This window comes from Adiantum capillus-veneris, chromosome 9, assembly GCF_014529385.1.
Source record: "Adiantum capillus-veneris isolate H3 chromosome 9, ASM1452938v2, whole genome shotgun sequence".
NCBI lineage: Eukaryota > Viridiplantae > Streptophyta > Polypodiopsida > Polypodiales > Pteridaceae > Adiantum > Adiantum capillus-veneris.
In genome coordinates, this window is record NC_140939.1 from 85,350,826 (window position 1) to 85,422,914 (window position 72,089).

At 42.0% G+C, this 72,089-nt stretch overlaps 1 long non-coding RNA gene across 1 annotated transcript; it reads left to right on the forward strand.

Annotated features, from left to right (window-relative positions):
* Positions 1–12,538: 12,538 nt before the first annotated feature.
* LOC147450754 (uncharacterized) lies at positions 12,539–55,766 on the forward strand. The gene is made up of 3 exons (XR_015189302.1): positions 12,539–12,596; positions 12,738–12,893; positions 55,541–55,766. It is a non-coding gene; the product is annotated as an uncharacterized LOC147450754 (long non-coding RNA).
* Positions 55,767–72,089: the final 16,323 nt, after the last annotated feature.

The following is a 72,089-nucleotide window of genomic DNA, read 5'->3' on the forward strand; positions in this document are numbered from 1 at the left end:
TCTTCTTGGTGGAATCTCTACCTTTGCTATCCCTTCAAACTTGCCTTTTCCTTTGTCCTTTTGTGAGATCATGCATTTGCCTTCGACTTTGTAATCTCAAGCCAAATCAATTTCTGACTCCATTGAGAACTTCGTGTGTGTGGGATGCCAATTGAGTACTGAAGCAATCACTTTTCATAGCCAGAGTTTGATCCTGGTTTATCCTCGGTGCTTGAAATCGCTCAGGAAAAACCTCATGCAACTACCCTTGGGACGCTCATAGCCATGCTTTTCAAGACGCTATAGAAGAGGCCGTCACTGCAGACTCACTTCGTGTTTTAAAACTTTGTTCAAAAGAAAGATTTGGCCATTGCAAGCCCTCTGCACCAGGCGTCTTGAAATGCACCCGCAAAATCTAATGTAAATGTGGCACCATGAGGCATCTCAAAACGTCAATGTAGATGCCTCCTCTTGCTAAAGTGTTTCAAAACACTGGTGCTTGAGGGCAATGCACTTGACCATGTCAAAGTCGATGATGCAAAAGCGTAGAGCATAGGAAAAATATGAGAGAGAGAGAGAGAGAGAGAGAGAGAGAGAGAGTTACACCTACCAATTGGGCAATGAAATAGAGTATTCATATAATGGGGGACTAGGTGTGCTTATATACTCCCTTCAACAAATTTCCCTACCCAAGACCTTGAAAAATAAGTAAAATAAATACCTAAAGCCAAAGTGAATATTGGGATCACATTGGGCTATTCAAATGAGATGCTACAACTATAACATAATTATGGTTTGTAAATATAATTTTAGACCTGATTAGAATTAGGTGATGTGTTAGGAATTAAAGAGTAGCTAAATAGAGATTAGAGGGGTTTACTCAATGGAGAGAGTGAATTTTCTCACACGAGAGAGAGAGAGAGAGAGAGAGAGAGAGCACGATATACGTAGTTCACCCAAGTATGGGCTACATCCATGGGAAAGCAGCCACTCAATGGCTTTGCACTTTAAATTAAAAGTAGGCTACAAAGGGATTATCAATCCCTAATGGACCTCCCACCTTGCTTCACTCTCTTGTACCACCTTCATGATGTGTTTCGTGTGTAGAAGAGGCCTCCTTTTATAGGCCAAAAGGGATGCCGTCTCTCATGAGAGACGACCGTGTGTAGCCACCCTTGTATAGACAAATTCAAATAGAACTCCCCCATGCGCGCATGTGTGGTTTCCCTTAGGCAGAAAAGTCCGCCTAAAACTTGGCCACTGGTCATGGACTTCTGATCGCTGGCCATCCGGCCATTGACTTCCGGCCACCGGCCAATTGGCCATTGACTATCGATCACCGAGCGACCGCTTTTCAATCACTTTTGATCGCCGTTTGGCCACAGTATTCCAATGAAAAGGAGTATTATTGTGAATCATTGCTCCGTACCATCTATGATCACAAATAAAGACCTCATTAGCGTGCAAGCTGGACTCCTACAAATATATGTGCACTATTGGATTCTCCTCATATGGGGGCCTTACAAATGTGCATTTTTAAAAATAAAAATTACAAGGGGTGAATCAAGCTCCATACTTAACATGATGTTGGAAGATGAAAAATCATTAGTAGAAATGTTTTTCTTTTCTTTTTACAAATCTTGAATTTGATATAGGAGAGTGTTGCTCATTGCATTATGTATATATCCAGTCCTATGTGTGTGTGTATTGTGTTGTGCATGTTGTATGGGCAGATGACATCATGGTTTCAGCCACATGGTTTCAACATGGATAGATTGCCTCCATTCTAGTACTCCTGGGATGCACCCTCCTTATCTCTTACACGGATCGAGATCAATAGACTCATATGTAAGGATTTGATTCAGCTTGATACCAAGACCACATGGATGCAGTCGACATAGGAGTCGGGCACAAAGATGGCTTTCTATAGAGAACATCTTCTCCAACTAATAGAGGATGGATATGTGATCAGACCGACCTATATGGACACTCATTTATCCTATGAGATATGATGTGCTATTAGTTAGGATCGCACATCATTGCATCAACTAGAGATTGGGAGTGGCAGATTTAGGAGAGTATCGACAGAGGCTAGGATATGCCAGTTGTATCATATGGAGCCAGAGACAGAATTACATCACGTCTGTCATTGTTCGGTATACTATGAGATACGAGGCCACTTCCATTGTCTATTTAGAGAGAGTGTTGGACTGTTGGCTAGAGCCATGAGATATTAGGATCAAAGATGCCTCGAGTTGTTTTTGCTAGAGCTATGCAGACACAGGGAGAGTGTCTTGAGGAGATCAAAAAGTGGGAGACATTCACAGAGGGAGATCATTGACTTCTTTATAGCAGAGACTGGCACAACATACCTCAAAGCCCACCCATACTAGATGTATATTAGTTGTAAGACCTAGGGTAACTGAACCTGGGATCCTCCTCCCCACCGCCCCTTATATAGGCTAGCTCCTAGCACTTTCCTTAAGCGGATCCCCAGTCCGCACTGGTCCAGTCGGCCCTTGGCCTAGGTCCCTGACCCCTTAGGTTGGGCCTTGCCCCGTAGGACCCTTGTCCTGACATTACTCCCCCCTTAAGGAAGAGTTTTCGTCCTCGAAAACACGAGTAGTAATATCTTCTTAAGAATGCTGATGTTTTCTTTACTGACGTCCCATAAGTGAGCAAGTTGTCTGTATGACCGATAATTGGTGCAGTGAGGAGGTTCAATGAAACCAAGAGCAACATCAACATTGTTGTCCGTTTGCAACCACTTGGGTCTAAATGGTAACTCCATTTATGACTCACTTGAGTGCTATAAAGGAGTAACCACCACTAAGAGTTGTCCAAAGGCATAACCAGTTTCCAGATCTTCTGAAGGTACTAGAATAATGCAATGAAACCTTGGAGTAACTTTCCATGCAATTGTGAGCCTGCTCATCCCTAATGAAGGTTACTTGCCAACATACTTTGTCAGCATACCTGGTAAGTCCTTGACGTATGAAAGTATTGACACAATCTCCAACCCCACCACAAGAGGTGTTCAAAAGTTGAAAATCGTACTTAAGCAAATTCTAGAATAGGGAGAAAGGCATCTATTCATAAATGCGTTGTGCTAACGTATGCTCTTAGGAGATCCTTTAGCACAAGATTACTCTTTGTAATCTGCCTATCCCCTTGGATAACTGACAGTACTGAGGTGTGTTTTCTTCACGGTCTACAGACAGTCGTCCCAGATGACTGGTAAACGGGGAATCACGATAGTGTTTAACATTGGTGAAGAATCAACAATGTCTGAAATAACCATCGTGGTTAACTTGAAAAAATCCACAAACGCCCAAACCGAGCCATGACCTCTATTGGTGATTAGTAGACCCAAACGTAATCTCATAGAGATAGTGCACATAGAGTGCAAATCGCATCATAAGCAACAACCTGAGGAATATGCATGCCGTTCCAAAGCAGCCTTTGCTAAACACTAGGGCCCATAACACCTAGTGTGAATGCATTTAGCAAAAACTAACCCGAACCTGTATATCCATAATGAGCCTTGCCAATACTTATGGCAAAATGTGATGCGCCTAGCACACATTAAAGAAAGAATGTAAATAGTTCTGAAAAGAAACTAAATACTTCCAGTCACAATCTTTTGCAAACCTTGCTGAAACGTCTGAATGGCAATAGAAGGTAAAACATTGATCACTTCTAAGTACAAACAATGAAACTTTTTCATTAACAACTTATAGCCTTGTTATATGTATAAACAACCATCTGTAATGTTGTTTAGCAGACTGCAGTACTTGTACCGTAACAAGTCTTTCTAAGTATCCGACAATTTCTGGCCACGAAATTGCTCCTGATACGTCGTGCTAAAAATGGTCGAGAAAACAGATGTGACCAGCACCTAGGGACTTTGTCGTGACACATAATTGAAATAATGGCGCCAATGTCAGTCTAGAGACTCATATTCTCCACATGTGGAATATGTCTCATGTGAGGATGTGTAAAAAAGAACATCCTTCAAGTACAAGATGTACTTGTGTGTGGAGGTAACTGCAAACACTCTACGATGGGAGTGAGAGGGACCCTCATTAGCCTTGCTCCACACTGGCCAAACCGAACTCCTTGAGTTCCGAGACCATGTTGTATCCCATGTGACAACATGTGCCAAATTGAACCCTACAGGTAGATTCGTAACAGCATAAGGTAGATTGGACACTTGGCCCAAAGTACTTTGTGCCGACATGCCCTTGGCATGGCTCTGTATCATTCAAGCGTACTGTAGACGTCTTGAAAAACCAAGCAAAACATAATGAAAATGGAATAACACCAAATCAAGAAATGCGTACCTGGAGATTTGAACGTAATGTTCACTTACCCGTATGCAAATGGAGAGGAGCACGTCCCCTACCTGAAAAGGAAAAACAAACAGCATTGCACAAGGAACACGGGATGTTGCCCTTGCAAACCAAGCCCTTGGATTAGAATCTACGTAGTCAAACCCCTTGATAAGACTATTTGTAGCAATTGCTCAACTAGCAGATAACACTAACCAACCTAGTTAACCGTGTACAGATTGAGTGGAATCAACTTGAAAAGTGTGTTCGTCTGTTACCGCGTAATAGATTGCAGAATTCTTTCCTTGAAAGTATAACTAAGAGAGATCAACTGTGATCCTCAATGCAGATGAAACTGTGATCATTACTGCCTATGGGGTAATGTAGCAATCACCCGCCGGGTCTTACCCCAAAACAGTATGTCCATAGACACTCCGTAGTTTTATAGAGAGAGTAGGATACCCACACAAGTACAACCATGTTGTCATAACTGATTGCTGCATCTATACTCCGTGGTAGAGATCAGCCGGTGTGAGTTTAAGATTATCAAAAACTCACTTGAGCATTGCACTTAAAACATGTAGTGCAAAAATGACACCCTAAACATCCGTAATGACATCCGTAATGACAAGATGCTTGCTTGTCAATTAATGTCGATGTGTACTTCCTTGGGTATATCTTGAAAACAATCACCCAAAGAATGCCAATAGTTGGGTCTTACTCTTGTCCTCAAACATGCTTATAGCCCTTATGCAAAATAGTGTTCAATCGATGAACTGATGAAGACTAATTTGAGTAGCATCTTAGCCACGTGCTAGCTGTAAGTTAGAGCACCTTGGCTCAAGCTGACTCGCGAGCAGAATGTGTATCAAAAGCTTCTTAGAAGAGTTTCGTTATTCTTGAAAGAAATAAGAAAAAGAGAGAAAAGAAGAGCATGCTGGGCTGAGGAACTTTCCTTAAATTTGTAGAGTGTGTGCCCAAAATGTGTGCTCGTAGACATCTTATGCCTGAATTGCGGCTTATCCTATTAGCATTCCACAATTTGTCTGTATGACGTTGTCATCAAGAGAGGCAACAGAAAACACAAGTTAAATCTTGACCATCTACCGTGTAGGGTCGTGACTGCATGAGGATGACTTGAAAGGGGCACCTTGCCGGTGAATCTAGACGAAACTTTAGGTTCTTTTTAGTAGTGTTGAGTGTTAATAGCAACCAACAATCCATCCGTACTTTGTCCTTGATAGAGTTGCGAGTGTGTTAGCGGAAGCGTAATGCACGAAGCGGCAGAATTGAATTCACGTCACTAGCATGCCTTGCATAAAGAATGGTAAGCCGTTGCGCAGAGTGCTGGCCTCAACCGTGAGAATCAAAACTGTAAGTATCTTGCACAATTTAAACTGGTAGGGATTCAGTGAGCTGATATCCCCTATTGTGCCAGCTCCCGGAAGCCGTGCTTCCTATTAAAGTGCCAAAGCACTTTGCTTTGCACAATGACAATAATTGCCAAGTAAAGTGTAAACAGGAAGAAACAGGAAAAACTTAAACTTGGCTAACCTGGTCGTTGTTGCTGCAACCAGTTGTCATGAAAGTTGGAAGAAAAACTCAATCCAAAACGGCCCATAGCCATATTTGCACAGACGCCCTCGTATGTCCTATACACTCGTCTGGTACATAAGGCCATAACCGGCAAAATTGAATCCACCTGTAAACACCTTGCCTATTCCTTCCCCATTGTGTATGCTCATAGCATATGCCAAACGTGGCCAGCTTCAATGAAAGATGTAGAAATTGAAGCCTTGCTTCACATAAGTACTGATGGAGTTTCTATGCTCATAGCTAACGGAGACTCCTTGTCAAGTATGGTAGCCAATGTGTCTTGCAGTGTGCCTTGCCCCCAAAACAATCGAAGTTTGAATGGAGCCTTGCTTTTGTTGTCCCAATGATGAACAATTATCAACCATTTCGACCATTGGTCGAGGTGTGCAAGTTGCTTTGAGCTTGTTGATCGATGTGGTCGAGTTGCCTTGATCTTGAAACCGGTCATCAAGATCGTCTTTGCCTAAGAGCCTTGCCCCATCCAAAGTTCAAATTCCAAAGGTAAGCGTCCATGCCGAGTAGCTCTATACTCGTACTCAGGCCTTACCTTGCCAACAATTTGAAGTATTCATAATCATCGTGAAGGCAGATCTATTGCCGAACACTAATATGATGGTAATGTCGATCTTCTGCAAATAGCAATTGAAGCCTTGAAAAATTCTCCTGTAGAGGACCATGTCCTCGTCAAGACTACTTTGAAGCAATGATTGAAACGTCTCGTGTATAGATGAAGCCGTATTATCAATGTGTTAGCCCGCTTTGGGACTCTTATCAAATTCTCGTCTCGAGGTTGGATCTCATTTGCCGTATTTTACTCATGCAATCTTTGCCGATATAGGATTACGTCAGCAAAAATCACCAAAAACCGAGCATACAACCTTTGCATGCACGATATCCTCCCCCTTGCGCCTATCCTTGGCCAAGTGGCTTTTTTGCAACCATAGCTAGGCACATGCCCATGCCTTGCGTAGTTATGCATCATGCCCAACTTGCTAACGCGACGATGGCGGCAAGGCTTCCCGCTTCAAACCATGGGAGGGCCCGCTAAGGGTGTCCCTAGGGCACCCGTGGGCGGCCGCATGTAGCCCAAATTTTTTTTAAAAATAAAAATAAACACAAAGCTTACCTGCAACGATGGCGGCCGCCTGCGCTAAGCAAGTAAGGCTGGCCTCGCCTATTGTGGTGCTCCCCGAGCCTCGTGCCTGTTACAGGTTTTGTTCAGTAGCTCCGTGCAAAGCCAGAGACACCATCCGCGCTCAAGATGGTGGAGGTCGACTCCCCTTCCTCCCGCTAAGCGGGCTTGCCCGCGTCCTTGAGGCCTCGGCTTTGTCACCTAGCAAGGGCGTCTGCCCATGGCAGAGATTTAGCCTTGATCTCCCCACCTCCTTGCAAGCAAGCGTTCCCGTAGCTTTCCTCTTTCGGCTCTGCAAGGGACAGTGCCCACAACCATGCCTCTTCCTTGGTCCTCCGCATGCAAGAGGGCTTGCCACGACCCGAGAGAGAGAGAGAGAGAGAGAGAGAGAGAGAGAGAGAGAGAGAGAGAGAGAGAGAGAGAGAGAGAGAGAGAGAGAGAGAGAGAGAGAGAGAGAGAGAGAGAGAGAGAGAGCAAGGCTTCCTCCTCCTTTGTAAGCTTCCTCCTCGTCCATAGCTCTTCCCTCCCCCTGAGCTCAGCTACCAATGTAAGACCTAGGGTAACCGAACTTGGGATCCTCCTCCCTACCGCCCCTTATATAGGCTAGCTCCTAGCACTTGCCCTAAGCGGATCCCCAGTCCGCACTGGTCCAGCCGGCCCTTGGCCTAGGTCCCTGACCCCCTAGGTTGTGCCTTGCCCCGTAGGACCCTTGTCTTGACATTAGTTGACAAAGCCATTGAGCTCGGGCGAGCTAGACACCCACGTCTATGAGGGCGACCACGACATCGACGGAGGCTTCATCAGAGGATCATGATTATTCTAGCATGACATGGGAGACACCTAGTACAACTATTCACAGAGGCAGACATTGACGAAGCTCTTCAAGGATCGATGCAATACTTTCTCAGACAAAGCCTGGTGTCGGGTATCCTTGGGCATTGATGACGATGATGATGATGCTTTTAGTCTTTCACTTTACTTTAGTTTTATTTTTATTTTTGTACCCAGACATTGGATTAGATCCACCAAGATTGTATCAATTTGGTCTCATAGGTCATTTTGGCCTTTTGAAGTCGTTTAATATAACATTTCATCTCTCTATCTCTCTCTCTGTTGGTGCCGACAAGGCAACCTCATCTTGACCATCTACAGAGCCCCAAGAGATGGTTAGCCACTTTTCCATGAAGCTAGTGTAAACCTCATCTAGAATCTCCCTTTGCGAGGCACAATCCTAGAGGCTTGTGCGACAAAGTCTCATGGCTAATAATTGAAAGTGTGTGAAGGATATCTTCATAGAAATGAACATGTTTTATTTTTTCTAGACCCATAAGTGTTGTCAGAAATTATTACTTAATGGTATTTACAAAAATTGGAAAATCGTGGACTTGTTTGCGGATTATTCATTTTCAATAGGGAAATTTGATTAGCTAGAATCTGTACAGATTTCACTTACGCTTGCCTCCAACCCTTGGCATCAAAATGACCATCGTCTCTTGTGGCTAAGAGGAACTTTTTTAAAGTTTTGCGCTGACAGACGATGAGGTTAGATATAGGCTATAGTTTTTTAAAAATACCACTGACGTGGAAATTTTTTTAACATAGCTGCTACAGGTGCTGGAAGTCGTCGCCATTCGACGGACGACATAGAAAGAGCAGGGAAACACCGTCGTGAGCCCATCACCCAGTTCACCCAGCTTGCGTGTACATAGAGAGAGAGAGAGAGAGAGAGAGAGAGAGAGAGAGAGAGAGAGAGAGAGAGAGAGAGAGAGAGAGAGAGAGAGAGACTATTCGACACCACCCACTCGGGGGGAGAGAAACAGAGAGAAGGAATTTCTTGGGGGGCGGTTAACTTTTTCTAGGCCTTTATATTTTAAAAAATAGAAAGTCCTCTCCCACTCCAATTCTACAAATTGAAGGAGCACTCGTAGCTCAGCATTGACCAAGATTCTATACAAACACATCTCCATGATGTGGGTGCCCTATTTGACCACTAAAAATTGCTACACCTAGATTCGAGCTGTGAGCGATTCTTGCTCTCGATTCCATAAATTGGGCTAAGCCACATAGGCACCGGATGCCTGCTTTGCAACACAAGCGCAAAACTTTTATTATTTTTTATAACACAAAGTTTAGGTCCCCACTTGGTCGACGGCACTAGCCACCAACACAGCCACAACAGGCTAGCTATGTACAATGACACTCTACAGAGCATGCTCGGCGATGATGAGAAGATAAGATCCTCCCCACGCTACTAGCTATTGACGATGCTAATATTGCTACTGACGATGATTGTAGTGCATGCTCTTAAATAAAGGCATCTCTTTATTAACAAGTTTTCTAAAATCGTCGAGACATACTCGACACTACCTCCCTCTCTTCTACACGGACTCTTTGCCTTTCCATTATATTATATAGAATCTTAAGAGATTTCTCACTCCACCTTCTCGTTGCAAGAAAAATTACCATCCATTAGTTATGGATTTGAACCCTTTCATTTGTACAGGGGGTAAACTTATGCTAACCATCATGCAACAACGAGTTCGTTGCCTCCACTTCAATACCTCCCATAACGAAAATTGCTTCAAACAATGCGTCCTTGTGTAGGCCCGCCTCACTGAGTCCTCTTGACGGCACGAGGGCTTGCAACCTTTTACCCTTTGTTGTTGGTTAGAAAGCGACCGGAATCTCCCAATGACCTGCCCATACATCTGCTAATAGCCCTTCCCTTTCCTTTGCTTACTTTTCTTCTTTCAAGAGCGAATCGTCGCAGATACCCCTCAAAGATCACAACCCCTACTCGGCTCTATAAAATAACAAGTGAAAGGGTCACGGTGGCTTTCTAAAACAATAAGAAAGTGATTAAATCATTAGGTTGAGCTAATCTGGAATTAATGTTGGGAAAAGGATTGTCTCAGCTTAGTCTTGAGCCGGTTGAAAATCGAGACTAGCTAGTTACAAACCATGACAAAGGAAAGAAAAACCGGTGAAATATGTAAGAAAGTAGTTAAAAAATCCTACAAAGCTCAAAATTTATGGTAGTATTTCTAGTTTTGCTTCTTTGCAAGGAAGAAACTTGACTAGCGGTCGCTTAATAAAAGAGACTTTCTCAAATAGAATCAAGATATACAATGCAAGAAAAGTCAAGCCATATGAGACTGTGAAATGAAGGTGAAATAAAAGGAACTAATTAATGTGTGTGTGTGTGTGTACAATTTACTAAAATTAAGCAAGATGAAGCTTCACTTTAACATGCTAAAACAATAGAATGCAAGAAAAATATGTATGTATATGTATGTGTGTGTATAGAATTTACTAGAATTATACAAGGTAAAGCTTTACTTCAGCATTCTAAAACAATAAAATGCAAGAAAAGTAAAAACATCTGAGGCTTCTTTTAGAAAGCTAATAATGTGGTATGTGGCCAGATCAGCCTTAGTGTGAACATCCTTGTAACTACCTCCAACTACCTCCCATGCTAATATAAGGAGGTGCCCTCACAAGGTACAGACACACTCAACTTGGTCCCATCTTGTGTGTACACCACATTGGTGGAGTTGACGGGTAGAGCTTAGGTAGTTAGAAGCCTTTTCTTGATTTCTCTCCCAAATTAGCGATGGCTTTCTTGTGGGATACATGGTAGTGATTTTCCTACTGCAGATCGCACTGAGCCTTCGAGCGCACAAGCTTTTGCCACAGGCTAGTGGTATCTTCGCCCCACACGGTCCCTTCTCCTGCAGCCATGCAGGCTTTTGCCTGTCTGTTTTCAGTCGCCTACGGACACTCTGGGTGTTTTGAGCTGCTTGCCACCCTTGTTGGACCCTCGACCCTATTGTGTACAGGGCCAACCCCTATTCTCCCCTTTGATCGCCTCACACACAGGCAGCTCCCACCTTAGGGCCTCTTGGTTCCTCATGCTCAAAGCCCTTACCTGCCATGCCCGCAACCCCCTCTGCTTCTGCATCGCTCACTCCTCTTACTTCTCTCAATACCAGCAATGGTGCGATCCCACCTAGGGCCTTTTGTTGCCCCGAAGATCTTACTGATGTGGCCAGAGAAGCCCTCGCTATTGGCATTGACTTCAGTGTTACGTACTCTTGCGTCAGGATCTGGCAGTATGAAAGAACATTGGAGATCATTGCCTACAATCAGGGTAACCGAACAACCCCCTCCGACCTTGCCTCCACTGACACAGAGTACCTCATCGGTGATGCAGCCAGGAATCAAGTTTCCATGAACCCCATCAACACTGTCTTTGATGCTAAGCTCTCATTGGTCGAAGGTTCACTGATGCTTCAATCCAAAGTGACATCAACTTGTGGCCATTCAAGGTGCTCGCTGATCTTGGTGATAAGCCGATGATTTCTGTCCAGAACAAGGATGAGACAAAAGAGTTTGCCGTCTGCCATCGAGGAACTATTTTCAATGGTGCTGAGTCACTGCTGACTAAAATGATTGCAGAATGCTACCTTGGAAGCAGACCAAGCTCATTAAATTCTCAGTTTTTCTCATTTTTTCATTATGTTCAGTTCTCTACGTTAACTCCATAGTAGTTTCTTTCAAAACAATTGTTCAATAGTTTGTGTTCAATAAAGTATCAAGCCAAGGTCAGCGAGCCCGAGTCCCTATGTAGATAGATGTATGTCGCAAAAATATTGCACGCAGCCCACAATTAGTCCTTTCTCGTCTTGTCCATTACATTGGGATAGCGACCTAATGTTTGCATAAGCGAGATGTATGAGTTCCATGCCTTGATGATGTTCCGCATGATGATGAGTCTAGCCCCCGAGTTCAGTCCCCTAGTCCCTAAGCTCTTGTAAAATCACTCCCCCCACATGAGGCGTTGGAGTTGATCTCTCTTGTCAAGTCCATTCTCAGTCCAAGATTATAAAAAGATGTCCATCTTTTTCTCCATAAGGGGGGAGGTGTGGTATGTGACAAGATCGGCCTTAGTGTGAACGTCCTTGTAACTACCTCCAACCACCTCTCATGCTAATATAAGGAGGTGCCCTCTCAAGGCCTCAGCACTAAAGGGCACGGGAGCAAAGAGATGGGATCTACGGCTGAGGGTGCGCGCACACGAATCTCAAGGAGATTTGAGGGCTCAAAAAAATGGGGTGTGGGGTGCTGCTCACAGGATTTGAATCCCGTTGGGGGCTGGGCAAGGCGCATGGCTTATCCAACCCCCCATGCACATATGTTGACAATGGTGGGCAACAAACGCATGATAAGTCAACGTGGATCGGTGTGTCCATGTCCAAGTTAACTTTTCGACGTCCTAGTTTACTTCTGGTGCATCCTACAGCCCTGCGCGCCTCTGCTTTTGTGCTCGAGCTTCTCAGCCGTAAATTTCACCCCTAGGGCTTCATTTAATGCCCCTTGCCCTTTAGTGCTGAAGCTCTCAAGGTAGAGACACACTCAGTTTGGTCCCATCTTGTGTGTACACCACAATAATAATTATTATTATATTTGGCCGAAAATCGTGAACTAGTTAGTATTCACTGAACGTATGGTATATTTGCATGCAAGCTTCTTCCTCTCCCTCCGTGCCTCGTGTGCAGGTACTCATCTCTCTCTCTCTCTCTCTCTCTCTCTCTCACTCTCACACACATTTTTCTGGTAAAACTACACGCACAAGCACGCACGCACACGCATCTGCAAGTGCTGTTTATGTTTTAAATAAACTGTGGGCTAAACTGCAGAGAAAGTAAGTAAACTATACAACGCACCCACACGCAGACGCATCTCCAAGAAGGAGGAACCTGTGGGCTGAAATGCAGAGAAACAAGGAGCTTGCCACGCCATCTGTGGAGCTACATGCAGGCACACGCACAAACTCAGACAGTGAAAATAGAGAGGTGAGGAATCTCTCCTCACTCAGATTTGGCTTTCGTAACATTCATCGACTTCTCCACACGCAGTAGGATTTGTAGTCTATTCTGATTGCCTTATACTAGGAATTACTGTCAACCGGCATACTTCATCCCGGGTCTGTACAACATTGAAGTGTTTGAATATCATAGTGTTTTGGTCTACATAAAATCTTAGTAAAGCATTGACACTTGAGAAAAACTGCTGACCTTGGATGAAGCTTGTTGACTAGTGCCACATGGGAAGTGGAACTGTGGATGATGCGAAATTTTCTTTCTAATTTCTTTCTTGTCAGAGGGCATTAAGTAGGCCTGTCTTATATAGGCCATTGCGGCATGCCTTAAAGAAGAATAGAGAAAGACATTACAATATTTAATCGCCTCAAGTGGTCTTAGCTCACCAAAAACATTTTTTCCAATCAATGATAATGAAAATTCTACCAAATTTTGTAACAAAATTGGAAGGAATTGCAGGTTTTTACAGTAGTATGTGTAAATTTTTGTGGGTTCTTCTCAGGATATGCTTGAAGTCTAGGAGACATTTTGAAATTGTAACAGGTTCAAAAAATGCCAAAATCTAGAGTATTTATGGAGATTTCTAACTAAAATGCCCAATTCTTGACCGTAAAAATTAACATCCAAAGAAATTACAATGGTGGCATTACGAACCAGTATGTGGGAGCATTGAATAATGTTGTCATTTTTGGGATTCAACCTCAACTTTGCAAAGAAAGTTGAATCTTGGCTCTTGGCTGTTGTATTGTTTGCTTGGGGCCTGGACCAATAATCAAGTATGCGATAGATGGAATTATGCTTCTGTTAGAGGTGCTTTGGATGGCTAGCCAGCAAGCTATCAGCGTATTCTGTAATCATGCTTGACGAAACAGAGGATAGAATATACTGATAATGTCCTTTGGGCTGTTGAAGGACCAAGGCAGCGAAAATATTTTGGCAGGTAGGCCCTCTCTCTCTCTCTCTCTCACACACACACACACACACACACGTGCACACACACGCGTGCGCGCCCGCTTGGCACACAGACATCTAAGTAAGGAAATCACCTTCTACCTTTGTGAAATGTTTTTGTGAGTGAGCTTGCTCAGCCTTGTATGTGTAGAAAATGTTAAAAGTAAAGTATGTTAAGGGCTTGAATGGTGGAGAGTGGCTATTCATGGAGAAGGCAGAAGAGGAGCTCGTAAAGGTCCGCAAAGAGTTAACTTCAGAAGTCTTTGATGAAGTACTCATACAGAGTCTCCACAATAACTACTTTTCCGGTGCTCCAAATAAAGTAACTGAGTTGTGGAATGAGCAAAGGAAGCTAATAATATTGCAAGAGGCTATTTTCCAAATGCTACGGTCTCTGTTGGCTAAGGACATGTGACTCTCATCGACCAGCGACAGCCAAGGCTTGGATTCAAGCCGAATGTTGTAAGAGCCTTTGGGGAAGGGTTACTATTGGCCCTTTTCCCCTTGTGACCTTTTGTTTATGCTTCCACGAGCTCTAAAGCCAAGGATTCACAGAATGCAATAGTAATATGGTGTGTTGTTGGGCATCTCAAGATCCTCCAACTACGTTTGTGATGTTGGATGCCTTTGGAGAATTGATTGACACGTATGCCCAGGGAGTCATGAAGTGATGAAAGAGCACATGTTTTCAGTCTAATCAAGGAAATTTCCAATTCAATGTACACAATTCATAAAGTCATTCCGCAAAATACTATGAGCCCGTTAGTACTCTAAAATCTGAAAGGGAAATTAGTGACTTTATTCAATCTAGGCAATTTGTGACAAGGGAGTGGAGTGGCTCTCTTGTGCAATCCGCACCGCAATAGATTCAACCCGTTGATTTATGTTTGCAGTAGAAGTGCCATGATTTATGCGTGCAGTAGAAGTGCCATGTGGCAGCAATACAGACTCTCGCAAAACGCGTTGGCAAGTTGACGTAGCAGATTGTACGAAAACCTTGATTTTGTGTTGGTTGATGACGTGTAGCTTGTACGTATTTTTGCAATTGGTGCTTGTCACGTAACACATCCAACCCTATGTGTCCGTGGACAAGCTATAGCATGATCAGGGTTCAATTCAGTCAAGTCAGTCTAGAATAGGAAGTGATCTATCACTTTTGTGAGTCTGTTCGCAGACCGTGCATGTCTAGACACTTAGATTATATGCATATCCTCTGGTTGCACACAGCATGACCATCAGATTCCAGTCAGATCTCATCAATAGCATTTTTACAGTGCATAGACCTATTTTCCCTATTTTTGATATTTTTCACTTATTATTTTTAAGTGACTTTTGTTGGAAAGTAGGTAGGGCAATTTTGCTAAGTTTGTATATAAGCAAACCTAGGCTAGCACTAATTGGCAGAAGAGGCAGCAGGAGCACCTTGCTCAACAAGCAACTTCTCAGCAAGACCAACCTCCACGACTACTCTGGCGTTTTCTCCACAGAAGACCTAGCGTTTTTGCATCAGATCAGCCTTTGCGATTTGTGCACAGCAGATCAGCCCGGCGTCATCACGACACATCAGATTAGCCTAGCGTTTTGCATTTGCAGGCATGTGGCGACATCAGAACCATTTTCAGCTCTAGTGTTTTTGATTTGCAGATCAGCCCCAACGTTTTGCAGATTCACCGCGACGGAACACCAAGAAGCATCAATGTTTTCAGTTTTCAGCCTTTAGACATCGCATAAGAAGTCTTGAACCTCGCAAATCTCACCTTCACGTAGCAGATCCTCGCCGCACGGTCAGTTTCCGCAAGGTTTACAGTTTCAGCCCGGAAAACGCTGATTTCAGCATCCGCGTTTTCAGCGCGTCGTCATCGACATCGTCACTGACATAGAGTCAGAATTCAGTAGATAAAGATTTGCAAATTTGAGCCCTTAGCGTTTTCAGATTTCAGCCCGTCTCATCGTCGTCGACGTCGTCGGCAAGTCCAAGCATTGTAGAGATTTGTGCAATCATAAGTAGACCGCTCTCGCCATAAAGAGTGGGGCCTTCGGAGGAGGGTTTTACAACGTCGCTGGTGTCGTATTCTCTTCTCTATTTCTCAGTCTCATACACTTGCACGCACAGTGTCCATTCACTTTGTTTGTGATCATTGCACTCTCTCATTAAGAACGGAAGGCTCTCCCTTCCATAAGAACAAAAGGAACCTTGAGCACAGTTCGGAGCACTCATCTTGAGCAAAGTTCAAACATTCATTCCGTTGCACCTTACATTGGTATCAGAGCTTTGACAGTGTTCTGTATCTCTCAAGGAAAGAACCACAAGAACCACATAATTTTTTTTTGCTTGTTGAGGTCGCACGAACCCAAGTTCACTTGGGCGTGTTGATTCCTAATCGTGTTTTTGAAGAGTGACAGGAATCCCAGGAAAGAAGGGCTTGTCCAGCCTCCCCTTGTGCCTCTTTTCACTCATTGAGAGCGGACCGTACACTTAGCGGCCGGCCAATCGACGTGAGGTGGGAAAAAGCAACCTTGGTGTGAGCGCAAGGCCGCCAAGGGGTGCGCCCGCGGAAAAGAGAAGATCTTTCTCTAACACAGATTGCAAGCGAAAGAAGAACCTCGAGAACCTCAAGACCCGCAAGAACCTCAAGACCCACAAGAACCCAGGTTCCTCGTGAACTTAAGAACCCAAGACCACAAGAACCCACAAGAACCCACGACTTCAGTAGTGGATGATCATCACTCGAAGCGGAATGGATACTTCACTTGGAGGTGATGAGCATGAGAGAGGCGAAGAATTTTCCCCACCAGGAGGTTTTTCCGACCCTCCTCCTTTCCCATCTACTACAAGGATCGCACTAACTCCTATGAAGGAGTTGCCGCAGATGATGATGGACAGCCAGCTAGAAAGCGACGAAAAAATGGCAGCCATAGAATGGAAATACAAAGAACGAATGGCAGCCATAGCACGCGAATGCGAAGAAAGATTGGCAGCCATCGCAACTTTTCTTTACCTTCCTACTGAGAGGTGTTATCTCTGTCAAATTCTCAACGAGAACTGATGTGTGCTCTTGGGTTCTTTTATGGCTTTATTGCACTTAAGACAAAGCGATGAAGACTGGAGCATGCATGATGCACGCTTCCCAACGATGATTCAAATCCTAATGCATATTGTGTCATTGTAGGTCTTTGAAGAGAATCATCTGGGTATAACAAGATATCTATTAACTTCTCAGATTAGGTGTACTACATTAGGACATGTAGATGTTAGGTGCAACGGAATGAAAACGTTGAACTTTGCTCAAGATGAGTGCTCCGAACTGTGCTCAAGGGTTCCTTTTACTTACGGAAGGGAGAGCCTTCCGCTCCTTTAGTGAGAGAGCACAATGGACACAAACAAAGTGAATGGACATTGTGAATGGAAGTGTATGAGACTGAGAGATAGAGAGAGAAGAGAATACGACACCGGAAAGTTGTCAAACCCTCCTCCAAGGGCCCCACTCTCGATGGCGAGAGTGGTCTACTATTGATTGCACAATCTGATACAATGGCTGATGCAATGAGTCTAAATGCTGTGATGTCGATGTCGACGGTGTGGACGAGGACAAGGCTAATGCTGAAAATTGAGTGCTTGAATCGCTGACTTAAATGCTCATGAAAAACGCTGATCTTGATGCTACTTTGTCACTGATTTTCTGCTGCAAAAAACGCTAAGTAGGCTGGCTGAAATTGTTAAACAGCAGGTCCTAAAAAACGCTGCCTCTGCTGGGTCTTCAACCGCTGAATTTGCTGATGCAAAACGCTGGTATAGCTGAGGTGAAAACGCCAGATCTTCAGGGCTGGATTCGCCAAATGCAAGGGGCTGAAAAACGCTGGGCTGCTGGGACTGAAAACGTTGGCCTTCCCTTGCTGAAAACGCCAGGTTGAAGTGGGGGTTGTTCTTGCTGAGAAGGTTCTCCAGAGGCCTGCTGCACTGGGTGCCTGTTGCTCTCCTTCTTCTGCCAGATAGTGCTAACTCTGGTTTGCTTTTATATTATCTTAGCAAAATTGCCCTACCTAGTTCCCAACAAAAGTCACTTAATAAATAAGTGAAAATGTCAAAAACAGGAAAATTGGGTTTTAATGCATTGGAAAATGCTACTAACTGATTCTGATGGTAATGGTGATGATCATGCTATGTGCAACCGGAGGATATGCATCTACTCTACGTGACTGGTCATGCACGGTTTGCGAACAGACTCACAAAAGTGCCAGCTCACTTCCTATTCTAGACTGACTTGACTGAACTGAACCCTGGTCATGCTATAGCTTGTCCACGGACACATAGGGTTGGATGTGTCACGTGACAGTAGAAAGGGAGAGTCTCAGGCAACTACTCCACCCTTTTTAGAATGTTGTCTCTTGGAACGTGTTCATTGTAGGATATGCCCGACATGGCTGTGGCAAGGTAGCTCTCACTGTTCTAACCAAATGCGAAGAGAAGTCCATTCTTTCAAATGCTATCACCTAAGCGCATTATGTGTACACTAAGCTATGGCTCTCTTAAGCCTTTGTACTGCACCTGTCAAGAGTCCGCCTTTCTTCTATAGGTATACTAAGTCCTACTGCCGGTTCAAATGCCCGTGTATTGGCTGGGGTTCAATGTGTTGTGCACAATACAACTTCTTGCCAGGCTTCCACAAACAAGCAATTGGATTAGAGTGATAAAGCACAACAACTTTTGTTGCTAATTTCTATGAAAACACATTCAATAGAATAGCTTATGAGGGCATACAAGAAGTTTTCTACATCGTCACATACGTCAAAAGGTCATAGATACAGCCAAGTGTCCACATATCCTACTCCCAATGGCCTCCTTTAGACCTACACATGGCCAATGTCATGAGTTTACAGATCAACTTTGTCTTGGAGCCTGCTATATCAGCAGAACAACCACTGCTTTACAATCCAAGACTTCTGCTTACAAGAAATCCTACACATAGATCACACAAAATGAAAGTGATTACACCTAAAAAGCACCAAGCAAATGTTGAATCTTGACATGCATGACTAAGAATTCCATCTTGTCATGGAACTTCCAAAAAAAGCAACACAAGCATTTGTCATAGAACTTCCAGAAAAGCAACATACAATTACTGTAATAATTGAAAGGAGTTGGAAAAAATGCATCTGCTTATATGTCTTTGAAATATCAATGAGTCACCTGGAACGGGAAACGGGAAAGAGATTGACAAGGCCATCAGAGACGAAAACGGCTCGCTCGTTTCACTAGAACGGTTTCAAAATGGCTTTATATAGGTATATTGTGACGGAAAATTGAAAACGAGAAACGGGGGACTTTGCGAACAGAGTTTCCGATCTGGTAGTCTTCGAAGCAGAGTTTCCTTGTAACCATGTTATCAACAGGGACACGAATCAAATCAAAGCATCGATATAGATCACTTGACTAGCCCATGAACTAAAAAAGGTTGAAGTGCCAGCGAGCATGTAGTGAACGATGGGCGATGGAGTGAGCACATTCCCAAATACAACAGATAAAACTGTAGTAAAGCAACGTCCAATGCTAAACAAGTTACAATTCCGCCTCTAAATTTGTCGTTGCATCCTTATCAATCAAAAGATTCCGGGCAGCTAATAGAAATTTTCTCTACATGTTACACGAAGAAGAATTCATTCTGTGTTTAAAAATTGCTAACCTTGCTCGGATTTGAAGTCGCTAAGAAATCTGCTATCTTTCTTGTTCTGGCTGGTGGACCAAGCAACGGCTTCTTTGTTGTCTTTGACTTCTTATTGGAATGCCCCTTTGAGTTTACATTCTCATGGGGGGCAGCATCTGCACCATCATTGCTATCTGAGTCATCCTACTTACCCTGATGTAGCACATCATTGAGGGCCTATGCAGAGGTAAAATCACAAAGAAAAACAATATCAAATTAACAAAAATAGCACATTAGATTTATATGGATTGTTTAAGCTTAAAACCCAAATTTATCACTCTGTAAATACTTTCCCATACATGCACATAACTTTCTGTACACATTTCTAGATCCTAAAACCCACTTTACTGCCTCAGTCCTTCAAAAGCTTGTCATTACTGTTGGGAATAAACTCACCTTCACATTCATGAGATTCTCTTTAATGATTTACAATTGACTTGAGTATGCAATAAATAGATTCAGGTCGCAGATTTGTGCAAATGTTGAGGTGCATATGCTTCGGCCGCCCAAAAGCAAGGAACCAAACCTGTAAGCACTTGTAGGAAGGTGGGTATTTAGGGTGAAGACAAGTTGCTATCCAAACCTGCAGAGATTGCAAATACTAGGGTGGAAAGCCCAAGTTCAGCCAGGAAGAAAAAGAGAGCCGGTGGAATCATGCTGCATAGGGGAAGAGTAATGGCTAGATCTCTTAGGAGTCTTTCTAAAACTATTGAATCCAACAAAACTCTCAAGTCGGTAAATGCAGAGTGAAATGAGGCTACCCAAGGAGATTCTTTAGTGCCATGCGCCCAATCATGTCTGGTAGATATACAGAAGATCCAACTAAGAAGCAATAAACAATTTGATACGTTCTCAAATGTTCTACAGGCAACTCAGAGCACCTCAACAGGCCCATAAAGAAACGAGATAAACAAAGCAGATCTCTCTCTCTCTCTCTCTACATCAAAATAAAAAAACCTTGAATTAGAGGGAGTTCACTCACAAATAGAGTCTAGAAGAGACATGTCATCGAATTCAAAACTTGTTCAAGGAATAAGAGAAATCCAAATGCAGCTTGAAAAGCAATAAAAATCTAAAATCCTTTTGATCATGGAAACAAAACATTAACAAAGAGTTAAGAGCTTGCCCACAACAGCTACTCGACAATTTTTGCTCTCTGCTTCTGCCAAAGCCCATCAAAAGCACTACCGCATCCTATGAACTTGGACAAACTCAGACAAGGCAGATGTGGTAAATTGTCCTGTGTAAACACCGTTCTCATCCAAATGCTCAATGTTTAATTGCACTAACACATGATCCTTTGCAATTATCAATCGATTTGAAGCCGAGGAAGGTGGCTTCCGCGTGCGTAGGCGGGGCTAGTAGACCTAGTGGGAGCTGTGTTTAGATCCGGCACCCATAACGTTTTCTGGGGATATCTCTCCTCGTTTTGCATTTTTTTGATTCAATATCAGGCTCCTTGCGGGGAAAGGGCAGATGCACAACCTCTCTCTCTCTCTCTCTCTCTCTCTCTCTCTCTCTCTTAGGAGAGTGTATGTGTGACAACGTTCATGAGCCTTTTATGCCCTTCTACCTCGACGATTGCAGGACCAACATGCACACCACATTCATGAGCCTCCTGCATCGACCTTCGTCAAAGATTGCAGGATCTATGCAAGCCTGCAATACTTTGGCTCGTCTTGCAGTTCACAGTCTCGCACAAAACTCGAATTGTAGCAGGGTTCACTTCACACTCAACTGGGAATTTGGTGGTCTGGGCCCAAGTAGTAAGTCACTACTCGCAAAAACCCTTCGTCCCGCCATCAAATTTTGAAGTTTACCTCTAAAATTAGATTTTTAAATTAAATTTGAAGGTGGAAAGAGCGGACCCTTGAGCACTGTAAAAGCCTTCAAATCGGGTCTAATTTACCTCTAAAATTTCCTCTGTGGGTTCTCTAACACTTTATTTCAAGAATTGCATTGCACTACATCGCGGGTGACATGGTAACTCTTGTCACCATGATTCTCTAGGGCTATCAGAGCATCATGTGGTGCTACGCAATATGCTGATGTGATCACGAGAATTCACGATAATATTAGTAGGAAGGTGTTGTTTTTAAAAAACATCCAGCTTGGCACTGCCTTGGTCGATATCTATGCCAAATGTGGTTTACTTCGGAAAGCACAAGAAGTGCTTAGGCAGCTTCATGCCGAGAGTAAGAGAGCGAGTCTTTCTATTGTGAGCTCACTTAAATACTGTGTGAAGAAGAAACAAGGTTGTGGGATACATGTTGATATTCGTGAGTGGATTACTTGAATAGAACACATACTTAGGCAACATGTTAGTCATTGTGTATCTCAAGTGCGATGCATTTATTAGATCGTAACAAGTCCTTGACAAGCATTTCTTGTCCGGAATGTCATCTCTTGAAGTGCACTGATTGGAGGAACGCCCAACATGGGCAGCCAAGAAACAGTAAGTTGCTTCCAGTGGATGCGAATTGAGGGCATCTCTTCTGATGCAATTGCCTATTCTTGCACCTTGAAGGCATGTGGCACTACGCAAGATGAGCAAAGAAGAAGGATGTGTACCAAGGCATTAGGATACATGCCGAACTTTGTCGGTAAGAGGCCACAACATCCAAGTTATTGGTGTAACTTTCCTATATCAAATCACAAGATCACACCAATGTCAAATGGTAAAGCAATTGCCTTGGAAAGGGTAGATTATGAGATAGGAGCCCTTAATCCCCCCCCCCCCCCCCCCCCCCCCCCCCCCCCCCCCCCCTCCAGCAATTGGATAGTTAAATATCCCTTTCAATCTCGAGCAAAGTTTTGGTTGAGAGGTATCATTTCATGTCAAGGGCAATGTCAGGACAATGGTAGGACCAAGGGGGGCACGGTCAGTTAGGCATGCTAAGAATAGGGGTTTCCTAAAGATAGCTTATGGAGTCTATAAAAGGGAGTGGTTGGGTAGAAGCATGCAAAGTTCCCCTTTTCCTTTTAGTGGTACAGAGCATGCTCGGTTTTTAGGGAGGAGAACCTTTGCATATGCATGTGTGGTCGGGGTGAACTATGGGAAACAACTCTTACGAGGCGAGAGAGGTGGAGGTGACCTACACGAAAGACAAGAGCTATGGCACTGAAAGCATGCACCTTGGTGTCAATGGCCATTTTCCGCGTCATGACCCACCTCTCATGGGCCGTAGTGAGTTGTGCAAGTGGTTTCTCCTCTCCTATGTGTTGCCGAATGGGCAGCCATAGCCAATGTTGCATGCTTTCATAAGGAGACACCCTCGGCCATCTCTTTTAGTGCTATTGACCAAGTTTATGGCTTAAGGGGATTCCCACAAGGGGCCACGGGTTTGGGGCAAGTTTGGAAAGGCCTAGAGAAGCCGCCAGAGAAAGTAGAAAAGAGGGCTTGTCAAATTTTGGTTTTCTGTATAATCTTTTCTTTGATTTTTTTCTAGAACGGCAACCAAAGCCTATCCTATCAAGGAAGTTATTCGTAGTTACAAGGGACGCGTCCCGAGGAGTGGGGACGGGGCTCAAATGGATTTTTAGTGTAAAAAAGAGGGCGGGATGGTAAGTGGGGACTGGAAGCCCAAAAATGGGTGTCCCATGTGACTATGAAATTTTTCCATGGCTAGGAAAAGGAAAGTATGGGCCTTGTAGCTGTGAAATTTGTAGCTTCCTAAAACTAACACATTGGCGTTAATAATGATGTACATAATACACTGAAGGTAGTTTTTTTTAACATTGTGCAACACGAGGGTAGAGTATCCACACCTTAGAATGGAGCATCTACTTCTAGCGAGCGAAAGTCCATCTTCCATTGGGCAGGTACAAAAAATTATGGCCTAACGAGATGATTGCAAAATTGAAGATAAGGAATATTTTAACATTTTTGGAGAATTTCTAGAGAATTTTGGAAGTATCGGATAAATTTGCCAAACATGAGAGGTATGGAATGGAATTTTAAGATTTGAGGATCCCTCCCCCTACGATAGATATAAAAAATAAGTGGGGGTCACCCCTATTGTATAAGCACGGTACGTCTATTAAAAACCCCTCTTCCTTACACTCATGTGATACCATATGGAACTCCATAGTGAATCCCTTGGGAGAGTAGCAAAACCGAGGTGTACCCAATTGGTGGCCACTATTGGGGTGTCCATGGTAGCTTCTTCATCGACTTGGTCTCACTATTTATGTCCGCTATGAGCTGCATAGAGGGGGTTAAAGTTATGGCATCTCAAGTGAACTGCCCAATGTGATTCCATTATTTATTTTGGTTTTAGGTATTTATTTTACTTATTTGTCAAAGTTTGGGTAGGGCAATTTGCTAAGGTGACTATATAAGTACACCTTGCCCCCATTGTATTATCATCAATTCATTGCCAAGGTTGGTTCGTTCATCTCTCTCTCTCTCTCTCTCTCTCTCTCTCTCTCTCTCTCGTGTATTCTCCTCGCTTGCGTATGCTTCCACATTGTCGACTTTGACAACCTAGATCACCACCTATAGCGGCTTTGCTCGTCGTGCTTAGGATTTTTGTAGTACTGCCTGTACTCTTCTATGGTGTTCTTGAGAAGTTGTATTGCATCTCTTAGCCTCTTGGCGAACCCTTGCTTTACAAACTCCCTGTGAGAAAGGCTTATATGCCTCTCCTCGTCCAAATCCTAGAGAGTGCAAAATGGTTGAGACAAAGCAAACTGGGGAAACACAACCTTCGCTTGTTTCCCTAAATGCAATAACCTATTCTTGTGTGTTGAAGGCTTTTGCCATTCAACAAGACAGTGACCTCGTTGAGACAAGTTGCAACGAGATTGCTAGTCGGGTCTCTTGCCGGTGCTTTGGTTGACTTGTATGGATTAGTGTTTTAGGATGCAAAGAGCATATTTCACAAATCAGCCCCAGCTAGCGATGTAAAGAAGCGTAAGTTGCACCACTTGGCCTCTGACCTAGCACCTGGGCAAGCCAATAATGCCTCTGAAGCTTTCTATCAAAAGGACTTTTATTGGAATGTGGTAATTGCCATGCTGGGCAAAAATGCTGGGCTGTTTTCACTAGATGCAATCACCTTTGCTTGCGCCGTGCAGGCTTGTGGTCTTATGCAAAATGTCGACATGGGTGAAAGTTTTCATGATGAGATTGCTACTACTTGGGGGTTGCTCAACAAAAACTTCATGTTTAGCAACACGATGGTCTTTGATCCAACACCTTAGCAAGCTGGTAATAAAGCCTTTGAAGTTTTTTGTCAAAACATTGTCCCTTGGAACGCGTTAATTGCAAGATTTGCCAAACATGGCTGTGGCAAAAATGCTACAAGTTGTTTTCACTAGATGCTAAGGCAAAGCCACTCTCCAGATACAATCACATTTGCCTGCATCTTAAAGGCCTGGCCTTATGCAAAACGTCGACATGGATGAGAGCATTCACGATGAGATTGCTACTCAAGGTTTGTTGGAGAAAAACGTTGTGTTTAGCAATACCATGGTCTTTGACCCCAAACCAATAATGCCTCTATAGCGTTCTGTCAAAACCTTGTCTTTTGGAACGTGTTAATTGCAAGATATTCCCTGCATGGCTATGGCAAACTCGAGTTTTTAGCAATTTCACCAACAAACTTGTAAGCTCAACTAACAAGCAAAGCTTATTATCTTCCAAACATTTTTAACAAATAAGTGGAGACCTTTGAAATTGCCAATTTGATAAAAATTGACTTTAGGGGCTTTCCAAGTTTTGGAAAGAAAGCTCCAATTGATTAATAACACATGGTTCAAATCCTCCTTAGAGAAAAGAGCTAAAACACAGATTTGCATCAATTTTGAGAGAAGCATTTCTCTTTTCAAAGGTATGTTTTTTAAACTACTTCAACACCAACATGTATAGGACGAGAGCTAACACAGGCAGCCTCATGTTGCAAGGAAATTTGAACATCTAACTATATTGGACAATAGCCAATAGATCCGTCCTCTTGTTGCACGCAGGGCAAGGCTTGGGAAAAGATAGGTTCGCTCTATCCAAAGCCTATTCAAAATGAAAAATGGCTGACTCAAATTTGGGCAAGAAGGTTCTCAAGCCGATTCTTAGTGTGATTATTCCTCTCAAATTTAGAGTTGGTCTGCTCGTATGCATGTGAAAAGGTTCTAAAGCCGGGTCCACAAAAAATGTTTCTCGAAAGGTTCCAAAGCCGGGTCCACAAAAAATGTTTCTCGAGCCTTGGTTGCACGGTAATCATGGAAATGAACGAACATACCCTAGGGAAATGATGTGGCTACAAAAGGAGCCTCCACAACTTATTTATTGTGGTTAGTTTTTTTTAAGTTCAATCAATTGAAACCCTTACCTTTAGATTAGCTCCTTTTTACTTGGTTAGCCTAACATCATTTTAGGGAAAATTGAAAGCAAAAAATCCCACATCTACCCTACTTTATAATTCTATATGAATTATATAAACTATAAACTAATCTAAGAACAACGAAGTAACAAGATGTTTCATAATTCATTGCAAGATTTCTCGTGCTCAAACATTGGCTCTTGATGTGCTTTGCTTACATGATATGCTTACATCGAGCTTAGCACTAATGTATGACCTTGTGGCAATCATCTTTGTAAGCACAAGTTCTTGATGGGCTTCATGTTTGGAATGTCATCACTTGGAATGCGTTGATTGCTGGATATACTCAACATGGTTGTGGCAAGAAAGCACACTGCAATTTTCACCAAATGCTAAGGAAAGGCCTCTCTCCAAATGAAATCACCTATGGTTGCACCTTGAAGGCCAATGGCCTTACGAAAAACGTTCACATGGGTGAGAGAATTTCATGATGAGATTGCTGGTTAGGGTTACTGGAGAAGTTGATGGTGCTTTAATTGATATGTATGCTTAATTGTGGTGCCCTCATGAACGCACAAAAAGTTCTTGATGGGCATCCTCTTGGGGATGTGGTCCCTCGGTTGCATCTTGAAGGCTAGTTGCCTTATGCAAGACGTCGACATGGGTGAGAAAATTGTTGCTGGTCAAGGGATGCTGAAGAAGGATGCCATGCTTAGCGGTGATTTGGTGATTCTGTCATGAAAGATGGGCATCCTCATTTTGGTGTCATCTCTTGGAATGTCTTGATGCAAGGATATGTCCAACATGGCTGTGGCAAGAAGGCTCTATGCTGTTTTAAACAAATGCAAAGGGAACAACTTTCTCCAAATGCAATCACCATTGCTTGCACCTTGAAGGCCTATGGTCTTATGGAAGACCTTCACACATGGGTGAGAGAATTGATGATGAAATTGCAGTTTAAGGGTATTGGAGAAACATGTGCTTCGTAAAGCTTTGGTCAAGATGTATGTCAAATGTGGTACAGTTACAAAAGTAAATGAAGTTCTTGATGAGATTTTGTCCAAGAGCGTATTTGTGAGTATATGCCAAATGTGATCCTCACGAAAAGATGAGTAGTTCTTGATGGACATTTTGTCTAGAATGTCATCACTTGAAAGACACTGATTGCAGGACATGCCCAACATGGTTCTGCAAGGACCTGTGCTATTTTGACCGGATGTCAAGGAAAGACCTCTCCCCAGATGCAATCACCTATGCTTGCACATTGAAGACGGCTGGCTAGTGGTCTTACACAATATGTTCACATGGGTGAGAAAACCATAGTAACAGGGAATGGCCGTTTTCAGGTCTCTGTTCCCGGTTCCCATTCCAAGTTCCCGTTCCGAATCCCCGTTCCGTGTTTCAAACGTGGGTACCCGTAACAAGGAATGCCATTTTGTTCCGCGTTCCCGTTCCGGTTTCCCGTTCCTGGTAACTATGGAGAAAACTCACGATGAGATTGTTTTTTTTCCCAAGAAAAAGATGCTTCTTTTAGTTAATAAATCTGCCCAACAGGCTACTAACTGCCCAACAAGAGGCGTCTACATCAGCATGAGGGAAGACTCTCCCAATGAAAAAATGAGATATGTACAATGACAACTAAATCAGGAAATGGGAGGAGGATACAACCACACAGGTGGCCGGTAGTAGGAGCATGGTATAGAAGGCCTTGGACGCCAAAGTCGTAGGAATGCCTCGTAGCACTCCCGCATACGGTCGGAGCTGCTTTGAAGCCTCTTGAATTCTCCTCGAAGTGTATGGATCAACTCGAGCCAGATATCTTGCACAGTCTCCACTGGTGGAATTGGGCGGGCCTTCCATATGAACCAAAGAGTTAGGCTTGAGATAAGCTCCCAACAAAGCTCTGTATCAGTGCTCCACTCTTGAGGCGTAAGCTTTGTGGCAAGCTGGGGTGTAGGCTGGCTCTCCTATATCACAATCACCTTACTAGCTGAAGACAACTCAAAATGAAGTGTTAAGTTTGCGAGGGTGGACCAGGCAGCAGCACCCCAAGTGTAGTGTGTAGCTGACGACAAGGCTGGCATCAGCCGTAGAACCTGCTGCGCCATGGGCTAGTCCTATAGACAATGCCTCTCTGACTCAAGTGGGTGGTCACAAGATGCACAGCTCGCCGGGTGGCCATTGTAGACCAACCAACTCCCAACTGTTGTAGGTCGATGGGCGACTACACACTGAAACATGGTGACTCTCCTTGGGGGTGTCTGTTGTCCCACAAGCGCTCCCAAAAGTCTGTTAGGAACTCAATTGTGAGGTCCTCTTCTTGCTAGCGATATGTTGCAGCAAGGCAGGCCTCTCTCCAAGCTATGACGCCCCAATCGTGCTGTGTACTGAAGAAAGGGTTCCTTAGGTGATCAGCTGAAGCAAAAGGATCCCCTCAAAACCACTCCCCAGGGTTCCACTGCACTCGTGACAGAGTACGACTCTCCCAGGCCGAGAGCCTCCATTGTCTAGTCTCAAGTTCTGATGGGTCAGGATCAAGCACACGTCCTCCCTCTGATGCTTACACCTCGAGTCCGTTGGAAACAACACTCTTACGATGAGATTATTGGTCAGGGGCTGTTGGAGAAAGATGTCGTGCGTTGCGGTGCTTTGGTTGATGTGATTCAACGAGTAATTGAGGGACTCTAGAATTTGTTGGCACTGCTTAGATTGCCAAGGCCTTGGTAGTGTAAGGTTGAGTGATGACTAGTCACCCAATAAAGAGTAGAGGATATGTCGTGTGAGCATATGAGCAGCCAACAGTAGTGATGTATGACCTTGTGGCTATGGTTTGCTAGGACCTACAAGAGAGCAAAAAATATGCTTAGAATATGCAAATAGTGAGATCAAGCTTTGATAGCATGTATATTGTGTGACCATGTGCTCTCAGGGATGTCTCTTGAAGCGTGTTAATCCAGAGATGCCCAACATGGATGTGGCAAAAAGGCTTTAGGATGTTTTAACTAGATGAGTGAATTGAAGACCTTCACATGGATGAGAGAATTCACGATGAAATATGTTGTGGTTGACAATGCTTTGGTCAAAACTATGTTAAATGTGGCGCCCTTACAAAAGCACTTAAGGTTCTTGATGAGCTTTCTCTCCAAGAGCACATTAATGAGTGTGTGTACCAAATGTGGTACGAGTTGTTCTTGATGGGCTTCATGTCCGTAATGTCATCACTTGGAACATGTTGATTGCAAGATATGCCCAACTTGGCTGTGGCAAAGAAGCACTCTGCAATTTTCACGGGATGCTAAGGGAAGGCCTCTCTCCACATGCAATTACCTATCCTTGCATCTTGAACGCCAGTGACCTTATGCAAGATATCATGCGTGAGAGAATTGATGAGATTGCTGGTTAGGGGCAGTTAGAGAAAGACATCGAGTTCTTTGGTTGATATGTATGCCAAACATGGTGCCATCATGAAAGCACAAAATGTACTTGATGGGCATCCTCTCTGAAATGTCATCATTTGGAACGTGTTGATTACAGGATATGGCAACGAGGCTATGAATCAATTTAACAAAATGCGAAGGGAAGGCCTTTCTCCGAATGCATTCACCTATACTTGCACCTTGAGGGTTTGCGCGTTATGCAAGACAAATGGGCAGATGAGTTCTAGATTGGGGCACAATTCTCCAAGGTTTTGCACTCTTGATGGCTAGATCAATTTGTGGAACATAGGAGTTAAGCACGTATGTGTAGGAACAATATTGGGAAGGGTGACCTCCCAAGAAGTTGTTGCTCCCATTTGCCTTCACTTATTCACCACCTATTCATTCCATGTTACTCCATTCGACATGTGAAATAAATTTAACGTTTTTTAGTCAAACCTTGTGCTCTATAAACCCATAGAGGCATACATAATCTCTATAATGAGCCTTTGTGAGCTGATTGATTTGTGTGGTGCCCTCACGAAAGCTCAAAAAGTTCTTAATAGACATCCTCTTCTCTCGGAGTGCGTTGATTCTAGGATAAGCTCAACATAATTGTGGCAAGAAGGCTCCGGGTTGTTTCAAGCAGATACAAAGGGAAGGCCTTTCTCCAAATGCAATCACCTATGCTTGTGCCTTGAAGGCCTATGGCCTTAAGGAAAACCGTCACATGGTTGAGTGAATTGATGATGAAGTTGTTAGTCAGGGGTTGGTGGAGAAATGCTTTGGTCAAAATGTATGTCAAATGTGGTTTTGTTACAAAAGCACAAAAAGTTCTTGTTGATGAACTTTTTGTCCAAGAGCACATCGGTGATTACTTCAAAGAGACTTTTATTCAGGGAGCACATTGGTGAGTGTGTATGCCAAATGTGGTACTCTGACGAACGCACAAGAATTTCTTTATGAGCTTCCTTTTGGGAATGTCATCACTTGGAATGCACTGATTGCAAGATATGCCTAATATGGCTATGAGGAAGTATTGTGCTATTTTCATTGGACGCAAAGGGAAGGCCTCTCTCTAGAAGTAATCAATTATGCTTGCATCTTCAAGGCTTGTGGCCTTATGCAAGATGTTGACACGAGAAAATTCACGATGGGATTGCTAGTAAGGACTGTTGGAGAAAGATGTCGTTCTTGGCAGTCCTTGCCAAAAATTCGTAACAGGCATTCTCTTTGGAATGTCATCACGTAGAATGGATTGATTGTAGGACGTGCCAAAAATTGATGTGGCAAGTGTGAGAAATTAGAATAGGCAATGGAAGATGCAATGAAGACATGAACCAGCCTCCGATTTGGAAGACACCTCGACTTCGATTTGACTCGACTTCGAATAGATCATCCGACACTAGAGAACATTTGTAATGCTACATACATATGCTGTGGAGAATATATATATATATATATATATTCTCCACAGCATATGTATATCCATCTATATATATATATATATATATATATATATATATAGATATAGATGGATAGATGGATATGGATGGATGGTGGATGGATAGATAGATAGATAGATAGATAGATAGATAGATATGGATGGATTGAGATGAGATGTTATATTAACGTCTTCAAAATGCCAAAAATGACCTATGAGACGAGAAAGTTACAATGTGGTGGATCTGATACAAAGTCAGAGTAACAAGATGACAGAATGATAAAATAAAATATTATGGAATCCTAAACTGCTAGGTGTGAGCTAAGCAGCTAGCTAGGATAGCTAGATCACAAGAGATCCAGCATCGGTTGTTGGCGGATCTCATCAATCTCCTCCATGGTCAGTAGTCTGACCGGGCGTCGTGCATGTCGGGACAAAGTGATCCGAATCCTCTGATGCAACCTCCGTCGATGCTGTGTAGTCCTCCGCAGTCGTGGGCGTCTGGATCTCCCCAGCTCAGTCGCTCGGTTGATCAGTGTGCCTCTGGTGTGAGGCAACAAGCTCTGCTGTGGTAGTAACTCCTCCGGGTGTCCAGTGGCAGCTCTAAAGAAGTCTGTGATCTGTCTCTGAGACTGGCTGGCCTCTCCTCTCATTAGGTTCTCTCTGTGTCTGGGCAGCTCGAGCAAAAAACAAAAAGAGAGAGAGAGAGAGAGAGAGAGAGAGAGAGAGAGAGAGAGAGAGAGAGAGAGAGAGAGAGAGAGAGAGAGAGAGAGGAAAGGCTCTCCATGTTGATAACAATTTGTATATACAAGTAACGACATAGATTTGACATGTCCTCGATGGATTGATTCAAGGTACACAAGTGTTAATGCTACTTGTCATATCCTCCCGGCAAGAGAACTGATCTGGATCTTGGACGAGAAACTTTGTCAATGAATGCATGACCACAAGGCCTATGTAAGACTGTCCTAAGGAGGGGACTGCACCCAAGGGGATCACAGGACACGACTCGTGCTGCCTAGCAAAACCGTTGGTGTAGATTTGGAAAACGCCATTAAGGCAGAGCAAAAATTGTAGGAGAAATGCTCCATTCACCTGATAGCACCCCTATGGGCTGCCACAATAGGGTGTCCCCCTTCTTCTGGGATTTATTACGGTACCCAAGAGTGGTATCCCCTTGCTCCCTATATGGGGTCAAAACATGGAAAGAGGGGAGAAAGGGCAACAAAGGTCTATAGGGCATAGTTACCCAAAATAGGAAATTGGAACGAGGAATGGGGAACATCAATGGGCATGAAATGCCATTCCTTGTTACAGATACTCACATTTCAAACATGGAACGAGAAATTGGAACAGGAACAGGGAAGGGTGTCCTAAAAATGGCCATTCCTTGTAACTATGCCATATGTCTCAAGGGAAAAATGTGCCAAGGTTGGAGAACGATACTCCGAGCTGTAGGAGCCCATATGGCCGTGGAATGAGCCAAAACCTGAAAGCTACACATGACTGGAAAATCTCGACATGAGAAAACTACCTCATTCTGGCTTTCTCTACCTACTATTTGTCCCTAAGCTTCTTTTGTAACTGAATAGCAAGACCTAAACTCCATAAAACTCGAGACTCGAGGAGGATCACATCATCGGTAAACTTGAATTGCTCAGAACCGGGAGACTTTGAAAGGGCGTCGCGTGGGGATCGTGTTTCCGAAGGAAGTCGGGGTCCCACAAGACCTAGCTACTCCAACAACCTCCCTGAGATCGAACTATATGTCCACCCTCCAAGGCATCTGTCAAGATCAAACGTGTAGGGCCAAACTCCATATAGACTTGGAAGAGCACATATACTCCCATTGTTGTGACTTGCTTCCTTAGAATCTTCATCAAAACTGTCTGTGCCCCTTGTGCTGAAGAGAATATACCCACTTAACTGTGCAATCGATATGCAACACACAACATAATACCAATACTCAAGGTAAGAGTAAAGAAACCGCATAAGGGACCTGCAACATGTCCACGAAGATCAGAATGGGGAGAGTGTTGGAAAAAACGGGGAGCCAGTGTATTTAACCGGCTGAAATCGTAAAAATTTGGTTAGATTTTGAGCTTGGCTTGAGGAAAACCGGAAAATTTACACAAGTTTTAATGTTATTATTGGCAAAAGCTTCAAATTTCGACCTAAAAACCGGGAGAATTTCAAGTTTGCCCTTATTTTCTTCAGTTAGGGAAAATGTATTTTTCTAACCTTGGAATGGGCTGCCCTACAAATGGAGCTCTCCAAAGGGATGTAAGGGAGAAGCCTCCAAATATTGCTGATTGTTGCAGAAGTGGGAATGCCTCCTCCTACTGTTGACACTACGTACAAACCTGTCAACCAAAGGATCACAACAAATTTGCCGTTGAACATCAAGATTATTGCCCGTTAGTGATTGCAAACCTGTGTCTATACCAGTAGTGACAAGCTCACAAAGGGCGTAATAATGATCAAATCTATAGAGCCACACTACCATCGGTGAAATGAGAACATGTAGTCCACACTTCAACAAAACCTCGAGTTTTTGTCATTGTTGGCTAAGCATCTGGCACCACAAGCTCCACCGTTGGGCCTCATCCTTTGAAGCCGGATGATTATACAAGAAGTGGTACTCGAGATATAAGAATTTGTCTTTGCTCGCCAAAGCCAACTCCAACACATACACGGTAATGTGCACATGGTCTGTTGCATATCCAAGGAGCAAGAGTCTACTAAAGCCGGAACTGAAACTTCCATCTTGAGATGGAAAAGAAAAGAATCTCTCCTTCTAGGAGGAAAGAAACCCCCTCTTTCATCTATAATCCACAACTTGGTACAAAGGGGTAAGTCAATCATCAACCTGCTACCAATCTTTGAAGGCTGGACTGCATTTCTGCTGCCAATGTTTATGCTCTATTGCAATCTGATGTATGGATTGTGCGGCATGGTAATCAGCCTTGTGGTGGAAGCGAACCTTGGCTAGTATCTGGCAAATCATCTGCCTTTGAAGGAATGTATTTTCTTGTGGCGCTGCCTGATGGGAGTTTCACCTGTTGGCAGCTTGTTGCGTGCTCGGAATATTGCGCCCTCTTGTTGTCTCAGATGTCATGATGCCACTGCTTCCGGTCCTTCATTCGACAGGTGTCGATTGCTCTTTGGTTGCGTTTTCCTTCTGCCACTTTTAACAGACGGTTTTGGCTTTTTGGGGAGCTTCAGTCTCTACAGTCTCAATTTACAGTCTTTTTTGATTGGGTCAGATTTGAGTTTTGTGGACCATTTGGCACCATCGCAACTCCTTAATGTTTCAAGGCATTGTTGTTGACCCGTTTCCCAACTATAAATTTTCATTGGTCAGGCGTTTCATTTTGCCTATGATGCTGGGGACATCACTCTTGATGCCTATAGGATTTATTTTGACTGTTTCTAGCCCTTGGAGCCCCATGCTGCTCCACTTTTTGTATCTTTTTTGCTTGGTGGGTTTTCCTTGCTTTGAGGTTTCCCACCTGTAGTTTACATCAACAAGATTTACAAAAGAAAAAGTGAGAGAATTGATGCTGAGATTGCTAGTCAAGGGTGATTTGGAGAAAGATGTTATGCTTGGCGGTGCGTTGATCGTTGAGATGTATACCAAATTTGGTTCCTAAGCATACACGATTACAAAATAAAAGACAAATTGAAGGAAACTTAACGAGCGTATGGTTTGTCATGGTTTGGAATAGACATACTATGCAAAGAATGGACTACACATCGTGAAAGTACTGCTCACAATTTGGAAATTTGTCCAAATTGTGGCGTAAGAGTTTTTGTGTATCGCGTCAACCGCACACACAACTGAATCACACACAACTGCTAGTGTAACTTCAGTCTTATCACTTGAAGCTTTAAACCGTGCTAAAGTGAAGTCCACATCGGTGCATTCGCCAAGCAAATATGAAGCCTGCACGACCACCTTTAACAATGTCAATTAAGCATGACTAGTTGTGGACAAGTCTTGGCTTGTTTACGTAATGAATCTTAAAGTGGGTGACATCCAACATAGTGCTTGATAAGAACCTAAGTTTAGTGTAATCCCACCTAAAAAAATTGAAATTCTCTAAATTAAATTAGAAGGTGCGAAAACTTATCAAATTATAGAAATTTAGTGTGAAAATCTTAGAATATAGTTAATATACCTCTAGATTTCAATGTGTAGGTTTTTGAAGTTTTCGGAAAAAGTGTATTTAAGCATTAATTCAAAACAAAGGTTGTTGCTCGATTAAGTTTGAATGTTCAAACATCCATTTCACATGGGTTCCAGTAGTATTGTTCAAGGGACCATTTTCCCAAACGGCAATAATTCCTCCTTGTAGAGATGCAAACTAGAATACTAGTAGAATTTCTCAAATTTGCAGAATTGTTGAGCTATTTTTGCGTATGTTTTATCGGTCTGCAACTTGCTAATCTTGATATTCAACTTACTCAAGGGTAAGCTGAGGCAAACCTCAAGTGGATTTTACTTCTAAGATTTAGAAGTGCTCAGAAAATATGCATCTTAGTGGCTTTTAGCTTTTGATACTAATCTTGTAGTATATTGAACACCTTTGTTTGTCTAAAAGAAGATAATGTTTTAGCCCTAAAATGCGTTTGCTAGTATTTGCAAATCATGCACCAAGTCTGGTTGTCATAGACAGTAATGAAGAAAAGACTTATACATTCTAATTGCAAAAGAATGGACCGATGTACGTTCAATTGACTAGACTAAAGGTTATAAAATAGCTTATTTACAGAACGGTTTCATGCTTAGAGGTGAGGGGTCGAATTGTCTTCTGCAGTGCTGATCTTTAGTCAGTTTTGCTTGCAGGTTTGCTCCTCTTAGAGCTTTCTTTTCCTGCTCTCTCTACGCACAAAACTCCATAGCAATGAAGGTCTACTATGCTAAACTCTATATGGAACCACTTACTATGTATTACTTGCTACACCATACTTCGTTTGCGTCCTCAACGTGATTCTCAACTATGGTTATGTTGCCGGATCTTGAAGTTATCAATCTCTTTGATCTGAGTAGGGGGTACTGGCTGGGGAAAATTCCAAAAATGAAAGGAATCTTGGAAGGTGCCCATGAACGTGAACGCGGTTGTGAGAATTGACAGGCGCAATACTGAGGCCGTCCGGTTGAGGGCAGCGAGGCAGGTGGCAAACCAGCGAATGCTGGAGGGGAAGTGAGGGGAGGCAGCGGATGCCAGGCGAGGAAGGGGACAAATGGTGAGCAGCAAGGTAGGGAAGAAACAAAATATTGTTTATATATAGAGAGAGAATCGCACATGAGATAACCATTTGCGCATGTTTTGAGTGGTTAGCAGTGAGATTTTGTTATGCTAGGTGAGGTTGTGGGCTCGATTTGCACATCTGAACACAAGCTTTTGTAGTGTAGTGCATGGAGCCTCAAACTTCGCTTGCAAAGGAATCTGAGGCAATATGAATTGAAAGGTGCCAGTAGGGGCTACAAGTTGGTGAATAAAAAATATATAATTGATGCGAAGTCTCTCTCCCAGAGAGAAATTACATGCGAAGTCTCTCTCCCAGAGAGAAATTATCAATACAAATTCCTTTTTAAGTGGGGTCGGCTCCATAAATCCGAACCTCAATTGGTGTCAAGTTTTATCTCTTTTCATACTAGTATATGTGTATGCGCGATTGACTTAGAAATTGTTTTGTGAACAATAATCTTTTTCATCAAGCACAGTTGCGTTGCATCAATTCAATTTGTTTACATCACCCTCGCATAGGCTCTTTCTTTCTCTCGAACGATGTTTTAGTTCAAGGTAATTGAATAGATCCTTAAGGTTTCATGGGATAATTTTCACGACGTTAGAAATAATGCTCACATGTGTGTGAGAGAATATCACCCCTTCTATGTCTTGGAATCCCTCCATAGAAGAATCCATTCCCGGTGAGCATTGGAACCTCATTGAAGTGAAGTCTGCTTGTAACATAAGGTACCTAACTACTCAAAAAATCCACATTGCCTAAATACACTTTGAAAGGGCTAAGTCAAACCTATGAGGGAATCTATTTCCTCCAATCCTTCATTGACAACAACTTCTTGTTGCTCACTGTATTGTACAAAGTCCTAGAGAAAAGTGAAATAATCTAATCTTTCTATTGCCCAAGTGTGTTAGATCGGATATTTCATCTCTTTTTTCAACACTAAGTCTTTAGTTCAAGATTCTCAAATAAATATTTGAGGTCTCTTGAGTTGTTTTGTTTTCTTCTCTCTCTCTCTCTCTCTCTCTCTAGTACCCTACCCCACATTTGTGGCTCGGGTTCGATGGATCCGCCTATCGAAGGGGAAGGGCTGGGTGTAGATAGCTACACCACCCCAAAAAAAACAGCAGCTACATTTAAAAGGAGAAACAGAGATACTGTACTATCACCAGGATCCTCACGAGTGGGGAAAACCTCCAGGATACATGATGAGCTAATGATGGAGAAGGTCCAGGTGATGCTCAAATCAGAGCTAAACTATATGAGGGATGACATCAGGAAGGAAATGCACGCGAGCGCTGAGAGCTACAGGAACTCCATGTATAGAGACATGATGAGAGAACTAAGGAGAGAGATCCGGGGGATACAAAATGAGGAGATTCAGATCTTGAAAACGGAATTACGAAACCTAATCAAGGTCGAAGTAAATGTAACAGAATGCGTTATGCAAAAGAAACTCGATGAGGCAGTAGCAAGTTTTGAAGCATGGAGAACAGATATGGAAAAGCAAATGGGGGAAAAGATGCAATAATCGAGGAGCTAAAACGAGAACTTGCGGCTTGCAAATCTGCAACTAAGGAGAAGGGAGACGACCAACCTTTGGTGCTGAAGGAGCTCGAGGACATGAAGGATCAGATGAAAGCTCTACGGGAAGAAGATGAACAGAAATCGAAAACGGCATCTTCATGGGCGGAACGTCTTGTTAAGACACAAGAAAAGGTTGATGAAGCAGAGAAATGGATTGAGGATGCGAAGAAAGGGAAGGCCCAGATGCCCGAGACCACACCTACCTCCACCATTATCAATATGACCATTGAGGAAGAGTAGAAAAGGAAGAATTGGGCTCTGCATGTGCGGGTCACAGGGTCAAAGACAAAGAGAATGTAGATGAAGAAGTGTAGGAACTGCTACAACGCATGGGCATCACAGAGCCTACTCACACAAGTGCATGGAGAGTGGGCAAGAAAGGAATAGATGAGAAGGGAAACGTAAAGGATAGGGCACTTATTCTCCGCTTCCCGAATATAGAAATAAGGAAAGAATTTCTAAAGAAGAGGCCAACTCTTAAGAAAATCGGTATTTTCCTGGGAGATGACCTTACATTGGCACAAGTGGCACACATGCAAGAGTTGATGCCAGAGATCAGGGCAACAAGAGAAAAGGGGAAAATCGCCTTTTATAGAGGAGGGAAAGTAGTGGTTTTGGAAAAGCGCTTAGCATGACGGTGTGAGACCTATGGGGCGACGCTCTGGATAGCGGCGTGGAATTGTAATGGATCATATAGGCTAGATGTAGGTGCCTTTGAAGACAGTTTAGGGACAGAGACATAGTTTTCTACTCAGAGACACACCAGATACCGGGACAGCGTATGCCACATGTGAAGGGTTATTTATGGGAAACAGCTGGTCGACCAGACAAGAGATCTCTACGGGGTAGCCGGGGTTCAGGAGGAGTAGCAGTCTTATTTAAAGAGGAGTTGAAACCACTACTACAGATCATAAGGAAAGATAAACAAGCAAGGTATATGTGGGTGGGAATGAGAGCCTAGACAGGTAGATTTCTATATATCGCTATATGCTACTTCCCTCCAAGTACATCAGTCTACTCCTCACCTGAAGGACAATCCCCTTTCTCCATATTGAGTAATGACATATGGGAGTTCTCTAGAGATGGAGACATCGTTCTCTTAGGAGACTTTAATGCCAGAATGGCCAACTCTCAAGCAGTATTCTATGATACTTCTGAGGAAATGCTCAGAGAAGTGGATTTATCACAGAGGAGGCTTACTAGAAACTCACAAGATAAAGAACACACTGAATATGGGAGACATCTCATGGAGATGGCAACTATACATGGTTTGGCCATACTTAATGGTCTAGAGAATTTCCCTTTATCTGGGGGAATCACATGCTTCCCGCACAGGCATGGGGCCAATACAATGGATTATGTCATGACTTCACCAAGCTTTATTTCTAGTATTGAGGACTTTAAGGTGGGACCCATACCGGTTGGGATTGCAGTGGATCATGCTCTCTTGACCTTATCAATCTCCTTCCAATACAATGGCTCTCAAGTACAAAGGAAGAAGACACACACAAGATATACTTTCACGCCAGAGACTGATTCAGTCTATGTGGCAAAGATCTATAATAGGATATGGGCAGCCGAGCCAGTATATACTGTAGAGGAGATTACTTCTCAATTAACAGAGATACTACATGGAGCAACACAAGAGGCATACCCACATACTCAACCTGATCTGAAGAGAGGATTTGGGAACATGCCTCAAAACAGTTGGTATGACGAGGAATGCAGAGAGACGAGAATCCAGGTCCAGAAAGAGCTTACTTGGGATCATCACATATAAGCAGTCTCGGATTGCTCTTCAGCGTAAAGTACGTCGCAAGAAAAGGGCATTTTTAGCCAAACTCGAGAAGGATTTATATCAGCTCTTCTTGAGTCAGGACTCACATGAGGCCTGGCGCTTATTTCACGAGCACTCACTGACTTCGACGATTACTTCTCCTGAGATTTGGGGTCAATATGTAATATCATTATATATGGTATCTGGATAGCCTCCATTACCAGATCTGCTAGAGCCATGCCCTGCTACTAGTACTTTCTTTACTGCGGAAATGGTGAAAAAAGCCATTGATAAGATGAAGACAAGAAGAGTATATGATCATGATGGTTTAGTAGCAGAACATCTGATCCATGCCAGGGATCTACTTTCAAAAGTCCTTGCTCGTCTGTTTAATCGGGTCATGTGTGAAGGATTACCTGAATCTTGGAAATTATCTACTATCGTACCTATTTTCAAGTCTAGGGATCCTATGATACCCGGGAACTACCGTACCATTATGGTAGGTCACACATTGACCCGACTGTACGCATCCATTCTTGAACAAAAATTGAGTAGATGGGCAGAGAATGAGGGCATAAGGGCAACAGGACAAGCTGGATTCAGGAGAGGATATTCCACTTTAGATCATATTCTTACACTCAGAGCCATTATCGAGGAAGGAAGAGCAAGCGGGAGAAGGATGTATTGTTGCTTTGTGGATTTTCGGAAAGCTTTTGATACAGTACCAAGGGCTAGATTGATGCGCAGGATGCAAGAGTTAGGGGTCCCCAAAGAGATTATTTGGGGGATCATGGCCTTATACGGGTCAGTAACTGGTTATGTACGTACTCCAGAAGGGGATTCCGACATTGTTCATTCCACCGTTGGAGTAAAGCAGGGATGCCCACTGTCCCCTACTTTATTTGGTATGTACATAGATGAGGTATCAGATTACATTGATAGAGAGGGTGACAGAGGTGCTCAACTTGCAGGGTCATGGATCCCTTTGTTGTTGTATGCAGATGATATTGTATTGATAGCAGAATCACCAGATGGAATGCAGAGGCAGCTAGATGCATTACATAAATTCGCGGAGGACAGTGGACTGTCGGTAAACTTGGGTAAAACCAAAGTTATGGTGTTTAACACCACACCGCAGTGGGTTAGGAGATCGGCACCTACATTTGCATATGGCCAGGATACAGTAGAGTACACAGATGCATACACATACCTTTGTGTTGTATTTGCAGGATTGAAGTTTACTCTTAAGAAAGCAGCGGATGCTAGATTGTCCAGAGCCTCTGCGGCCTTGGGAGGGTTGGAGAGGATGTGTTCACAAGTGCAGTTTCAGGAACCACGAACAAAACTTTGGCTCTTTGATACCTAGGTGGCTTCGGCTATGCTTTATGGGGTCCAGATTTGGGGACCATTTGTGGCTCAGGATAATTGGAAGTCAATGGAGAGACCTTTGGTATCTATGATTTCCTGAATGATTAGAGCCAAGGCCTCCGTACCACACGCGATTACCCGAGCGGAAATAACTGCCCCTCCGATAGAAATTGAAGCTTTTACCAGATCAGTGTCCTTTATACATGGTTTGTGGGATACAAATAATTGCCGATACACTAGACTGGCCCTTGAATCCTCTCGACAATTAGCAATGAAAGGGGATACATCGTGCTGGTATGCGCAACTGTCCTCGTGGTTTCAGAGACACGGGTTCAGTATGGAAAGATTACCCCCCTTGCATTACTCTCTTGAGGCTCCATCACTGGCAATTACACGAATGGAGATTAATAAAATCATCCGTCAGGATCTTATACAGTTGGATACTAAGAGGACATGGGTAGACCCTACACAAGAATTGGGCACGAAGATGGCCGAATACAAAGAAAACTTCCTACAGCTATCTGAAGATGGATTTGTGATTTGCCCGAGCTACATGGATACCCACCTGTCTCATGGTTTGAGATGTGCTATTGGTCAGATTCGTACATCCTCACACAAGTTGGAAATTGAATTTGGCAGATTTAGGGGAATCCCACCTGAGAGCAGAATTTGCAAGTTATGCGGAATGGAGCCGGAGACAGAATTACACTACATATGCCACTGCACCGTATACTATGAGATACGTGGGCGCTTCCATTGCCTATTTAAAGAAGGCTTTGGACCTCTTGATAGAGTTATGCAATACCAAGATCAAAGATGCTTAAGCTTGTACCTACTGGAACCACATCGGCACAGGGATAATCTAATGAGAAGACAAAGAGCACTACAGCCTCAAAGGCAGATCACTGATTTCTTCGGATCGAGAGAAGCAGGAGTGGAAGGAGAAGCAAGAGGCCAGCAGCCAGCACAAAGGAGTACCCACATTCATACCAAAGGCACCCTCATTGACAGGGCGATTGAGCTTAGGAAATCGAGACGACCACGACCGAGATGCAGAAGCACACTTCACCGGAGGAGACTACAACAAAGGATTAGAAGCATTCTAGCCAGACACCCAGAAGGCTCATAAGAAGTTTATTTAATACTTTGTATTTAGTTTTTCACATTTATTTTCACACTTAGTACTTTAGTACTAAGGTACCCAGACATTGTAACAGATTCACCACTTTTGTATCAGTTTGGTCTCATAGGTCATTCTGGCCTTTTGAAGACGTTAATATAACATTTCATTTCATCTCTCTCTCTCTCTCTCTCTCTCTCTCTCTCTCTCTCTCTCTCTCTCTCTCTCAGAACTGGATCAAAGCACTTTACAAAAAAGGGGATGTAAATCAGCCTACCAACTACCGTACCATTATGGTAGGATCTTGCATGGCAAAGCTTTTGGGAAGCATCTTAGAACAAAGCATAAGCACATGGGCAGAGACAAATGGAAAACGAGCAAAAGAACAAGCAGGTTTTCGACCAAAACATAGCACTATTGATCACCTTGTTTCACTCAAGGTATTAATGGAAGAGAGTCGGCTAAAGGGAAAAACATTATACTGTTGCTTTGTAGATTTCACTAAAGCCTTTGACACGGTCCCGAGAATGGGTATATGGAAAAGGATGGAATGCATAAAAGTACCGATGCATCTCAGGAGTGCGGTTGCACGTCTCTATGACAGAGTCATATGTCAACTAAAAACGCACGAAGGGCTGTCCAAAGCTTTCTCGAGCAACATGGGGGTCAAACAAGGATGCCCTCTCTCCCCTACTCTTTTTGGATTGTGCATTGATCAAATAGAAAGCTTCCTCCCTCAACTAGAAGGGGATGAACCAGCCATTGGGATGCTCACACTTCTCATGCTCATCTATGCAGACGATGTGGCTCTTTTCGCCCATGACATTACAGCTCTACAGAAATTGGTCGATGTGTTACATGCTTTTTGTGAAAATGTGGGTCTATCAATCAATGTAGACAAAACAAAGTTCATGATTGTAAAGACTCGTAAGATGGATATCCACGCCCCCCTCATGTATCAAGGGAAACAAATTGAGAAAGTCGACAGTTTCAAGTACTTGGGGATTGACATCCCGTGCAACTATGCTTGGGGACAATGCGCACATAATAGAATTGACATCGGCCATGCCAAGTACTATCAATTTGAAAACATGTGCACACAAAGGAGCATAAAAAGATGGGAGATAAAAGCGACCATTTTTGAGACATGCGTAGTGCAAGCCATCCTCTACGGAGTGGAAATCTGGGGAGCAAGCATTTCAGCCCACACATGGAATGAAATTGAAAAAATTCAGAAAAAGTTTCTATAGAGTCTTACCAAGCACCGAGCATGGCAAAACAACTCGTACTTCGAATATTGATGCTCCCGACTGCTTGGCTAAACGCCGCACGGCTAATTCGAAATAATTAGGCTCCCCCAAGAAGCTGGAGCTTGCCTTCGATCCTGCCAGCATTTGTCAATTTCAGCTTAAGTGCATTACATCGGCGTCGTCGTCATTGTGGACATGCGGTCTTCGCATTGATAAATTCTTTTGAGAGATGCAACAATAATAATAGAGCTTGTAAATATTGCATATTGACACTGAACTCGCCTATCTCAGTTTTCCTTTTTAAGCTCTATGCTTATATGAATGAGAGAGAGAGAGAGAGAGAGAGAGAGAGAGGAAGGACTTCATCTTCATTCTTTCCAAATCCCTCCTTCCATGTGCCTTCACAATCATGTAGGCCCTATCTTTACCCTTCATGTCATCATTATAAGCATGATCTTTATCACCTCCCCAGCTTGTGCTCACGAAGCCCTTGTTGATAAGGGTCTCCTCTCCGCAACTCGCCTTGAAAACTCAAAAAGAGGACTCAAAAAATTCTCAGAAAGAGTCCACTCTGACACGGACTCCTTTATCTGGTCGTTGATGAAAATGACTACGGTTGACCTTCTTGCCTTAGCTAGTGTAACTCCAACAAGCTTCTAGCCTTTTCTTGCCCAACCTTGTCGCTATATGACACGTGAAGGCTTAATGGTGGAGGTTTAATTTTTCGTTGATCAAACTTGGTCTTGCAAAAATACTAGCGCTCCCTCTATGTCACGGATGCCCTTCGACCCCTAGACGTCCTACCTCGAGGCACTCTTCCTTAACCACCTAGGCTAGCACGTGTCCCTGAGCATGATGCGAGGTCATATGTATAAAAGTCTTACCCCCCTATTGTGGCGATCCAACATCTTGGATCCCGCTTGTCTTGTAGATTGAGGCGCATTTGTTGATCCCTTTACTCCGCCCCCATATCACTTATAGACGTGGCTTGCCAAACCAAATCCAATGAATGGAGACACTAATATTTGCCTTTCCTAGCCAACAACGTTGTATCAAAGCTGTACGTTGTAGCAGTCAACAACCTAGTCACCCCTTGGAGGGGGGTACCTTGTGGGGTGCTCAGACAGGTGCGCAGTAGGATTTCACTTTGTTCAAATTTTACAAAATAGAGTAAAACCTAATAGGGGTGGGACAACTCTACAAGGTAGTGGAGAGGCTCCAGCATGAGGACAACATACATGTTAAAGGAAGCTGAGGAGTGGATCCTAGTTGTTGCATTTAAGGGGATCACAATCTTGTAAGAGTCGCACGTGAAGGGAGGGGAAGATGTTGAATCCTTGTGGGCATGGCAGATTATGCTACGGTCAAGAAGGTAGAGATATTGACGATGGTGAATATGTCGATTGAATTACTGTGGATGCTACTACATCCAGCTCATGGAACCTTTTGATCACACGTGTTGTATGTGCGCTTGTGTCGCTACTGTTGGAGGGCCTCTTCGTTCACTTTTGTAGTAGATCAAAACCTTCCTGCAGCATTCACAACAAATGTGGCACTCTTCCTTTTCTTCAAGCTGAGCCATTGATAACTAAATGAATTGGTAGATGTACTGATGTGGCACTCACCTTCACACACACACACACACACACTTGCCCAAGCATCTACCATGGCTTGATTGTCTATGACTAGGAGCTGTGCTTTGGAGGAGGTGTTTAGGGACAATGATAGATAGATAATATGTAGTTTGATGCTAAATGTTTCCTATTATGATTTAAGTTCATATGTATCTTGTTGGGTTTTGCTCGTTTTTATGATTGCTCGGAAAGGTTTGCTCGGAGTTTGAAATTTCGTGTTTCTATATCGACACATGGGGGTCAAAAAGACGACACCATACTCCGTGCTACTCTTGGAGACAGGCAAGAGACCACTAGAAATGAAAGCATTGCAAAAAATGTACACGTATATCATAAAGGTCAAAGCGATGCCTACTACTCGAATCCCCCGCATTGCATGGGAAACAGGATGTGCGCCGCAAAAGACAAAAAAAGCAAATTTCTGTCATCGAGCCTCATACAGGACATTAAGAAATGGTTTGCTAAATGGAATGTAGAGACATATGTGGACATGCTTATTGAGGAGGGCAAGGAGAAGAACACATGCTGAATTTTGAAATTGCATTACAAAATAGCCTCCACACCAAGTGGAAGACAACGCAACACCGCTCGAAATTTGAATACTATTGCAAGCATGTCAACGCAAAGTATTGGGAAGGCTATAGCACAAACCCAATGGAAGCCCAGGCCCACATATGAACACCCATGCCCCACATGGCACGAAGAGCCATCTCTTTGATGCGCACAAGGTCACATATGCTCAAAATAGAAACAGAGGGCTGGCTGAAAATTGATGCTTCTAAACGGATATGCACATCATGTACAATGCAAGCTCCGGAAGATGAAGCACATGTGACATTGGAATGCCCAGAATACGCTCACATCCGGGCTAATTTTCAACCACTTCTAAGCGGTTGCTTTGCGGACCTATTATCCAAGACAGACCCCTCCCCTACAACTCTCGGAACATACCTCACCCGCATACTTGAGCATCAAAAGACACTCATAGGAACACAAAAAGAGAATAACACACACCACACCATACACCCCCGTGAGGGGAGACTATGTATCACTTTGAGGTCCCATGGGTCATTTCTGGCCCGCCGCGGACGTTAATACCAAATCAAATCAAATCTCTCTCTCTCTCTCTCTCTCTCTCTCTCTCTAGCAAGGCAAAATTCGCGGCTCATAGACTAGCACATTTCAACATTGGAGATGGAAATGAAAGCTTGGAGGAAGAAGAACGGAGAAAAGCGAAAACAGTTTTTCTTCGTGAGTAGGAATAGAGGAAGAGAAGATGCAAAGAGGAGAAAGAAAGCCTCCAAGAGAGAATCTCTCTTGTGGAGGCACTATTGCTACCCTTATGACAAAAGGCAACCTCATTGACAAGGAAGCCATCAAAGAAGAGATACCAAGGAGATCACAAGGAGCATTAAGAAGAAGCTTTATGCGAAGAAGAACGTATTGGTAGAAGCTGTCAAGAAGAACCTCAAGCAAGAGGCAAGAGAGGAGCCTGAGAAGTGGATTGAAGTGGCCAAGAAAGACACGACCAAGGAGCCTACGCCCACCCCAACTATCGTTACATGACATTGGAGGAAGAAACAAAGGAGGAGGACACGATCCATGCATGTACACATATTTGGTATCAAAGACTGTGATAATGTGGATGAGGAAGTTAAGAAGCGTATGACAATAATGAGGGTGAGAGCAACCACACATACCAAAGCATGGAGGGTGGGGAAAAGGAAGGCAGATACGAGCACATTCTTGATTAGAGAAAGACACTCATTTTGGGCCTCCCCTCAATGGAAGCAAAGAACGAGTTCTTGAAAAAGAGGCCAACTTTAAAGAAGATAGGTGTGTTCTTAGGAGATGATCTTACCTTAGGAGATGGTCATGCCAGAGATCAAGGCGGCAAGGGAGGAGAGGAAGGTGGCTTTCTAGAGAGACGGCTGTGTTGTGATTATGAAGCGGCGTACTACATGAGAATGTGAGGTCTATGGGACCAAACTCAACATTGCTGGTCTCTGAGACTGGATGTAGGAGCCTTTGAGGATAGCTTCATTGGGATGGGCATTGTATTTTACTCGAAGACGCATCAGGCACTTGGACAAAGTTTACCACATGTTAGTGGATATAGATGGGAGTCGTCCAATAGATAGGAGACGAGATCAAAGCTCAGGGGATGAGGCTTTGGCAAAGTGGCTGTACTTTACAAGGAGTTATAGCCGATGATATACATTGCTCGTAGAGATGATCATGCTAGGTATATGTGGGTGAGACTGGGAGATACCGATAGATTGCAATATGCTATTTTGTACCTAGTACCTCAGCTTATGCGGCGCCTAGAGGGCAATCACCATTTACTATTTTGGATGAGGATATATGGGACTTTTCTAGAGATCGTGATATCATGATTTGGGAACGCTAGGACAGCAGAGTGTCAGTCAGTCCTCTATGACACCTCTACAGAGATGTTGACATAGGTTTGGCCATAGTTTTAAATGATAGAGAGCAGACGTAGTACAGCAGATTTCTTATTGAGATGGGTAGTGCACATAGTTTAGCCATCTTGAATGGTATCGGGAGATTCCGTGAGTCGAGCAGTTTCACGTGTTTCCCCCATTGTCATGGAGCTAGTATAGTGGATTATGTCATGACTACAACCAATTTTATTCCATTTATTGTTGATTTTGTGGTGAGCCCTAGGCCAATTGTGGTGGTAGTCGATCATGCTGTCATGTCTTTTTCGCTTATGTTCTCTTACAGTATAGCTGCACCAACGCAGGCACCCAAGGTCACTCGCTATACGTTTATGAGGGAGATAGACTCTGTCTATATTGTTGGTATGATGAGTGTAGAGAGATGAGACAAACTACGAAGGGATGTGCTCATGGGTACCATAACACACAGATAGTCACGGGTTACTGTCCGCCCCTTGTGCGACAAAGAAAGAGAGCTTACCTAGCTCAGCTTGAGAGAGACTTATATTAGTTATTCTTGAGCCAAAACTCAAGTGAGGCTTCGCGATTGTTTTGTGAGCACTCCCCAACACCAACTATTAAATCTAAGACGTATGGGGTGAGTATGCTACTTCTCTTTGGCCCCAAACTAGGAGTCATTGCTAGATCCACTAGAGGCATGCCCATGCACTTGCGCTTTCTTTACTGCGGAGATGGTAAAGAAGGCTATTAATAGGATGAAGACTGGGAGAGCATATGATCATGATGGCTTGGTAGCTGAGCATTTTATACACGCGAAGGATCTTTTGGATGATCTTCTTGCATTGATGTTTAGTAGAGCTATGTGTGAGGGTTTCCCTAATACTTGGAGCATGTCGAGGATTGTACCTAATTTCAAATCTAGGGTTCCCACTATCATGATTGGACACACACTCCCTAAATTATATGCATGCCGTAAACTCTCGCCGACCTCAAACACTGGAGGAACTTCGTGTCTGTCCTGTGAAGAGGAACCCTCTTCCCTGGTATCATTCGTCCTGTCAGCAATAGTGTAATTCCAAGCTCCTATGCTTTGTGTGCTCGTCAAAAACCAACGAAGGGTCACTTCTTAAAGAAAAAGTAATTTTGTCCCACCGACGGAACCATCAAACAGGCCCATAGACTCGTTGGAGGGCGGTAGACTTTAGCTCTCACCCAATCTTTATATATATTATACCTAGATGAATCCAGGATAAGCCTAGATTCACCCTTAAAGGAAAGTGCAAGGTATAGACCCATGGTAGTCACCCACAAGACAATATAAACATCAGCTCCATCATGCATAGTATTGACTAAATACCACGTCATCCCCACTAAATTCGTCAGTGCCCAATAGTGGATGTAGAACTAGGTACTAACATAAGCTCCCAAACACAACATATGACACGTGCATGTACACACACACACACACACACACACACACACATACACACACGATCAGCATACATAAACACAAAGTTCAGCGTACTGAGTTTCTGTCATCATCTCCGGAGATAAGGGCAGACTCAGCCATAATGAAGCCTAGCACTAAAACAACCATTAAATCGAAAAAATTAGCACAAAAATAAGGTATTTGATAGGGCATACACACCCAAAAGATGGAAAGAATTAGCACAATATCAATTGGTTGTAACTCAGACAAAAACTTTACGATGTGAAGTTTGCATGTCCGCTGTACGACTCAAAAATATACCTAAATGAATCCAGGATAAGCCCAGATTCAACCTTATAGGAAAGTGCAAGGTATAGACCCATGGTAGTCACCCACAAGACGATATAACCATCAGCTCCACCATGCATAGTATTAACTAAATAACACGACATCCCCACTAACGTTGTCAATGCCCAATAGTGGGTGTAGAACTAGGTACTAACATATGCTCCCAAACATCACACGCCACGTGCACGCACACACACAATGAGCATACATCGACACAAAGTTCAGCGTACTGAGTTTTTGTCACGACTCCGGAGATCAAGGGCAAACTCAGCCATAATGAAACCTAGCACTAAAACAACCATTAAATCGTAAAAATTAGCACAAAAATGAGGTAGTTCATATGGCATATGCACCACAAAAGATGGAAAGAATTAGCACAATATCAACTGGTTGTAGCTCGGACGAAAACTTCTTGATGTGAAGTCTACATGTCCGCTATACGACTAAAACATATACCTAGATGAATCGAGAATAAGTTCAAACTCACCCTTAAAGGAAAGTGCAAGGTATAGACCCATGGTAGTCACCCACAAGACAATATAACCATCAACTCCATCATGCATAGTATTGACTAAATACCACATCACCCGATCTTTACTTGAACTTGACGACACAAAGCAACTTCACGAATAAACCTATGATTGGAATTTAACACTTCAAACATAAACACGGGTTGGCAGCTAGATGCTTCCAAGCAGACACTTTGTAGGCCCCAAAGACTGGCGCCCCTTTCGGTATTTCTTTATTCTTATTGCAAATAAACAATCCATACGCTTTCACCTCACTCTCACCAAGTTGTCCAAAACTGTCCATGACTGTAATTGCAGCTTTTGACCCTATTTTGGCAAAATAACAACACCAAAACCCTTGTAGATCAAAAGTACACGTCTAGGACTCTTTCCCTCGCATTCTGGAAGCTTTCCGGTGAACTGCAGATCAATTTTAGCATGTTGTAATTCCCTGTTTTTCCACTGTCAGGTGCCCAAAGCCCTATTTAAGCATCTTAAGGCCTTCTCAAGGCTCCCCTGGAGATCTCTTGCAGTCTAGGTGCGAAACCCTTAAACCTGCAGGAAAACACAGCAGGCTGTAATTTTCTGTTTCAGATTGTTTCGAGTAATTTTCTGTTTTAGATCGTTTGAGTAATCCTCTTGCCTTGGCAAACGTGCATAAAACCCCAGAACTGTACATGGTCATGTGAGAAGCCCAACTATTGGGGCATTACCATACGTGAAAAAGGGGAGAGAGATGCACAAGAGCAAATCATCGCGCTACATGATACATGAGACAAGGGAGAAGGCAAGGTTTCCATTAAAGCTGTGATCATCTACACCCACCATTCACACACACAATGTAGTCACTTCTCCAAAAATAAGCCTCCTCTCTCAGTTTTGGGCGCCCTCTCTTGGATGAGGCTTCTGGAGTGTGTGTGTGGACTGCAGGTTTCTCTCCTACTGCCATGTGTCCACTTTACTCCTTTCGGTTTAATTTCCTAGTACCCACCAACTTATAAGTGTCACATAGGGCCTAAATGACTTTGAACTGAGCCTAGCCAATCTTTAACTACTCGGATTTCAATGCCCTGCCCTTCATTGTGGCAGGTGAAACTCTTGGCCATCAACCGTTTCACACTGGCCATACAATGTCCAGTCATTTGTGACTTCAAAAAGAGGATCCCAAAAATTAAATAAAAATCAAGGGAAAGAAACCAACAACTAAGGTTAGTGGTTGCCACAGCCTTGTGACAAAACCCCTCGTAAAACCAATCTAGCCTAGTCCTCATATGCGTACCAGGGCCCTTGATCCAAGCTTCCATGTCGGTGCGAGTTAGTGTTGAGGGGGCCTAGCCTCTTATGAATTCTCTCCTTGTTTGATTGATTGCCCAGTGGGTGATGTTATAGCCTAGTTGGCTTCAAATTTTATTTATTTTTGGCAAAACTCACAATTGTGAGCAGATTATATTGAGCAGCCCAAAAAATTACAAGGTTTTGTCATGCTCATGTTAAGCCATGACACCATCCAGGGATCAAAATTACAACGGCTATCAGGGCAGCCACCCCTACCACCCCGCCTCCACATCCTTGATACACAAAGCCCATACTCTTGTCATTCAGAGATCTTTTATTTACCGATGGCCAAGATTTGCCCCCATCCTAGGGATTCCATCTGCTGACAACAAGGCACAAGTAGTCCTAGACCAATCCTCCGAGTGATGCTTGCGCCCGAGTGCCCATATGAGCACTTTGCTTTCTTGTATAATTCCTGCGAAGCTTGCCACCTCAAATCCTCCTTCAAAAACCCGGCGGTTCCTTGTCTGCCATACATTATGAAAGAAGAAGTATCTGACGATCTGAGTGCTGACGAGGAGTGCAGGACTACCTGAATTTTTACTTCCAAGACAAAGGTGAGTCTTGAAAAAACTAATTTTCCATGTTCTCTGGACCCACTTGCATACTTTTCCTGCTAGGCCTTTTATAGCTGGGCAGTCCATGAACGGGTGGGCCAGATCTTCACTAGCTAACCTGCACCCCAAGCATTGATCTGACCCAATCCCTCTCTCCCCCAATCCCTCTCTCCCGAATCTTCACCCCCGTCGGTAGAGCACCCCAAATAACCTTCCATAAGAAATCTTCATGTATTGCGGAACCTTTGGCTTCCATATGTTCTCCATTACATGCTCCCACCTTTCCTCCGGCCATTGCTTTTTCCATAGCCTCTTAAGGGGGCTAGACCAATTCTTCATTTGCATCATTGTCTGATAAATGATTTTAGTATGGGGTTTCCACAAGAGACTGCTTCCGGGCCATTTCTAGGCATTCCAGTCCAACTCCGAATCACAGATTGGCATCACTAATTGTCAAGCTCTTTCATCACTTTGTGGACAAGCAAGACCTCCAAGCTATTTAGTTGGTATTGGGCAACCATAAGGTCAATGGTTTTCCAAATCTTGTTGACACTGTCCCAGAAGTGCTCAAGTCGGTGCAGACCCTTATTATTCAGCTTCCTGGCTGTCTCAATCCAATAGGGAGTTTGCGGCGGATCTACAACTTTGGAGAGCCAGGGGGACCAATGCAGGATGGAGTTCTTGAAGTATCTGGCTTCTACCCCCCACTTTAAGACTCCTGCTACTCTATTGCATTTTCTTACCAATTCTCCTGAGCTGCCCCCCAGTCTTAAGGTAGACCACGCCGGGGCTAACAGTTTGTCATGGACCTCCACCCCTCTCTACTTTCCACCCTTCGTGCCAAGTTTAGTTGGTTCTATCATATCTCTGATCATGACAGCCCAAACTTGATCCTGTTTAGCCAAGGAAACAACAAATTTGGCACAGCAAGCTTCTGCACAGGCCACAGGGTTGAGAATCCCGAGGCCTCCTTGATTCCCCGGCCGAGCAATTGATTCCCAACGGGCCCATTGCCATGGTCTAGAAGATTTCGTGTTATTTTTCCGTAAAAGTGTTTTTACTGGTTTTAAGAATTCTTTCCAGTGACACTTAGCCATCTTGAGAAGCGGGCTAGTGAAGGCAATATAAGAAATCATAAAGGCATTCATCACTTTTATCCGACTTGGGAATGGGAGAAGAGCATACTCTCACCTACTCATTTTTGTTTTGATTTTTTCAAGCACCCACTCAAATATTTGCTTGTGAGTTACATCCACCCCCAAGGGGGCTCCCAGATGTCTAAAGATATTCCCTTTTGTGACAATCTCCCCTGACCGGACAGTAGACAGTAGGGTCAAGTGAGTCATTTTCTGATAGGGAAATCATCCTTGACTTCTCTATATTACACTGGGACCCCGAAGCTACTGAGAACATTTGTACAATCTCCAGAGCTTTTCTAATGACCTGGGGGCATGCCTTTAAGAAGAGGAGAGAATCTTCTGCAAATAGTTTTGCCAGGAGTTGTCTATTTCCTGGTAAAATAATGCCTTGTACTTCCCCTTGTTGAGCACTAGCTTCGGGCGTCGTGATTAAAGGATGTGATCCTATGGCGAAAAGTAGGGGGGCGAGAGGGCATCCCTGTTTAATTGACTTTTTGACCTCAAAAGAGCCCACAATTCTATCGTTGAATAGGAGCTCTGACTGGCTTCCAGTCCCCATTACGCGAACCAGCCGATAGAGGCGCGGCCCAAAGCCTAGAGCTTCCATGACGGCTTCTATATATGTCCATGCTATTCTGTCATAGGCCTTGTCCAGGTCCAACTGCAGCAGAATGCACTCTTGCTTTGTGACAGCTGCGTATTCTATGCCCACCATTGCTGCCAAGATGTTATCGTAAATGGATCTTCCTTTAATGAAACCATGTTGATGGGGGGAGATGATCTTGGTTAGTAAGGGGGACTAGTCTGAGGGCCACTGCTTTAGCTATAATTTTGTAGGCCACCGACATCATCGTTATGGGACGCCAATGTTTCAGTTTAGAACAGCAGATCTGTTTTGGGATGGGCTTGATAAGCCCTCTTTTCACACTTGTCTCCAACGACCCTTCGACCATGGCTTTATTGGCCAACCTTGTGATTGGGGCCTTGAGATCATCCCAAAATTCTCTATAGAATTCCACCATCATCCCATCCCAACCAGGGGACTTTTCCTTGCCAAGGGCTTGCAATGCGAGTGCACATTCTTCTTCGGAAAATGGCCGTTCCAAGTTATTAGCTTCTGAGTGGGGAATTTCCTTCTTAACACTGTGAAGCAAGGTCCCTCTGGCTTCTTCCACTTCTTGGGACCGAGTCTCCGGCCGTCCAATGATTTGACTGAGAAAGCTCAGCATCAGACCAGCCAGCCATTTCATCCTGGTTATGAACTGCTGTCTCTTTCTCATCTTCGAGCGAGCGGACATGGCCCCGGCTCTTCTTGATTTTTAAAGCCCTAAAAAACTGAGCTTGATTGGAGGCTTCCTAGAGAGAAGTCTAGCCTTTTTGATATCTTCCAACTACTCATTAGCAAGGTTCGATTTGGCTTCAAGCCATCGTTTGTGTTCGACCTCAGTAGCATGCCCATTGGCTTTTATAGCTGTAAGCAATTGTACCTCCGCTGTAAGATGCAAAAGGTGATCCTCCCTAGCTTTTTTGATTCAGGGGCCCGAGGTTTTGATTGCTTTCTGGATGCTCCGAGCAAAGAGGTCCCACGCGTTGTGTTTGTTGAGGTTGACATCTTTTTTTAGCTTACCCCGTGCTTTCTTCGTTAGATTCCTGAAAAGAGGGTCTTTGAATAGGTGTGCCCCTGTTACCAACAGTTTTTTTTAACCTCTTGGGGCTCCTCCTCTTTATTCTTCTTAAAATGTATGTGTAGAGGAATGTGATCCGAGAGGATTGTTGTTGGGACTACCTTCATTTCCATCAACGTCGGTATCCAGTCAGCTTGGTGCGAGCAATAGCATCTGTCCAGTCTGGAGGCAGTGCGGGCGTATTGAAGGCTTGTGTAGGTGAACCCAAGCGTGCTGTTCCATGGGCCAACTTCCCATAAGTCGATCATTGCCCACTTTTCGCACAAACTTTGCCATTTAGACCTTTTTGAGCCAGCCAACACATTGGAGGATCCTATTCTATCCCTGCTCTTTTCTACCATATTAAAGTCGCCAACCAACAACCACTCCCCTTCAATAGGGGTATCTCTGAGATGCATCCATAGTATAGCTCTATCTTTTGCATTGCAAGGGCCGTACACATTCACAATGGTGAGGGGATGCCCTTCCCATCTGATTCTAATCCCAAGGATTCTGCCGGATGGGTGGTTAAGAACCACCTTCGGCTCCAATTCTCTATCCACAATGCTGAGGACGCCACTGAAGCTGTTATTTCCTTCTCCATAGAATACTAGTTTCTTTCCTAGCACTTGCTTTCTCTTGCTATGGGCATCTAGGTGGTGTTCATGGATAGCCCAAAAGTTGATTGTCTTCTCCTTTTGTATTCCCTCCCAGAATAGGGTACTCTTCTTACGGGTTTTCAACCCCTTTATGTTCCAAGATTGGATAGTGAGAGACTCCATCATTACTACAGGGTTCATTGGGATAGAGAAACAAATTTTTAAAAGATGTAAGTCTACTCAACTGGAAAACGTTGTTTGAAAATTTTGAAATTCACCTCTAAATTGCACATTATGAAGAGAAAAGCTAAAAGAATAGGCGGAATTTAGTCTACCCACTAGAGTTTTGTAGACGAAGGTTTTAAAAATTTAGAGGAAAGTTTGTTTTGGAGTACTACTTGGGATTGTTCTTTACCCATCATCCATGTCCCGATTTTTCTCCTGAGATAAAATCGCAAAAGAAGCCGGCACAAAAAGTAAAGATAGAAAGCTCAGTCCTAGCTAGTTAAAGAAGAAAGAAGTGTGCCTCATCAGTCCACCCCATTTGATCAAGCTGGTCTGATGTATTATTAACTGTATACACCTTTGAATTGATGGAAACATGGGCCACCTTCAGGTGCTGCTACCATGGTAAATCTGATCCTTTCAAGGATTGAGCTCTTGTGTTTCAGAAGGCAATGCGCTGATGGCTGTTTATTCTGAATGATTTGTATTTGCTCAAATTTATCTCTTCTTTTATGTAAGAATACTGAAGTCATGCATAGCCAATTCTGACTAAGCTCTTCTCCTTTGCAGGTATCTACAATTTGTAAGCCAGATGTTCATTCAAACTTGTCCCGTGCTCACCTAAAGACTAGCATTATGGGCTGCCATTAAGTTTTCCCCCTGACCTTGCTTGTGTTGAGCCAGGGAACTTGTAGAGATGCTGATGGGTATAGTTTAGACTTCCATCTCTTCTAAGGTGGCTTGATCGTGTCGTTTTGAATTGCCTCTTGCTTTGTACATTGCGTGGTTACGGGTACATAGTCCTCGGAAAGGGTGGCACAACACCCGTTGAAGCGTTCATAGTCGTTCAAAAGGAGGCATGTGCTAAATTTTATGGCATGCTTGAGCAATAAATGGTGATTGCGCCAACAAGACCATAGCCTAGTGGTTAAGGTGAACGTGTGTGTAAAGACCCAGGCTCGATTCCACGCCGCACCTTACAAAGGAGTTCTGTGATCAAGGCAAGTGCCATCACATGGGCATCAAGTTCCTTGCTGTGAGCTTGATTGTGAACTTCAGTTTTATTGCTAGAATTTAGATTGATGCAACTGTCTGTGGATCTGGTTGATGCAGACTAAAGAAGGTAACTTGTTTTTTTCTGTTCTATCCAGGCTGCTTGTGCTTTCTGACAAACCTTTCATAGAAAAAATGACAACCAACCCTATAAACTTTCATCTTGCAATGCAATAAAGGGCATATATTTCAGGTCCCAACATAAAGTCCTTTTTTCTGTAGCTTCTAGGGCGGCCTGTAGGAAACAAGTAAAATAACATTTTTAGTTTGGCCAAAGGGCAAGATGTTAGAGCTTAGTGATGAATTCTTAAAATTCTTGAATAGCTCTTCAAAATGAGTGTGACCAAACATATTGCCTTTATACATAAAAATGTGGCACAATATCTGGAAAGGTTACGTTCAATGTGTCTAGGAGAGTTTGTGCATTTTTGTCTCATTGAGTATGCCATCACTACTACAAAATCATTTTATGAGACATTCTTGCTAGATCCATTGCACATGGTTACCTCTGGGAAAGGGATACACCCCTTGGAAGCAAAAGGGAATTTGAGGAGGTTCCAAAGGGAATATGATGAAAGCTCTCATCATCCCCCAAAGATATGAAGTACAAGGATATAGACTGCATTTGTGCGTCTCTTGCCAGCTATCCTTTTGTGGAAGGATTGCAAGAGCAATGCAAGCTATAGCCACCATACAACCATAGATAGATTGTGGTTCGACCATATTCACGCAACACATCCTCCTATAGAACCCTTTCTAGCCACCATGTCCCCATTGGTGTAGGGATTTCTTATTGCAATGAATCAATTGCTTCTGGGACTTGCTTCTTTGATGGTACTTTCCCCTTAGATGGTGTCTACCTCTATCAACAATGAAAGCGACACTTTGCTTTCTTGAAATGAATTGCTAATCTGGTTAAAACATGTCTCATGAGCAAGTGAGTGAGCATCATATGTACATATCTTTCACCTTTTTAGTTCAACTTTTGTGTCAAATAACTCACTAAAAATAGTAACGAACACATTTAATTGTGGAAAAACATTGCTTGAAATAATCTAGTTCTTTTAATTGCTACAAAAGTTTTTTGATAGCATTTCACAATACTTTTCATTATTAGCCCCATTCTCAGAAAAAATAAAAATTCTTTTAAAACATATTAAGTATGTAAGTGAAGGGTGAGTTTAGGAAATGAAACATATTGGGTGTGTAAGTGAGGAAACTAAAAGACATACCAAGGTAGAAAGTCAAAAGACCTTTTGTGTCCATATAAAGAGGGGGTCGACTTTAGATTGTACATTTGTGTTTCTCTTCTCCGTTATTTTTCTTGTAAGCGTTTTCTTCTTTCTAAGATGTCCTTGCTCTCTCTCTCTCTCTCTCTCTCTCTCTCTCTCTCTAAATTGAATCCATCCTCACATCGAGTTGATATTGTTGCAAATCTACGTGCTTCTTCATTGCCTGTTGATGTGTGCTATAGATTAACACATCCTTTTTATTTTTATTGAGGGAATCTTTGAATTAGGAATACCTTTTAATTTTTTTGAAACCATTCGGAGTACTTTTTAATTAGTCCATAAAGCAATTTTTTTTTTCCAAATGCAATATTATAGTAGACTTTGCCAATGCGTCAAGCTCTTCCCTCTCTTCATCAAAATAGTCTCAAGCTTAGCAGCTAAGTCACACAATGGGTATAAGGTACTTTTTTGTATGAGAACATCCTAAATCTACTTGGGAAGTTTCCACCATTAAACCTCTTGGTTTAGAGAGCTCTCTCTATGTGACAATGAACGTGTCATATTTAATGCACAAATGAGGTCAAGTTTATGAAAATATCAATACATGTATAAAGATGAAAGTATTTTTGGTGGTATCACTATTAGTACTTTTTGATGGACCGTTTACAAAAAGTGGGGACCTACAAACAATATCAAAACTTGTATCTTATAATTTTGGATTTACTTTTAAAAACTTATCTATTGATATATATCATTCTACTTTATTTTACATGTAAATCATGAAAATGGGTTTGTAACTAGATACCAAAGGATTGTCAAGGAATCTCTTTTTGGTACCACCAATACATGCTTTGAATGATAAACACTATCCAAAAGCGATGAAAAAAGTCTTACACAATTTTGGAAATATTTTGGTATAATTCGCAATTGCAAAACGCCATAAACAAATAACAATATATCATGAGTTGGATATAGATTGATCTTTGCCTCAAGCTAAGTGCAAACACGAATTGACTAGGCAAATGATAAAAGCACTTATATCCATCCATACATGTCCTATGGAGAGGTTGTGTCAATGGAGCTCCATGGACATAACCCACTTCACGTGGGTACCAAGCTCGCCTTCAGAAAACCTCACGATGACCCTCACAAAATGTGTACCATATACCAATAATCATACATGTGCTAGAAATAAATTGCTTGAAAATACATTGTAACATGGTTCCACACAAATGCATAAATGTAATATTCAAATGAATGAAGAATATCATGAGATATAAAGACGAAAGAGGTACTAATAATGGCAAATAATCAACTCACACATGTACCAATAGATTACATGATGAGAAAGCTACCGATCTGTCTTCTCCTCCAACTACTATACCACTAGCATCGCCGATGACATCAAAGGTTTGGTTGAAATTTGTTATAGACAAGGCACAAGGGTAACATAATAATTATCAAATTGCTCATGGTGTTGCAATTCCCAATTAATCTTTATCCCTTTCTTTAGAAGGCTTGTCAAAGGTGAAGCAATCACATCATAGTCATTTATAAAGGTTACGTAATAGTCTGTGATTCCCAAGAATCCCCTAAGCTGGCTCACATTAGATGGATGGCCTCAATCTTGAACTTTAGCAGGGTCCATTGAGATGCCTTCTCGAGAGACAATAAATCCCAAGAATTTGATTTTTGGAGAGAAGAAGGTACACTTTCTCATCTTAGCATATGGTTTCTATTGTCTGTTGTGATTCATGTTCTTCCTCATTCTTTCATAGAATATAATATGATCAAAGAAGACAAGAACAAAGTCATCTAGGTAAGGCGTAGAAATATCTTGCATCAATTTATTGATACTACTATACATTCAAAAAGACGATATCATGTGTTGAAGGCTATCTTTGGGTATCTGGTTCCTTTATTATTATTTGGTAATAACACAATATTAGATTTATCTTCAAGAAGACTTTGGATCTATGTGTGTTTTCCAACTACTTTCGATGCATGATATAGGATAGTTGTTCTTAACAGTTACTTGGTTTAGCTCTCTATAGTTGATCCAGAGTCAGAGTTCCATCTTTTTCTTTTCAAAGAGTACTTGTACACGCCGACAAGATTTGATTGGTCTAATAAATCTTTGCTGTAGAAGTTGACGAACTTTCTCCTTCAATTTGATGGCCTTTGGTAGGGCCTTTTTGTAAGGTCTCTTTGATATAGGTTCACTTATGGGAGAATCTCTATCTCATGGTCAATTTCTCGAGCATGGAGAAGAATGGTGAGATGTTTAGGAAATACATCCATATACTCATATAGCCATGAAGGTTTTGAATCATTTGACTCCGTATCGTCCTTATTCAATTTTGACCATAAATATCCATTGTCCAACTCTCATACTCTTGAGGAGGAAGTTTGCTTTAACTAATTGAATCCTTGAAATCCCATTTTCCCGCGTCCTTTGATATGTTTTTCATGTTTATCTCTAAAGGTTGGACCTCCTTAGCCATAGTGGATGCTAGATTGATTCTTGGGAAATCAATCAAGGGTGAAAGGTAGAGTATACCCCCTAGTTTGAAGTCAATGGTTTTCGCAGGAAATCAAGATACCCAATTCTATTGTTGTAGGTCTAGCACAATTGATGAGGAGAACAATGTGTCCTTAGAATTTAAATAACAAAATATTATTATTGTACTCTAGGTTGTCAATAGTTTCATAAGAAATTGCTTTCTCTTTGTCTTCACCAAGAGTAGGTTCTCTTGCAGCTGCATGTGCATGCATGTTCCTTCCTTCAAATAATTAAGATTCTTGTAATAATTTATGTTGCAATCTCATTCATATATCTCTTCAAACATCATCCAAACAATTCTTTCTCAAACAAGGTCTAATGCCCTTCTAATGAAGACATCCCTATCTTTTAACAGAATGGAATATCCACTATTATAAGTTTGCCGATACTCATGAAGTTTCTATGCTTAATCAACAGAACCTTTGCAAGGGTTTTATTATTCACTAACTGCAAAGTTTAAAATCTCGGCTAATTGCAAGTGGTACTCGATCACCACAAGATGCAATAGCTCCTAAGCTTAGCATATTTGTTGCTAGCCGTTGTGCTTCCTCTTCTCTAACTATGGGATCCTCTTGCTAACCACAAGTTCCATATGGAAATTAGATATCCTATCAACAATAAATTTCTTCTAAACGGATGTTTACAATAATGATCAAGTAGGTTCACTTAACAATAGATGATACTTTCCTCTCAATTTGATTTAGAAACATATGCTCATCTCTTGTGATGAAAACCACATTCTTGGCCTTTTTTAAAGGACATTGTAAGTTTCTCGTATTAAGGTCAATTTATGTATGATGAATGCAAAAATTGAGAATTTGACTTACCACAACAAGTTTGAGTGCAACAACCACTTGTGATTGACGATGGCTATTAGTAACTTTTTTCACTGGTGCACTAGTTTAAAGATTTGATAGAGCTTCACGCATGGCATTGTGACATCACATTTTCTTCCTTGGTGGGGCCATCTCTCATGAAGTGCACATTAAGACAAAAGGATGTAATTCAAGAATCAATAAAAAATACTTAAATGTTAGTTGTAGCAAGCAGATATATGAATGAACAAATAGGAAAGACATAAGGATATAAATCTAGTGCAAAGGATTATGCATCTATAAATCTACGAACATATCCTTCTAGCACATACACAAACATAAGTGGGAAGAAAGACCATGCTTCATATATCACTTAAAGTGGTTGAGAAGGAGAAAATTAGGGAGGAATAGTAACAACTTGTAGGGTAATTAAGGTTAAAAAAATGACAAAAAAATAATGGATTATATCCCTTAATTACTACTATTGGTGTTCATAACACACCCACCTACATGCTTATACACATGGTTTTGATTGCTAGACAAAACAGTCAAGCTTAACCTCAAAATGTTTTGAGGATATAGGCAAGAAAGATATTTAACTCAATGGTTAGCTACCTTGCGGTTAAGCATGCTCAAATTGAAACCCAGTCAAGTGACAAATCTCCTCTTCATGCTCCAAAATTGTAAAATCAATGCAAGTGGTATTTTCCAAGCTTAGATCCACACCATACTTTGTCCTCAAATAGGTAAAATGCATAATTAGCATCCTCAATAAGGACTAGATGTCTAAATGTATTAAGTAGTTATTGCATCTACTCAAAGGCCCTCTACTTGCATTTCTTTGAAACAACTAATTATATAATGATCTATGTTGTCCTTTCTGTACTAGGCATTATCAATGTAGTCCAAGTGGTCGTGTTCTGAGTGGGCAGTACACTTACAAAAGCACACAAATATGTGGTTTATACCATTAACAAACATCATCTAGCCACCATGTCACCACAATTGTAGGTAAAAGGACCAAAATGAAAGTTACATGGTGCACATTGAGCTCCAAAAGCTTGAGTTGGTATCTAGACAACTTCCTCCTTAATAATCGTTCTAAATGTAGAGCTAATAGAAAACCATACAGAGAGATACCCTTCCTCAAGGGTCTATGAAAAAATTATACAATTTACTTTTTTTATACAATTTTAATATACATCAATGTTGCATAAGCATTTTTATAAAGGAAAAGTTATCAGTACCCGACCTAACATGGGGTTCAAGCCATGAGTCGGACTACATCCATAGGTACCTAGCAACTAATGCTACCCTTGAATGTGTATGAATGAAAGCGTACTCAAAAAATAACCAAGTGGAGGGTGATTATATGTGTACATTGCATTGTGGAGAGAGAGAGAGAGAGAGAGAGAGAGAGAGAGAGAGAGAGAGAGAATGAAATAGAGTGCATATAGACACAAGAGAATGACAAAAGAGAATGTTTAAATGTCCCATTTAAATGAAACAAAAAAACCATGAATTAATGCAATAACAAATGTGGGTATTACATAAATTCAAAATATAAATGACTAAGTAAAAGCACCAGATTTTGTGTGGGATCAACTGGTCTATCCATCCACTTTCACTCCTATTATGGACAAAGAGAATTTCAATCAAGAGTGAGCCAGAATACCTCCAGCTTACCTGAACTCGAAAACCTCCAACTTACTTGAGCCAAACATAAGCCAAGGCGACTTCGCCTCCCTCCATGACCAAAGCTTTGAAATGATTCCAAATGCCAGCAGAGGGTAGGAAATCAATATCAACCATACCCGTCTAGGTGCCATGCATCTTTTGGTGCCACACCGGCCGGGTATTTAGGCAAAGTCAAGATAAGATCCCCGACGTGTTAGCCGTGTGGGTCATTCAACCCTTGACACACTAACAATGTAGATGAGCTTAACAAAAAAAGAAGATCTAGGTAGCACCCTTGATCCATCAAAGTACCATGTTATCGACCCTTTCATCTAAGGTTGAGCAATGTGGATGATCCTAATCTTGCATCATTTGGTGCCACACTGGGTATTTAGGCAAAGCCAAGGTAAGATCCCCCACGTGAGCCGTGTGGGTCATTCAACCCTTAACACTCTAACAATGTAGATGAGCTTAACAAAAAAAGAAGATCTAGGTAGCACCCTTGATCCATCAAAGTACCATGTTATCGACCCTTTCATCTAAGGTTTAGCAATGTACCTGATTCTAATCTTGTAGCAACGTTGTCATGAGAAACATAACACATGAATCCAATCAAAATAGCATCTGCATACACACAAACAACCCTTTTCAAAGTAGGCAAACTGTATAGGGTCTCTACCCTTAAATATCTACCGTAATCTATCAAAACTACTTCATAATCAAATCCAAAGACAATAAAAGATAATCCAATCCCATCACATGGATGAGATTCCACCCTACTCTGGGTAATGCACACCCAACTTGCAAAAACCACTTTAGCACATAACATGTTTGCAAAAATTTTGGCATCAAAACCATAACCAAAATAAATGATCCACAAGACACACCATCTTTCACAATCAAAATCACAACCATAATCCATGAGGTATCTCAATCCTTGACCATAAATCATATTCCTTAGTGAACCAACTCCCACACTTCGATCGTTGACTATACACGCTATAGCACACTGAGCCAATATACCCAACCCTTATAGAGCAAAATTTCAGGTGTAAAAAGAAGTTTGACCATTGACTAAACATAACCTCAAAATCCCATTTTGATAATGTTCGACCATGCATAAGTGATGTACTGCACCTCGCTCTCCTTACACATAGAGATAGTTTTTGACCTAGAAGGGTGAAAAGCAATACATACATGCATGTGAGACATCCACATTTATCCTTGAGCTTTTGTACATCATATGGAATCACCATATCAATCCAATTATGATGCAAAACAGCCCCACCACTTCGATCAAGTATATACCACGACTTCACATGTATGCAAAAAACAATGTGCCAAGAAGCACAAGAATCTAAAAATAGCGTAAAAACCAAAAAAAAATTAATTTTTTAAAATTGAACTACGGCTTTCTCTCATCCACCCAAACAAGGAAACAGACTCGCTTTTTGTCGAAAAACATGAAAAGCTAAAAATAGTGAGACGGTCCGGGCGGGCAACAAGAGAAGAGACCTCTAAAAACATGGATGCAAACTAGGACGCAGATAGTATACATAGCCTAACATGCAAAGAGAGAAAAGCAAAATTGCCACACACAAACACACACCAAACACTCAACTTGAACAACTAGATCCTGGCCTAGAATATTAGATGCTTCCAAGCTTAGAAAAATTAGAGAGACAACACAAGGCTTGCTCTTATTGCTATTATACCATTGTCTTAGGGTTACGGGAGCCCTTTCACCGTATCACCTCTTACAGTCCTAGGAAAACAATTCAACAAGCCCCTTAAAACCAGAAAGCATGAAATGACACAAATAATATTGAGGACAAGTTCACGTTATACAAGCCATGGAACCAACTTATCACGTTGATTTTGAAGAGAAGAGGCGTAGCTGTTGTACACAACTGCACCCCAAACTATCAATCTTATTTATGAGCAGCTGGAAGCTACAAATGTGATGGAGAGTAGAGCATCACTCAATTCCTCTCAATAGCCTCAAGCATCTCTATGCACATATGAGTATATTGTGATAGAGAGCTCTCAAAGCTTACGATCTCCTCACACAACTAGGTTTGGAGAGTGCTATGTTATGTGTGCAATGGATCCCTTTACAAAGAAGAGAAGGGCTCTATTTATAGGTTTTTGAAAGCCCATTTTAGGATTAAGCCTAATCAATTTTATTAAGAGAAACACAAATTATGTTTTTTTTTTAATTTCAAATGAAAGTGGGTCTCTCTTATCCTTTGAGTCACATAAATGTGGGCTCAAGGAAAGAGGATTATTGAGGTTGAAAGAAGAGACGTTTGAGTGAATAACTTGGGAGTACCTACTTTAATGGATAGTAGAGGGTGCATTTTTTTACAACAAGGTTAGTGGTTAGTGTTAGTAATAACTAAACGTTAGCGGTACAATTTACAATGGGTAGAATGAGTTTAATGGTAAAAGAAGATGGTGAATTAAGTGGGAATCCTTGAGATGGTGAATCCTTGAAGACACTTGGACTTACCTTGTGTAGATTGTCAAGAATGATTGCCAATCCTCTTCTTCTTCTCTTCTTTACACCTTCGTTGCCGATGTCGATCACCAATTATGAAAATGACGATTTGGTGATGAGATTTTTCAATGTTGCAGAGGTTAGGCATGACCTACATGCTGAATTTTATGTACATAGATAAGAGGTAAGATGAAATGAGGATGAAATTATGATTTAGAGGTAATAGAGAGAGACATAGATATGGTGTATATACACATAGAGTTCATATGCGAGCTAATGGAGGTAAGAGGGGAGGTTAGTGACAAAGAGGGTGAGAGAAACCATGGAAGATACAGGTTTGAGTGAGGGATGGATAGGAATGAGTGTGTGTGTGCGCGTGTGTGTGGAAGTGAATGGAGGTAAGAGAAGACTAGGGCGACTTGTGAGAAAACGTGGGCAGACTGGGATCCACCATAAAATTCATATCTCACCAATAGTAGCTCCAAAAATTATAAAAAAACTTGAGGTGATTATTCGCTTGTGGGCTACATTTTGTTTGTTGGTTACTTATTCAAATTCCGGGTGAAAATAGACACCGAAAATATCACCAAAAAGCCTGTTTTAAATGCCTGCAAAAGTCTTCTAGTGGTCCTCTCCTTTGTTGAATTTGCACAATGCATCCAAATGTGAGCCCCTCCATGAGTCATATCATGATACAAAGCATCCAAGATATCTTTACACACGTATGGAGGAGGATCATTGGTGAATAAAGAAATATATACATGGTGGGACTAGTGTATGGACTATTCATGGATTTTAGCTCAATGAGCACATGGTGTTAGAATAATGAGTACCTGATAAAATCTGGAAGAATTATGGATATGAAAAAAGATTTTGGAATCATATGATATGGTCCCTCTTTTGTATTATTTTGGGTGAATGAGGAAAAAGTATGCAACTAAATGAAAATCGTATAATAAAAGTGACTAAGGGAGTAGAAGCCGGTTTTTTTGTTTTCACTAGGGTGAGGATAAAAATATGGGGGTGATTTGTATAAAAGAAAATATTTATGAGATTAGAGGATGTACACATTGGTAATAAAAATATACTTATGGTGCAAGAGAGTGAAAGAAGGCATACATAGGTCTAATAAACACACACCTAAGTAAACATATTTAAATTAAATATCAAAATAATTTAAAAAATCCCTATATTTAAGCCCTATAACAATGAAATCTCTACATCCAAATGGGCCAATTGATTTATTTTTTTGGCTCAGCTAGCTAATGACTAGCTAGATGAGGATTTTTTTTGAGGATATTGGGAAAGTTTCCTGACTCGCACACGCCTATGTACAGCGAAAGGGTGGGGATAGCCACAATATTAAGGTGATTTTTTTAGGGTGAGGTAGCTCACTATGGAAATTTCGGATAGCCAAAAAATGACTATCAATAGCATGAAAATCCCTTGAAAATCAGATTTTTACAAATTTGAACCATAGCATTCTTGAACTTGTAGATATAGGATCCGGCAATGCTTTTCACAAAAAAGCACCGATGTAACATTTAATGGTCTAGTAACTTGTGTGTATCAGAAAATAGCATGAACATAGTGAGAATTTCATTAGAATAGATTCCTAATGAGAATAACAAGAGTGCTTGGGTGGAGAGAGCAACAAAAAGTATAACACCTAGCTAGATAGCATAAACAATACTTCAAAAGAGAGAGAAATTAAGCAATTGACAACAATTGAGGACCGGATTTGCATGGAGCCGGTCCCCCCTTCAAAAGGCTTTGTATTATGGTTTCTCCCATCAAGAGAGACATTTTACAATACAATTCTTTGTGTTCCTTCAATACTATCTAGTGCAATAAAGATGGAAACTTCAAGCACTAAGCAAAACACTTATCAAACAACAACATCAATTTCCTCATGGTCTCAGACCCAAGACCTCACACACCTTCGAAGATGGTTAGAGCTAGCGGGGTATGAGAGTAGATTGAGAGGAAGAAGGAGTAGTCTTACAAGAAAGATGTACATCTCCTCACATAATCACTCATATTAGCATAGCTTAGCTTAGTAATTAGCATGGTAGAGGAGATGGGCATGCATTGAAGCTTGGCTCTTGGTTGGATTCACATCACAAAGCAAGAGTTGTTGGTGTAGGCCTCCCTTCTCACAAGCTTGGAGTAGGTGATAAGCTTTCCATTAAAGCGAGAGAGAGAGAGAGAGAGAGAGAGAGAGAGAGAGAGAGAGAGAGAGAGAGAGAGAGAGAGAGAGTCTTCTTACTCTACACATGAGCTTCTGTGAGTGTGTGTGGATAATTGCCTTTGAAAAATCAGCCCCCTGTCTCTCTTGGTCGACCCCTCTTGCTATTTGATCTTGCTAGCACCTCCTTGGACCTCTCCTAGCTTAACCAATGAAAGTTAAGTAGCATAATTGATAGACTTATGACATGTGTCCCCCTTTCCCCTTTTGTGATAGATTTAGGTAATTAATTAAACTAAACTCTCATTGGACCCCTTTGCCTCCTCGCCAATAGGAATCAGGCAAGCCATTGAGCTGCTGAATGCTCATTGGACCCCTTGGGAGACTGTCCAATAGTCTTCTAGAGATATTAATTCCTATTGGTTCTTTTATTAAGTGTTTTTAAATTAATTAAAATAGATTTACTCTAGCCTAATTCTCATTGGTACACCTCCATGGCCATCCAATAGGATTTGAGTAAACCTTGTGGGTATCTGGCCTAGGGAGCTGACATGTGTCTCTCATTCCCTTTGTGTAAAGGGAGCTTGTGTGTGTGTGTGTGTGTGTGTGTGTGAGTTCCTCTCTCTTACCCTATTTCTTGGGCTCGCCCCCTCCTTTGTACGACTTGGGAAGACTTTTTGGGACACACACAAAGCATCCAATTTCCTAAGCTTCTGACCATTGGACACAACCTTTGAATTTTGGAACCTTAGCATTTTGGAAGTCTTAATGGGATGAACCCTAAGGTCTTTGGAGCCCATTGTTGCACATAGCTCTTTTGCAGATGGCCCCCCTTTGGATCCCTATTTTCCCTCCTTTGGATCCCTATGGTGGCCGTCTGCTAGCTTAATCAATATTCTAGCTTTTTCTCCACTGGCACTTCCCCATATTAAATGATCAGTTTAACATGAGAAAATCATTTAGAAGAATTAGATATTAGTTATTATGATAACCAAAAAGCAAGAAAAAGCTCAAAAATCTGATTTTGCTAAAACTGAACTAAACATCCGTTTCGATTTTCATTTTGAAACCTTACAACATTTCCCAACGAGCATTCTAAGCAAAAGACTTTTAAAATCCGACACTGGAAACCATTTTTCTACTTTAAAAAAAAAATCCAAAAATCGGGGATCTTAAAATAAATCAAGTTCCAACTCTCCCATTCGTTTTTTCCAGATGGCTGCAAAACAAGAAGAGGTATAAGAGTTTATATACATAGGAAGGTCTTCTAGTGTAAGTGTATCGTGACCTTCCCTATGCAAATATATTTTCTACCCTCTTCTTAGTCTACTGAAAGTGTAAATTGTCACAAAAACCCACGGTAAGAAGTGTATAAGTCATAATAACACCAATGTGTGTTGTTCTTTCCATCAAGGTTGGTATGAAGAGAAACTCTCATATGAATTTCCTAGAGTTCAGACCTAGGCACTTGCAAGACATCATTTTTTTTGCAAGGTCTTGATCCTAGGTTGTGATCTTGAGGATATGAGAGGGGCATCTAGATAGGAGCCAATGAATCTAGGGGAGGAACTCTACCACTCCACATTTTGACTAAAGTGAATAATGCACTGTTCAATTAAGTAAATTAAGTGCTAAATTTATTTCCAATTTTTCTTTTAGCTGGCACATGGTGCCTTGTAGTTACATTGGTATAAGAGAGATATAGTTTACTTTTTTTGACAAGAAAATCGATTCTATATCAACCTCCTATGACTAATAATTATGGATTCAAAAATGATTCTTTGTAGTTTCTCATCATACAATTTCTCATCAACAAGCTGCATGTCTTGGTTTCAAGACATCCTGAGTGCAGGATTTTAATTTTGTAGAATCTTCAACTTTTTGAAGTATATGATGCCTTATGCGTTATACCATGTGGCACCCAAAAATTTTGACAGTTTCTTCTCATCAATCAATTAATTCTACTATCTCTAGTGTTTTTGCTAGATGATTGAAGGGCCCTCTATTGTGCCACCTTTGCCACCAGCTCCTTTGTTTCACCATTGGGACCCTTATGCTTATCCATATTATCCACCACCATTGATGCTTGATCACCCCGAACCAAAAGGACTCAAGGATAATTCTAGTTAAAATCTTCACTTTTTTGGGAGTCAATAATTAAGAGAACGGTTTACAAACTCTTCAACAATTTGGCTATATCTACTTACTAGGAAATTACATAGAGGAATCCAATAATTTTCAAGCAATTGCTATTTTAAAGGACAATGATATGCAATGGTGGAGTTCCCTATCCACAAAATCTCATGTTCCAAGAGCATGGGAAGGCTTCAAGACTATTTTTGCTAGCAGTTACCTATTTTGTTATTCAAATTACAACTTCTACCATCAAAAACATTGAAGAATATAATGAAAATGATAAAATGTTCATCTTCTATGTTCTTTTTTTTAAGAATCTAAAAGAAGAAAAGTGAACGTCATTCTGTTTGCAATCTCTCTAGGAACCTACTAAACATTGCATTTGTCTCCTCATGTGTATGACTCAACATTAAGAATCCCAAATGCATGGTTCTGAAAACACCTTTTTCTACTAGCGAGGATAAGTATGCAAATAAATAAAGATTCTTATTCTTTGTAGCTATTGTAGAAAAAGATTCTTAGGCAATTTCCAAAATGTAGGAGTGGACATGGTATCCATAACATATTGAGAGGAGACTGATTGTCTGTGAGCATAATCTCTTCATTACATCAAATGGTGGTGTTATTGTTGATGCAAAATCCTCTCATTCTCGTGCTTCATTCTGTTTTGGGGGCCTAGAGTCGTCCTTGAGTTTAGTGCATTGAATAATGTTATGTCATTTTGTGACATACCATCATGGCATAAATCTCCTAGTCCATGGTTTTCTCTTCTTTCCAAATTTTGTAAGCATAATGTAAGGAAACCAATTGTAGCATTGAGATCTAACACCATAGACCAAAGCAAGAAATGACCATACATCCCGAGACCATGTCCATGCTTATCATATCTATCAATGATACTTGCAATTGATATGAATTTGCATAGTCTTTTGAGTTCACATGAAATCCATGTATTGCTGTATTTTTTTGGTCCATTTTATTATGTATAATGCATAACTACTTATCTTTCTATAATTGTGAGAACTTACGCCATGTGTGGTATACATTTTGTGAGGGACCAACCCCGTTACCATATCTGCTTGGCAAATGGAGGGTACCTGACAGGTCATTAGACCCTAATCATTAAAAAAAACATAGTCAATATAGTATCGATTCCAATGGACAGGCTCTCGTTCACAAGGTAACTCGAGTCTGCGCCATTAGATAGGTTTCCTAGTACTGTCTCATAGGGGAAGCATGAACTCGCATGAATATTTAAATGTTCCTAGATCTCATCTTCCAAAAGAGAGAAACTCAAATGCCTTTTTTCCCATAGCTTTTAGAGGCACGAACATTTGAGACTTCTTAGATCTTAGCGCAATGAGGTTCTAATTTTGAGTTTTCTAAACAAATAGGGAGCAGAGGGTTTCTTGACTAATCAAGACTACCCATTCATTGACATGGAAATTTGAGCCAGTCCCCACTTTCCACCCCCGCACTCACACTTTAATCTTGTTTCCTAGTTACGACCACTTGGTTGTTCATAACAAAAGTTCTTTTTATTAGATTTTTTCCCACAAGTTGATTTAAACAACCCTTCAAATAGTAAAAATCAGCACCAAAGCAATCTTTCCTACGAAAAACTTGACGTACAACACTACTTCATAATTATTTCAATATCCCAAAATCGTAGAAACTTCTTTCGATGGATATTCACTTTACCCGTTATCATTGGATGTCCATACAACCAATGAGTGCTACACCTCCTTGAGTAACCCTTCGGGTGAGTCACATTATATGTCCATAGAAATGAACTAAGCTACCTCATAGAAATGGGTCAGCATCGTACATAGAAATGCACAGCTTGGACATAAACACAAACTTTCTTTGGACAATGATTCCTATAATTTCCATACTCGTGACATTCAAAACATTGCACATTTGGAAATTTAGTGGCAGTGTAGTTGCAACTACTACAAGTCGATTTTGGTAAGTGAAGTTGGTTGGCGTGTTGTTCAAACCATTTGGTCTAGCTCTCTTTTCTATATAGTTGTCTTCCTTGGGTGGTCTTACAATTTATTTGGATAAAGGTTTAGCTCTTAGCAGAGAATCTTGTAAATATGTTGATCTAAAGGATTCAATATGATTGCTTAATGGGTCAATGGGCCCTTGGAAAAACCATGCTACTTGTTGTTCAAGGGAGCATATCTTCTTAGGATAACAAACTTTCAAGAGTAATAGTACTTAGCTTCATCTTGAGAGCATATCTTCTAAAGATAACAAACTTTCAAGAGTAATAGTACTTAGCTTTTAAGGTAGATGGCAAAGAGACAAAAAATAATTCATTTTAATAGCTTTATGAGCTGGTGGAAGATAGCGTCCTGTTACTCCAATTTTGATATCTTCCCAAGATTGAGAAGACCCCTAAACACCCAAATCCCTACATTGCTAATTCCACCAAAATCTTTGCATCTCTAATGAGATGAAACATTGCAAGCATTGTTTGATTTTTGGGTTGAGTCTGTGTAACTTCAAAATAATATTCCATTGCTTCAATCCAAACCTCGGCATCATGCTCTATATTAGCCCCTTTGCCCTTGAATTTGGGAGGTTGGGCTTGTTTAAGGAGATTTTTTTTCTCATGAACAACAATGTACAAAGCAGTAAATGGTACCAACACAATAATACACTTATTGATGGCCTAACTTAAGACTCATGACAATATTAAGTAATTTAACTTCAACAACTCAAGGCAAAAACTTCAGACACAATTTAAGACACAATTTAATTCACTTAATTCAGGTGTCACAACTTTATTTATTCAAGATATATAAAAAAGATGGCCTTTCTAATAAGTTAGACAAGCATCTCTTTGTTCTATCATGATATATACAAGGACTAGCTTTGCTTAAAGCCAGATAATTCTTAGAGCCAAATTCCCAAGGAAATAGTGGTACAACCAATATGTATTTGTAG